The sequence below is a fragment of the Aristolochia californica genome, unplaced genomic scaffold (assembly GCF_029961685.1).
Source record: "Aristolochia californica isolate CCGP_79_NKW_82.1479 unplaced genomic scaffold, dmAriCali1.0.hap1 SCAF_2, whole genome shotgun sequence".
NCBI lineage: Eukaryota > Viridiplantae > Streptophyta > Magnoliopsida > Piperales > Aristolochiaceae > Aristolochia > Aristolochia californica.
The window spans coordinates 14,312,990-14,385,078 of NW_027181881.1; the positions used below are offsets into that span (position 1 = coordinate 14,312,990).

At 39.9% G+C, this 72,089-nt stretch overlaps 1 protein-coding gene and 1 non-coding gene across 2 annotated transcripts; both read right to left on the reverse strand.

Annotated features, from left to right (window-relative positions):
- Positions 1-2,227: 2,227 nt before the first annotated feature.
- On the reverse strand, positions 2,228-2,333 carry LOC137957429 (small nucleolar RNA R71). Its single transcript, XR_011113396.1, has one exon. It is a non-coding gene; the product is annotated as a small nucleolar RNA R71 (small nucleolar RNA).
- Positions 2,334-42,236: 39,903 nt separating this feature from the next.
- Positions 42,237-44,622, reverse strand: LOC137954915 (uncharacterized). Its single transcript, XM_068801803.1, has 4 exons — positions 44,591-44,622; positions 44,406-44,516; positions 43,292-43,872; positions 42,237-42,716 (listed from the first exon to the last, which is right to left on the reverse strand). Exons 1-4 carry the CDS (start codon positions 44,620-44,622, stop codon positions 42,583-42,585), a joined length of 858 nt encoding a protein of 285 aa, XP_068657904.1. The 3' UTR covers positions 42,237-42,582.
- Between the last annotated feature and the right edge of the window lie 27,467 nt (positions 44,623-72,089).

A 72,089-nucleotide genomic window follows, 5' to 3' on the forward strand; every position in this document is an offset into this window, starting at 1 on the left:
AAATTTTTGATTTAAAAAAGTTTTGTTTCCTAATTATAGCTACCTGTTGGAAGATTGGGCCCAAGCCCAAACGACCAAGGAAGGTGATAGATGCCATATTCTGACATGAGAACTAGGTTAATTATAATAGAATAACCTTTATAATTGTGTTATAGGTGGTTATTTATCGGTTTTCAAATGAAACGTGCACTTATTGAATTTGGCATTAATCACTGTCTATATTGTATATTTTTCTCTCCTGAATTATATTTCATTGTTTTTAAGGTTTATTTCTTCCTGAAATGCTTTTTATGGATTCAATTATGGAATTTCAGGAGAATTTTGGTGGAGAAGGAGATATTTACTAAAATGCTCTTAGTGAAATGGAGGTATTTTTTAGGGCAAATGGTATTAAAAGAAGGAAAAAATCGTATTAAAGGGAGAGAGCGTCGAGAGAAGGGGGGCATCGACCAAAATAGAGCACCATCGACCAAAATAGAGCATCGTCGACCGAAACAGGGGAAGACCCGAGAGGAGTTTGCCACCGTCGTTCACTGTGCCACTGTCGTCCACTGTCGTCCACCGCCGTCCACCGCCGTCCAACAACCGAGAATTGACCCGAGGAGAGCTCGAGAGAGTCTCCGTCGCGGTGAGTTTGACAGTGCCAGTTTCTGCTCGCCAGACCGAGAGGTGATCCGACAGGGCTTTTTTGGTGCCAATTCCGCATTCCGACTATCCTCCGGCGTTGATTACCTATTTCCGACCATCCCCGGAGCTATTTTGACTCCGACCGAGACTCGAGAGAGCTGTTTAGAGGACTTCAGCTCTGTTTCGTTCTTTGCTGGTTGTCACCTCCGTCCGTCGGCTTCTATCCTTCGTCGCCGGCGTCGTCTCTACCTCTGGCCACTCACTCTTGCTACCCGAAGCCATCAATTTCGGGAAATTGCAGCACCTGTGAGAACGAGTTGTTGCTCGAGCGAGAGGAAGGAGAAGGGGAGTAATTCATCATTTTGGAATTTAATTTTTCTATAGTTTGAACTTAGGTCTTGAATGTTTATTAAATGTAATTTGATAATTAATGTTTATTGAATATTTGTTTTCTGGATATTTGATTAAATTAGCTAATTAGGGTAGGATTAAAATTTAGGTTGGATTTAGTATTTTAATCCAATTTCTGTCTTTCACTCTATGCGCCCGAGAGGGGCTAGACGCAAGGATTGAGAAATCGGATCTGTGGTTACGTGGCGCTCGAGAGAGGTATGAATCACCGTAAAATCCAGAGTTGACGTTTCCTGTTGTGCAAGTAGTTAACTAGATGATTGCTTGATAATTTAGGATATAATTAGTGTTTAGTTTAGATTAATTAATCATATTTGGTTAGGCTAGTTGACTAAAGAATACACAAAATTCAGTCCTCCCTGTGGATATGACCCTCGCTTCCCGCTAAATTACATGAACGATTCCTACGCTTGCGAGGTATAAAAGCCGATGTAATTAAATTTTACATCAAGTTTTTGGCGCCGTTGCCGGGGAGGCACGTATTAAGTGTATTTCTTTGTTCTCCATGGTCTTAGGTTAGATTTATTTTTATTTTATTTTATTTTATTTTATTTTTTGTTGCTTTCATAATTTTAGCTTGGTGATTTGTATGGAATTATTTTTATTTCTTCTAGTTAGTTCATATTTTTAGTAGTGAGTTTGTTAGCTTAATTTGATACTTCGTTTTGTTTCTTTTTGTGTTTTTATGCACGGGCACCGCTCCCTAAGTGGACCATTAGCTCCCTTTGTTGAAGAGGTAGAACATATCTGTAGGAAAACACCCGAAGTCAAGTTAGGAGCTACCATGGCCAATCAGGGTGAACCATTATAGTTATCTACAGCAGGTGACCGTAGAGCCCTGAGGGATTATTCTATCCCATCCCACTTCACATCACCTTCTTGCATTATATTGCCACCCACTATTGCTGCCAGTTATGAGTTGAAACCGGGTGTGATCCAACTCCTCCCTACATTCTACGGGTTGGAGAAGGAGGACCCTTATTACCACATCAAAGAATTCTTAGATATTTGTGCAACTTTCAAATTCCAAAATTTCTCAGATGACTCTATCCGGTTAAGACTTTTTCCATTTTCACTTAAGGATAAGGCCAAGTCTTGGCTTAATTCCTTAGAGGTGGGCAGCATTACTTCATGGGACACATTAGTCACGAATTTTGTGTCCAAGTACTTTCCCATTCAGAGAACTACAACCCTCAAAGAGAAATCTCCAACTTTATGCAGCAGGAGGGTGAACACTTTTATGAGGCTTGGGAGAAATGGAAGGATTTGATCCGTAGGTGTCCGCATCATGGGTTTGAGAAATGGCATTTAGTGCAATACTTTTATCAAGGTCTTACACCCCAGGTTAGATCCATGGTAGATGCAATGAGTGGTGGGAGTTTGATGGGTAAGAGTGCTAGTGAGGCGTGGGACTTCTTTGAAACGTTGAGTGATCAATCTCAGCAATGGGGTTCGTCATTTAATGTTGATAGGAGATCCCACGAAGCCAAAAGAGGGGGTCTCTACGAGGTTAGTGAAACACCCATGCTCATGGCCAAGATTGAGGGGTTGACTAAAAAAATTGATGCCCTTATGGTGTCTAAGAGTTCACCTGCTCCTAACCCATCTACTGTCTGTGCCATATGCTCTGGTTCATCTCATCCCACACAAATGTGTCCATCTAGTTCATCCTACCCAGAGCTCATTGAGGACTTGAATGCAGCCCAGAATTTTCATAGACCAAACCGGAACGATCCTTTTTCGAAAACATATAATCCGGGTTGGGCTAGGCACCCAAATTTCTCATGGTCCAAGGGCCCACAGGTTGGGGGTCCTCTAGGGTTTACTCAACCCCAAGCTCCGTGCCCACACTTCACTCAACAGTCATTGATTCCACAAAAACCTTCACTTGAGGATACACTTCAATTATTCATGCAGAATACACAGTCCTCCATTGCTAAACTTGAAATGCAAGTGAGTCAGTTGGCCAGCCACATGAGTGAACAAACACAAAATAGAATCCCGAATCAAACCATTCCTTACCCCAAAAGCACACATGAGATTGGGTTGAGTTCCAAACCCCACCATGAGCAAGCCAAAGCCATAACCACCCTTAGGAGTGGTCGTGAGTTGAACAATGGGGTAGGGACCACTAAGTCTAAGCAGTCAAAGGATGACAATGGGGACACATCATTGAGTGAAGAACCTCCAAGTTCTCCACCAACAGCCAAGCAGATCCCTAACCAAGTCCCACTAGCTCCTTATCCGCAGAGGTTATCGGGCCCACCTAGGAAAGGAGATAGCATGCATGAAACGTTGGAACTGTTTAGTAAGGTTCACATTAACATTCCACTTCTTGATGCTATTAGGCAAGTCCCTGCCTATGCCCGATTTTTGAAAGACCTTTGTACACAGAAGAGAAAACAACATGTTAACAAAAAGGTCTTTCTTACTGAGAATGTAAGCTCAATTCTGAAGCACAACACTCCTCCTAAAGTTAAAGATCCTGGATGTCCCACAATTTCATGTGTCATTGGTGAACATACCATCCAGAGAGCTCTTCTTGACTTGGGGGCAAGTGTGAATTTGCTTCCTTTCTTTGTGTACCAGCAATTAGGTTTGGGGGAATTGAAGCCTACTCCCATCACACTTCAACTAGCTGACCGTTCTGTTAAGATACCACAAGGAATAGTTGAAGATGTTTTGATAAAAGTGGACAAATTTCTGTTCCCGGTTGATTTCATTGTTCTTGATACAGAACTAGTAGTCAATGTGACCAACCAAATTCCTGTCATCCTAGGACGTCCCTTCTTAGCCACATCTAATGCTATCATTCATTGTAAAAGTGGGGAGTTGGAGTTATCTTTTGGAAATTTTAAGGTCTCATTGAATGTATTTAATGCCGGGCACCACCCACTTGAGTCTGATGATCTGAGTCCTGCATTTAAGATAGAAACTGTTATGCTTGATGACGAATCCACTCTTGAATCTTTTGAGTCTTGCATAACATCTTTAGACATGGACTATTTTGAAGAGGAAACATATTTCCGAGAGGTTGATCTTTACTCAATTCTATACCTCTGTTGGAGGAAGCTTATGAGGTTATCACAACTGATCATCCACAGGATCTTCCTCTTGACTTGGAAAAACCTCTTGAAACTTCCAAGATAGATCTTAAGACACTTCCTCCCATGTTGAAGTATGCATTCTTGGGGCCCATGAACTCATTACCAGTCATTATTTCCTCTGATTTGAGTACTGAGCAGGAGGAACAATTAACTGAAGTTTTACAAGCACATAGAGAGGCATTGGGGTGGACTCTTGATGCCTTAAAAGGGATTATCCCCTCCATATGCATGCATCGTATTCATTTGGAGGAGGGGACTAAAGCCTCATGTGAGATGCAACGTAGTTTAATCCCCATATGCTGGAGGTTGTGAGAGAAGAAGTCATCAGGTTGCTTGTGACAGGAATCGTTTACCCTATTTCCGATAGCACCTGGGTGAGTCCAATTCAAGTTGTACCTAAGAATGGGGGGATAACGATAATGAAAAATGAGAGTGGTGAATTGATTCCCACAAGAACTACCACCAAGTGGCGTGTCTGCATTGACTATAGAAAACTTAATTCCGCCACTAGGAAGGATCACTTCCCACTACCTTTCATTGATCAGGTACTAGAGCAATTGGCCGGCCACAATTTTTATTGCTTCTTAGATGGATACTCCGGCTACAATCAAATTCCCATTGCTCCAGAAGACCAAGAAAAGACCACATTCACGTGTCCGTTTGGCACCTATGCTTACAGACGCATGCCTTTTGGTTTATACAATGCGCCTGCCACTTTCCAACGGTGCATGATGAGTATCTTTTCTGACATGATTGGTGACTTTTTAGAGGTCTTTATGGATGACTTTTCTGTGTTTGGCTCTAGTTTTGATACATGTCTGCACAATCTTTCACTCGTATTGTCCCATTGCATTAAGTCCAATTTAGTCTTGAATTGGAAGAAATGCCACTTCATGGTAAAAGAAGGAATTTTTTTAGGACATGTAGTGTCTGAGCGAGGTGTAGAAGTGGATAAAGTCAAGGTTGACCTAATTGCCAATCTGCCACCACCTACTTCTGTGAAGGGGGTGCATTCTTTCCTTGGCCATGCTGGGTTCTATAGGCATTTCATTAAGGACTTTAGAAAAATTTCTCATCCTTTGACGAATTTTCTTGCTCAAGATGTTGCTTTTGCCTTTGATGATGCATGTATTCATGCTTTTGAGACACTGAAGAAATGTTTGTCCACTGCACCCATTGTCCAACCCCCTACTTGGTCTTTGCCTTTTGAGTTGATGTGTGATGCCTCTAACTATGCATTGGGGGCTGTTTTGGGGCAAAAGACGGATAAAATTCCCTGTGTCATTCAATATGCTAGCCGCACTCTTCATGATGCTCAATTGAATTACACTACCACTGAGAAGGAGTTGCTAGCTATTGTGTTTGCCTTAAACAAATTCAGATCATATCTGTTAGGGTCAAAGGTTATAGTGTTCACTGATCATTCTGCTTTGAAGTACTTATTATCAATCAAGAACACTAAACCTCGCTTGATTAGATGAATCTTGCAATTGCAAGAATTTGACCTTGAGATTCGAGATAAGAAGGGTTGCGAGAATGTTGTTGCTGATCATCTATCTAGGATCTGTGTAGCACCTCAGGAAGGATTCCTTCCTATAAATGATTCCTTCCCTGATGAACAACTTCTCCAAGTATCCCAGTTGCCTTGGTTTGCTGACATAGTCAACTATCTTGTAACTCATAAGATTCCTGATTATTGGAGTAAACTAGATCGGTTGAAATTTTTTTCCCAAGTCAAACATTTTTTTTGGGATGACCCTTATTTGTTCATGGTGTGTTCTGACCAAGTCATTAGGCGTTGTGTACGAGCAAGACTTTGCCAACATTCTTGAATTTTGTCATTCCCACGCATGTGGTGGACATTTTTGTGCTAGAAAGACCGCAGCTAAAGTCTTGCAATGTGGTTTCTATTGGCCTTCATTATTTAGAGATGCTCATGAGTTTTGTCGTGTGTGTGATAGATGCCAACGGATTGGTTGTTTATCTAGGAAGAACATGATGCCTCTTAACCCCATTCTTATTGTTGAATTGTTTGATGTGTGGGGTATTGACTTCATGGGTCCTTTTCTTGTCTCGTTCGGCTATCAATACATCCTTGTTGCTGTTGAATATGTCTCTAAATGGATTGAAGCTATTGCATGTAAGACAAATGATCACAAAGTGGTGGTAAAGTTTTTAAAAGAAAACATCTTTAATCGGTTTGGTACCCCGAGAGCGATCATCAGTGATAGGGGATCTCATTTTTGTAATAGAGCATTTGAGACCTTATTGAAGAAATATTTCATCACTCATCGGGTGTCCACTCCGTACCACCCGCAAACTTGTGGTCAAGTGGAAATCTCTAATAGGGAGATCAAACGGATTTTGGAGAAGTTGGTTCTTTTTGATAGGAAAGATTGGTCCACTTGATTGGATGATGCTTTATGGGCCTATCGAACCGCTTATAAGACTCCTATTGGGATGTCTCCATTTCGCCTAGTGTTCAGCAAAACATGTCATCTACCTGTCGAGCTTGAGCATAGAGCTTATTGGGCCATTAAGGATTTGAATTTTGATTTGACTCAAGCGGGTGAGGAGAGAAAATTGCAATTGAATGAGTTGGAGGAGATACGTCATGATGCTTATGAGAATGCCAAACTGTATAAGGAGCGAACAAAGCTTTTACATGATAAATCTATTTTTCGCAAGTCTTTTACTGTTGGGCAAAATGTTTTACTTTATAACTCACGATTGCATTTGTTTCCAGGGAAGCTAAGATCCAGGTGGTCCGGTCCATTTGAAGTTACACAGGTGTTTCCTCATGGCGCTATTGAGATCCGCAATCGCGGAGACGGGTCGGTCTTCAAAGTTAACGGTCAGAAGCTCAAACCGTATCTTGAGAATGTCCCCACACCGGAGGAGGGGATGGTGATTTTCTTGGAGGAACTTGTCATTTCATCTTGAATGCGTCAGAGTCTTGCTTACGACTATAAACTTAGCACATTGTGGGCAATCCCCACATTTCTATCCCTTTGTACATTAAAGTTTTATTTTTGGTTTATTCATTCTTATTTGGGATAACCTTTGGTGTACTCTGGTCTTGATTGATTGGAGGTCCCTCAGCGATGCCGGCCCCATCATGGACTCGGGGTACTCTCTTGTCGGCTGAGAGCATAAATGGTTCCGGTAGTCGATGACCAGACTTTTGGTCCCTAGTTTGAGAGGTCTGTACTCAAACAACCGTTCTGGGATTGACCAGTTCGACCTTGAAGTATTGAATGAAATCCTTATGGTGAGTAACTTAAGGACTTGTGTTCAGCGCGTGAGTCCTACTGCCTTCAGTGGCCAGTCACAAGGAGATTTCTTCAAAGTGTGATGTGGGATAGCGGTTTCATCTACGGATGATTACTACAGGTATGGCTGATACGAGTAAACCTTATTCGAGGGAGACTATGTATCATTCCTGGGGGTCTTTATTGACTTTTTGGTATTATTGTTGATGACCAAACACATATGGTCCCACCTATGGATTTAGGAGCCCTGAGGGAGCTTAACCCTTACTCTGCTGGAGTATAACTAGCTAAGCTGTTATTCCTTTTTGTAGTCGTTCTAGTGTTTTAACTTTTCCCCATTGAGGACAATGTCAGATTTAGGTTTGTGTGTGTGTGTGTGTGTGGGGGGGGGGGGGGGGGGGGGGGGGGGGGGGAGGGGAGGAACGACTCTTTTATGTTTTAGCAATAATTTTCTTTTTGATTTCTGTTCGTGGTTTTCAAATTACTCCTCTTAGTATGTGGTTAACGTTAGTAGAGTTAAAATAAGTTGCTCAAATGTGTTTCAAAATTTTCGTAAAACTGTGTAGAATATGCCTATTAGAAATCTGCTATCATTTGTTGTGATCCATGAGAATTCAGTGGGATAACTTACTATTGCATTAGACTTGGAACTTAGTTGCAAAAGAGAACATGTAAATCTAGTGTTGATCTATGTTAGTCTGAATAGTCTTGTATTCCTGTTTGAACTCATACCTAGTTATACCTCAGTGAAATTCCTTGTTGTAATGTATGAATGCAAATGGAAATGCTCTTGCTTGCAAAAGACAGATAACTTCAGAAACAGCCTGGGCAAACCCAGGGACTTGCACCGGAACAGTCGGTTACTTAAAAATAAGTGCATGTGCAGTGAAGACGAATACAAAATGGTGGTAATAACAAAAGTATTCAGTGAAGCAAAAATTACGCTGGTAATAGCAAAAGTGCGCTGGTAATAGCGTAAAATGGTTTTAAATCTGGAAGCAATGAGTTTCCTTAACTTTGATGATGAATTGTAATTTGAAAGAAGTTGCAGGTCAAGATTGAAATTGGTATATTTCTTTTGTGAGATTGTCAGACAACAGGCTTACTCTACTATTTTCTCTTAATTGTGATGTGACCAGGATTTTATTGTTATTTGTTGCCTCTTTGTTCTGTTGAAGTAATTGTTTATGGGTCACATTGGTTCAAGTGGAGTAACAATGAGTGTATTTGGATTGATAATATGCTATATTTTTCACAGGTTTTCAAATTGCGCAGGATCTCATATGATTTTCAGATATTTTACGATACTAAGTGTTAGTCATATGATAATGAGGAGTAAATTTTCTTCACTTTTCTTTTTATATTGTTGATTTAGATGAATTTTATAGGTAAATTCCATGCAAACCCCCATGAGACATAACTCGTCCACTACTGCAAAGTAGGGGTTTAACGGCTTGTTGCATGCGCTAAATGCAATCGTGCTCCCTATGAAAGTGGCATTTTGTTTTCCTAGGCTTAATTTTGGTTCAATTGTTGTTTTGCTAGGGACTAGCAAAGATTTAGGTTTGGGGGTGTGATAGATGTCATATTCTGACATGAGAACTAGGTTAATTATAATAGAATAACCTTTATAATTGTGTTATAGGTGGTTATTTATCGGTTTTCAAATGAAACGTGCACTTATTGAATTTGGCATTAATCACTGTCTATATTGCATATTTTTCTCTCTTGAATTATATTTCATTATTTTTAAGGTTTATTTCTTCCTGAAATGCTTTCTATGGATTCAATTATGGAATTTCAGGAGAATTTTGGTAGAGAAGGAGATATTTACCAAAATGCCCTTAGTGAAATGGAGGTATTTTTTAAGGCAAATGGTATTAAAAGAAGGAAAAAATCGTATTAAAGGGGGAGAGCGTCGAGAGAAGGGGGGCATCGACCAAAACAGAGCACCGTCGACCGAAATAGGGGAAGACCCGAGAGGAGTTTGCCACCGTCGTTCGCCGCACCACCATTGTCCACCACTATCCAGCAACCGAGAGCAGACCCAAGGAGAGCTCGAGAGAGTCTCCGTCTCGGTGAGTTTGACAGTGCCAGTTTCTGCTCGCCAGGCCGAGAGGTGATCCAAGAGGGCTTCTCCGGTGCCAATTCCGCATTCCGACCATCCTCCGGCGTTGATTACTTAATTTCTACCATTCCCGGAGCTATTACGACTCCGACCGAGACTCGAGAGAGCCGTTTAGAGGACTTTAGCTCTGTTTCGTTCTTCGCCGGTCGTCACCTCCATCCGTCGGCTTCTATCCTTCGTTGTCAGCATCATTTCTACCTCCGGCCACTCACTCTTGCTACCCGAAGCCATCAATTTCGGAAAATTGCAGCACCCGTGAGAACGAGTTGCTGCCCGAGCGAAAGGAAGGAGAAGGGGAGTAATTCATCATTTTGGAATTTAATTTTTCTATAGTTTGAACTTAGGTCTTGAATGTTTATTAAATGTGATTTGATAATTAATGTTTATTGAATATTTTTTTTCGGATATTTGATTAAATTAGCTAATTAGGGTAGGATTATAATTTAGGTTGGATTTTAGTATTTTAATCCGATTTTTGTCTTTCACTCTATGCGCCCGAGAGGGGCTAGACGCGAGGATTGAGAAATCGGATCCGTGGTTACGTGGCGCTCAAGAGAGGCACGAATCACCGTAAAATCCAGAGTTGACATTTCCTGTTGTGCAAGTAGTTAACCAGATGATTGCTTTATAATTTAGGATATAATTAGTGTTTAGTTTAGATTAATTCATCATATTTGGTTAGGCTAGTTGATTGAAGAATACACAAAATTCAGTCCTCCCTTTGAATATGACCCTCGCTTCCCGCTAAATTACATGAACAATTCGTACACTTGTGAGGTATAAAAGCCGATGTAATTAAATTTTACATCAGAAGGCCACACGACCAAGAAAGGCCCACACATCCTAGTGTGTTAGAAGATGGGCCTAAGCCCATAAGACCAAGGAAGGCCCATGCATCCAATAGATATAGAAGACGAGCTTAAGGCTCACAGATCAAGGAGAAGGCCCATAGGCCCATGATGGCAGGATGGTAAATAAAGAATCATCTCATAGAGATGGCATTGATGTAATTAGGTTAAAGTTCCAGAGTTAAACCCTAAACCCTTAGTTCTAGGGTATTATTGTAATACAGTAATTTTATTAATCTATAAATAGAGTTTCAGGGGGAGGGTTAGGACATCAAGTCCATAACCTCTTCTTCCTCTGGTTCTAATGGGCCTCTCTCTCTCTTTTTCTCCATTAGCTAATCCACGGAGTCTTAACAATACATGGTATCAGAACATTGATTTTTGGGACTCGTAGCTATGGTATCTTAAAATTCTAAACCCTGTTCATTCTTTATTTTTTCTATTTACCATGCCCTTTTTTTTTCCTACTAGTAATTGCCACCATCATATGCTTGTTTCTGCTTCCGCTCACTAAGTATCTGCTTTCTCCAGCACTCATCACCAGTGCAAAGGCTAGGGCATTGGGAATATCTCTCTGGCAGCTCACCAGAGTTTCAAAACAAAAGTATCAACAAGCGCTGGCGTCTCCACCTGTCTCTCTCATGCAAAGTAAAACTCTTCGATTTCTGGCTCAACGATATCATTAGCGGGAAGCAACCCACAATGGTCCTCGGCAACCAACGCAGAGTTCCAAAGGAATTTTCAAAAGACTATAGTGGTTTCAAAGTCAAAAAAGGCAAGAGTCAGCCAGCCATCTCGGGGTAGAGAACCCTGCCAATGGATTTCTGTTGCGTAAGTCGAACTTGGACGAAATAATCTGCGATCGGAATTTTTTTTCTTATCTACAAGAGACTTGCTCGCTGCCATTTCCATAACCGATGTCATCACCAAGCTTCAGACATTAACAAGGGAGCATTATTCCATCTTCGAAAGTTTTTTTGATCAAGTCGGATCAATCCAGTTGTCGTGACTTCTATTTGCTAAAATATCCATCCTAAGCCATCATACGAAAGTCTTTGCATGTTAATGAGATTTTTTGCTTCTCTGAGATTTTATGCTATCTTCGGAAATATTTTCTGGAAACTCCTATTCACTGAGTTGTCATCCTTGTTTTTCTATTGCCGCTGGCATTTCCATACTGAGATACAAATTCGTGAGCTTCCAAATTTTTTTATCTTCCTTACTAGATTGATTTTATTGATGTTTATTCAGATGAGTTTATTTTGGAAGTCGTATTGCTCTACTCAGTAAATTTGGTTGGAGCTTGATTAGCTGACTTCCCTGGATTTTCTCTATTCGTCTTTATCTCTGATTTTTGTGCCGTGGGAAGACACTGTTGAAAATTTTGATTTTCCTAAGTTAGGAAACTGACTTAATCAAGCGCCAGTTCAGCGCCTGTCGGAACTTAGACCGGACTCGCCCAAGTTAAGCAAGTGCACCTACGACCCGAGGTTCTATTTTGACTGAGTCAACTCAGACATGATCCACTTATTTTCTGCCTCGGTATACATGTCCAGGACCCGATATATTGGTCTACTATTTGACTCGGCGCAACTCAGAATTTTTCTTTGGCTGGATTATTATTTTGAAGTATTGACAAATTATTCCTTGGTTAGTATATTATTTGCTACAAATAGTTGCATTGGATTTTTTTTCATGGGTCATTTTTACAAGGATTTTTGGTTGGAGTTATAAGGGCCCAAGCCCATTTCAGCTGTTGCGATAGTGTCTCTTTGGATGAGACATTATTATTGAAGAAGAGGTGGTGTCAGTAACTTTTCTCATACCATAATTTATTTTGACTCTAAAAAAATTACGGTTGGGACACCATGAGAGTTGGTGCCCGGATTGGGACACCATCATTTATTTAACTCTAAAAAATATCACGATTGGGATACCATGATAAATGAGCCCACTTCTCCCCCATTAATGTCATTTATTACTGTACCTCTTGAGAGTCGTTGTCTTGTGGAGGGACACAGTGGTGGAGGTGGACACTTTAGAGCAATGCCGATAGACACACTACCTATAGAAGATAGAGTCTGCCCTACATCCATCATGAGTTAAGACTAGAGTATGGAGCAATGTCTTAGCGGCTGGAGTGATTTACTCTCACTTATATTGTGTCAGCTAGGTCTCATGAATGAGAGCACCAATGTGAGGGGGAGTGTTGGAAGATGAAGGCATATTGGAAAATGTGTCATGTAGAATTTAGAATCTCATGAAATGAACTTTAGATCAATGAGGAAGAAGAAGAAGAAGAAGAAGAAAGAAGGAGAGGAGAAGAAGAAGGACGTGGGAGGAGAGAGTTTGGATTAAGGGAGAAGAAGTTTGCGTCAAAGTGAAAATGAGGGTTGGACGAATTTGTGAAAAGAGAGGAGAGTGCTTCAATGCTCTACCTCTTAGCCAATGTCTTTATTTATAGTCTTTACAATGCCCTTAGGGATACAACTTGATGAAATAAAATACATAAAAAGAATACATATTTACACGTCTATACCATCTTTAAGTGAAGTATCATAATTCACACATGTGCAACTCCTTTGACGTGAGTTTCTTGCCTTGAGCTTGTGGGCTTGAGCCCATCTTTGAACACTCCACCTCGAGCTGGAGGAGAAAAGACATCATAAATACCCTGCTTGCCACATATGAACAATAGGATTTTAGATGTAATGGGTTTAGTGAGAATATCAGCTACTTGCTCTTGAGATGACACATGTTTGAGAGAGATTATTCCTGCTTGAAACTTCTCCCATATAAAATGACAATCCGCCTCAATATGTTTAGTTCTTTCATGAAAAACTGGATTTGAAGTAATATGAATGGCTGCTTGATTATCACAATGCAGACCCATGGACCCTTTTTTTATAAAAAACCTAATTCGGTAAGAAGGGTCCTAACCCATAAAAGTTTACTAACGGTATGGGCCATAGCTCTGTATTATGCTTCGGCGCTAGATCTTGCAATTATATTTTGCTTCTTACTTTTTCATGTAACCAAGTTTCCTCCAACCAGAGTACAATATCCTGATGTAGATTTTCTATCATCAGGTGATCCAACCCAATCTGCATCTGAGAAGCCTTCTATGTTGAAGTGCCCATGTTTTTTATACATCAATCCCCTTCCTGGAGCTCCTTTTAGGTAATGTAATATTCTCTCTAAAGCCTGCCAGTGAGTAATTTGTGGTTTGTGCATGAATTGACTCACCATACTTACAACATATGATATGTCTGGCCTAGTTACCATGAGATAAATCAGTTTTCCCACGAGTCTTTGATATTTGCCAATATCAATATCTTCTTCATTTGTGGCACATAATTTTACATTTGTATCCATAGGTGTGTCGACTGGTCTACAACCCTTCATTCCTGTTTCTTCGAGGAGATCCAAGACATATTTCCTTTGAGACAATATTATCCCATGTTTGGATTGAAGAATTTCTATACCCAAAAAATATTTAAGCATACCAAGATCTTTAGTCTTGAATTCCTGACATATCATCTTTTTCACCTCTTGTACGCTAATAGCATCATCACCGGTTAAGATAATATCATCCACATATACGGCCAATAATATTTTCCCTTTGACAATATCTTTATAATATAAGGAATGATCAATCGAGCACCGATGAAAACCAAACCGTAGAAGTGTTTGACTAAATTTATCAAACCAAGCCCGAGGGGACTGCTTAAGCCCATATAAAGATTTTTTTAACCAGCATACTGACTCCTCCTCAACTTCATAACCAGGTGATTGAACCATATAAATCTCCTCACTTATATCACCATTTAAAAAAATATTTTTAACATCCAATTAATAGACGGGCCATGATGAGTTAGCAATAATAGATAAAATGATGGGTACCAAATTCAATTTTGCAACAGGAGAGAAGGTCTCCTCACAATATATCCCATAGCACTGTGTATAGCCCTTAGCAACGAGTCAAGCTTTAAGACAAGCAAACGATCCATCCGGATTATGTTTTACCGAAAAAATCCATCTACAACCAAACGGTCTTTTACCTTTTGGGAGTGATGATAAGGACCAGGTTTGATTTTTGTATAGGGCATGAATTTCTTCATCCATAGCTGCCTTCCATCCTGGATGCCTCAGAGCCTCTTGATATGACTGTGGAATGAAAGTAGAAGAAAGAGACGCAAGGAACGGAAAACACTCGGAAGACAAGCGGTGGTGAGACATAAAATTTGCGATAGGATGCGAAGTAGTACAAGAACGATGTTCCTTTCTTAAAGCAATAGGCCAAGTATATAATTCAGGCCCATACATAGGAGGAGAAGGACTTACCTTTGGTGGATCCAAAAACTCCACAGGTGAAGGTACGGCCGGTGCATCAGGGGTTGGGTTAACTTCAATATTGAAAGGCACAAACGGACAAGGAATGGTAGAAGGACAAGTCCATCCTAGAGGAGCATCATGGGAGGAGTAGAAGGAGGTGTCCTAAAAGAAAGTCACATCTCTAGAGATAAGCATACTCTGAAGGGTAGGATTGTAATAAACATAACCTTTCTGGGTGCGAGAGTACCCCAAAAAATGCACCTCATAGACCGAGCATCAAGTTTATTTTTATGTGGGGATATAACATGAACAAAACAAGTACATCCAAATACTTTCAAAGGAAGAGAAAAAAGATCTTCACCATTAAATAACATAGAGTAAGGAGTTTTATGATGAAGAACTGATGAAGGTAACCTATTAATAAGAAAGCATGCTGTAAATATAGCATGAGGCCAATAGAAATAGGGTATCTTCATGGAGTAGAGGAGGCCCCGAGCAACTTCAAGAAGATGATGATTCTTTCTTTCAACAACACCATTTTGTTGAGGAGTATAGGCACATGATGTTAAATGAATAAGCCCATTACACTCACAAAATGATTTGAATTGATTAGACATGTATTCCTTAGCATTATTAGATCTAAGGATATGAATTTTCTTCCCAAATGGTGTCAAGACCATAGCATGAAAATTTTTAAACAAAGGAAGAATTTTTGAATGCTCTTTAAACAAATATAACCAAGTCACTCGGGTAAAATCATCAACAAAAATGATAAAATATTTAACTTGGGAAATATTTGAGACACATAAAGGTCCCCATACATCGAAATGTATTAGCTCAAAAGGAGCAGTACTTGTAGTTGTAAGACAAGGAGAATATGCACTCCTAATATGTTTACTTAATTGACAAACTGCACAATTGAAATTAGAAAGTTCTTTTAAGGACGGAAGAAAAGAACGAAGTGAAGGGGTAGACGGATGACCAAGTCAGTTGTGCCAAAGTTGGGCCTCAGATGTAGTGGATGATAATGCAGCAAATGGTGGAAGAGTGAAGTAGTACAAACCCCCCTTTTCATGGCCGCCACCAATCACCTGATTCGTAGTGAGATTCTGAAATACACAAAAAGATGGTGAGAAGGTGAAAGAGCAATTTAATTGTTTGGTTAATTGACTAACTGAGAGCAAATTTAAAGGAAATTGAGGGACAAACAAAACATCTTGAAAGGGAATAGATGAGGTAAGAGAGGAGGAACCTTTGCCAAGGACCTTGGTTTGGGTACCATTAGCAATAGTAACAAATTTATGAGGATAACAAGGAGATACGGACTGCAACAAGTGTTTGTTACCAGATAGATGTTCGGAGGCCCGGAGTCGATGATCCAAGAGGAAGAGGAAGAAGAGGAAGAAAGCATACCTGAGGCAATAGTAGTAGCAGTAGTAGATGATGAGGGAATATGAAGGACTTCATTTTCTGAAATGCAACATAGTCTTCAACAGAAAGAGTCACATTTTCGGAGGATGATTCAGCCTTATCTTCATGTTTCTCAACGCTAACAGAAACTGGGTTAGCCGTGGCCCAATCAGGCTTGCCATGAAGTTTCCGTTATGTTGCCACAAGGTGGTTCTAACCACCACAATAAGTGCAAATTCGAGGCTCAGTATGGGAATTATTCAGACCAGTTCGACCACCTCTATTTTCAGCCCCTCTCATAGTTCGACCCCCTCTCATATTTCTGCCCCATTTTTATAGAGTCGATAGCCGAGTGAGTCATTCCAAGATGACATAGTTGAAGGCAGATCACTCATGTTTTGTGTTTGATTTATTTCAGTATTATCAAGCCTTATGTTGAATTATCTTAGCAGTTATCTCAACATTCTCAACATTCTGAACGTGTAAGCCATAATGGCACTTTTTAAATCTTATTTCAACAACTACTTAACTTATGTTGTATGATTCAGCCTTGAGCGTGTAACCAAATATAATGGCAGCATTGTAAATCTTTTGGGCCCTCAGTGAATAGCTTAAGAGGGGGCATAATGAAATGAAAAAGGGAATGGAATTGAAATTAGAAAATAGAACAGGTTCTCCTCCAACGAACCAGGTTACGGTCTCCCTCAGAGCCACATTATCCTTTGTCTCCTTCCCTCTATCCCGACCACTTCCATTTTCTCATTTTCCTCACTTACTTCACCCAGAATTCAAAATCATAGGAAGACTAGGATGTCACAACACCCTGGTGCTAAACCTGTGCTGGACACAGAGCTCTCCTTCCGTCGGGTTACACGGTCCATGGTCAGAGACCATAACACATTGGTAGCAGAGCGAATAACTATGGGAGAGACGTCAATCCAGGAAGAGTGGTTTGAAAGGTTCAGAGAAGAGATACAAGCAAGGCAAGATGAGGCAGAGGGTCGATTGGCAACCATGCTGGACATCATAGTGTCTCATTCAGTCGCTCAGGAGATGTCTCAGCATATGGCTCAGCGAATGGAAGAGATCACCAACCTGATTCGTAGGACACCCACTCCACATGGGGGATGCCCAGAAAATCATGGACAAGGGGGACACTACAATCCGAATAGAGGACGTCCAGAGCCTACCACCATTCCAAGGTACACAAAAATGGAATTTACGCTCTTTAGCGGGTTAGAGGACCCTTTATCTTGGATATACCACTGCGAGAATTTTTTTTCCCATCAACGTACTGCTGTAGTGGATGGAGTTGGGTTGGCCGCATTCCACATGCTTGACAGAGTGCAACTGTGAGGCCACCAACTGGAAAGGGAACATCCGGGCATCAGTTGGGATGAATTTAAAGAAATATGCACCATCCAGTTTGAGCCTTCCACCCACGCTAACCCATGGAGCGATCTCATTCTGTTAAAATAGACCGGCAGTGTCGCTGATTACCAGAAGATATTTCAGGAGAAGTTAGCCTGAGCTAGCCAAGTGATTAGAGTAGACCAGCAAGTTAGCTTCTTCACAGTAGGGTTAAATGAGGCATTGAGGTTGGAAGTAGAACTCATATCCCCCTCAAATTTGATCCGAGCTATGAATTGCTCTCGAACTTTGGAGGCCAAACAAAAATTTCAAAACAAGAAGCCAACGTGGCCAACTGGGAAAATCACCTCGGGAGGGTCATCCACCTCCTCTCACTGGCGCAGCAGTCCTTACAACCCTCCTCCATCCCACCCAAAACCCCCTCCAACACAACAACCAGTCATAAAAAAACTCACCGGACCAAAAATGGAAGCCCGGAAAGAAAAGGGATTATGCTTCAATTGCGATGAACACTATACCTTCGGGCACCGCTGCAAGAAACTTTTTTGGGTGGAACTGGAAGACGAAGACGAGGAAGCACCACCGGTGGAAGAGGTTGCTACTGAGGAACTTGCGGTCTCCATCCACGCCATTACATGCATTCAGACCACCACCACAATGCAGGTCTGTGTGCTGGTTGGTGCCTAGCCACTGGTTGGTCTCGTGGACTCATGCAGCACACACAATTTCATCATCCTTACCGTCGCCAAGTATTTGCAACTTCCTGTGAAATCCTAGCCAACCGCATTAGTCTCTGTCGTCAATGGGACAAAGTGTTGAGCTATGGGGTTAGCAAGTCTGTCCGGTTCTCCATTGCTGGACATATATTCTCAGCAGATTTCTGCATCATACCCCTCGCTGGTTTTGATCTCATTCTTGGCGTTAAGTGGCTCCAGACCTTAGAGCCAATTTTAAGGGAATTCGCTGCCCTTACCATGAGCTTTGAATTGCAGAACACCAGAGTCACACTTCAGGGCCATCATACCGTAGGTGCAGCACAACTGCATACCATCCAGCAATAGCAGCCCACTAGTAACACGTTGGAAACACTGCTGGATGAATTCGCTGATCTGTTTCACCTCCCCAGCAGCCTACCGCCCTTGCGCCACTGTGACCACATAATCCACTTGAAGGTTGGCTCCGAAGTGGTGCGGCCCTATCGATACCCCCAACTAAAAAAAGATGAGATTGAATGACAAAGTGTTGTCGTGCTTGACGAGGGCCTCATAAGGCCGAGTACCTCTCCCTTCTCATCCACTATCTTGATGGTGAAGAAGAATGATCACACATGGCGGTTTTGTGTTGATTACGGGGAATTAAATTCCAAGACCATTAAGGACAAGTTTCCCATCCCGGTGGTGGATGAGCTGCTAGATGAACTCCACAGGGTCAAATTTTTCACCAAGCTCGACTTGCTGTCTGGATATCATCAAGTCCGCATGCATCATCCGGACATCGAGAAAACAGCCTTCTGCACTCACCATGGCCATTTTGAGTTCATTGTCATGCCCTTTGGTCTCTCCAACGCACCATCCACATTTCAGGCATTAATGAACGAGGTATTTCGCCCCTTCCTCAGAAAATTTGTCCTTGTTTTCTTTGATGATATCCTGATTTTCAGCAAGAGTTGGGTGCAACACCTCCAAGACCTGCGTCGGGTCTTCAGCCTCTTCCGGACTCACCACTTATACTTGAAGTGCTCCAAGTGCTTTTTTGGTCAGCCACAGGTGGCATATTTGGGTCATGTGCTTATAACATCCGGCATCACTATGGATCCCACCAAAATTGAGGCGATACTGCAGTGCCCACCACCCCGTAATGTTGCTGCCCGATGAGGTTTTCTCGGCTTAGCGGGGTATTAATGAAAGTTCATACAGAATTATGCCCACCTCGCAGCACCCTTGTCCAACCTACTGCGCCGTAATGCCTTCTAGTGGACGGAGAAAACAGAGAACTCCTTCAACGTGCTCAAACAAGCTCTTGCATCAGCACCGGTGCTGCAGTTGCCAAATTTTGACGACGACTTTGTACTGGAATGTGATGCCTCTGGCAGCAGAATTGGGGCAGTCCTTCATCAATCCCAGCACTCCATTGCATACTTCAGCCGATAGCTAGCCCTCCACCATCACAAATTGCCAGCCTACGAGCGAGAATTAATAGGGTTAACGAAGGCCGTGAAGCATTGGAGACCTTATTTGTGGGGTCGTTTCTTTCGCATCCACACTGATCACTCTAGCCTCAAGTTCTTGTTGGACCAATGCTGCTCCACGCCACCTCAACAACACTAGATCAACAAGCTCATGGGTTTCAATTTTACCGTGGAACACAAACCAGGTCCCTTGAATCGAGCAGCGGATGCTCTCTCCCATCGGTCAGAAGCAGCAATGCACCTCGCAGCCATTAGTCACCCCACACCACTGCTGCTAGAGGCTATACGTCAGGAGCACCAGTCCACAACAGAATTACAGCAGCTGTCTCAGAAAATTACAGTAGGTCAGATGGCGCCTCACTGGACCATCCTGGACCACCTCATCTTGTACAAACGGAGAATCTACCTCCTGCCTTCATCTTCCTTGGTATTGAAAATTTTATCAGCCTACCATGACATCACCCATGAGGGGCTCCGAAAAAATTTACAGCGGGTACGCGGCGATTTTTATTGGGCTGGGTTGAGGTCTCACGTTGCTGAATATGTTGCTGCATGCTTGATCTGCCAGCGCAACAAGGCCGACCATTTGTCTTCAGCTGGGGTGCTCTAGCCCCTCGATCTTCCCACTCAGGTATGGTCCGACCTCCCCATGGATTTTATTGAAGGCCTTCCGAGAGCAGTGGTCAAATCCATCCTTTTGGTTGTGGTTGATCACCTTTCCAAGTATGCCCATTTCATGCCCATGGCCCACCCGTATACTGCAGCCCTAGTCGCCAAAGTTTTTGTTGACAACATTGTCCGTCTGCATGGCATTCCTGAGTCAATAGTCAGTGATCACGATGTGATGTTTACCAGTGACTTTAAGAAGGAACTTTTCAGGCTTTGTGGCACGAAAATCAAATACTTGTCGGCCTATCACCCTCAAACAGATGGTCAGACGGAAGTAGTGAACTACACCATTGAGATGTACTTGCGGTGCCTTGTGGGCGACAACCCCAAGAAATTGGTTCACTGCATTAGCTGGGCCGAGTATTGGTACAACACCTCCTTTCATACCGCCTTACAAGAGACCCCCTTCAAAATTCTTTATGGCCGGGACCCCCCCTCTGCTCTCATATACCACAGGGTCCACCCGAGTGGACCCTGTTGATCACACCTTGCAGAACAGAGATCAGTTGTTAGCAAATGCCCTCGCCCGGCTCTGGCAAGCTCAGGCCCGCATGAAGCTTCAGTATGATCAGCACCACCGGGATGTGCAGTACCACCCTGACGACTTTGTTTGGCTTCGCCTCCAGACATATCGCCAACACTTCATTGTCGGGACGCGCCACAAACTATCCCCCAAGTACTTTGGGCCTTACAGAATTCTGCGGCGAGTGGGACAAGTGGCCTATCAGCTCCAACTGCCCCCGGAGTCTCAACTCCATGATGTTTTCCATGTTTCCCTGCTCAAGCCTCTCAAGGGACCAGCATTTCAGTCCATCCCTGCTCTGCCACCGGTTGAAGAAGGGTCTCTCTCACTCCGGTCAACATTCTACAGTCTAGGCAGCTCCAGGACAGCACCCAGATTTTGGTTCAATGGTCACTTACTGATCCGACCGAGGCCACTTGGGAGGACTTACAGGTGTTTCAGAAAGTGTACCCTTCATTTGAGCTTGAGGACAAACTCTCTTTCAAATGGGGGAGTAATGTTATAGACTCGATAGCCGAATGAGTCATTCAAAGATGATGCAGATGAAGGCAGATCACTCGTGTTTTGTGTTTGAATTATTTCAGCATTCTCAGCACTTATGTTGAATTATCTCAACAATTATCTCAATATTCTCAGCATTCTGAATGTGTAAGCCATAATGGCACTTTTGTAAATCTTATTTCAGCAGCTACTTAACTTATGTTGTATGATTCAGCCTTGAGCGTGTAAACCATATAATGGCAATGTTGTAAATCTTTTAGGCCCTCAGCGAACAGCTTAAGAGGGGGCAGAATGAAATGAAAAAGGGAATGAAATTGAAATCAGAAAATAGGACAGGTTCTTCTCTGACGAACCAGGTTATGGTCCCCCTCAGAGCCATAGGTTACGGTCTCCCTCAGAGCCATAGGTTACGGTCTCCCTCAGAGCCGGGTTATCCTCCGTCTCCTCCCCTCTATCCCGAGCACTTCCCTTTTCTCATTTTACTCACCTACTTCACCCAGAATTTGCAATCATAGGAAGATCAGGACGTCCACAACACCCTGGTACTAAACCTGTGCTGGATGCAGAGCTCTCCTTCCGTCGGGTTACACGGTCCATGGTCAGAGACCATAACACCCATCCTCAGTATGATGAAGATGTACCCCGATTGTTGGAGAACATTGTTTATGGGACATCAATAGGAGAAGGAGGGGATGGATCAGGTATCCAAAGTATTGTAGCACTAATGTCATCGAAGGATGGAAGAGCGGAAGAACTTAGAAGCTGAGTTTTTGCAACCTCATGGTAAGGTTTAATATTTGATAAGCAAATGGCTGCAGCCAAAGCTTCTCGTTGTCATCCTTGAACGACAATATCAGTTGAGTATGGCTGAGCTATTTTCCATTCTTGGAGAAGGCCTCAAAATCGGGCCAAAAATTCGTGAATATTGTCTCCATGTTTCCTATGCAGCATATTTTGTAAGACATCATATATTTTTTGTAATGAGGTAGTACTTGAGTAAAGCTTAGCAAAAGTGTCCCATATGTCCTTGGCAATTTCCAAGTGGACCACATTGTTGGCCAAATGCTCTTCCATGCTATTGATGAGCCAACTTGTCACCAAGTTATCGTTTTTAACCCACTTGTGGTAGGTTTCATCTTCTTCATCAATCGGAGGAGGAAATTTAATAACGTGGCTTAAGAGGTCACGAGTAATTAGAACCCTCTAGACCGATTGTGACCAGCTCATGTAATTGGAGAGACCTCTTAGTGGAATCGTAGTAATACAGAGTATATCACTCTTATTACTGTTGAGTCCACTTTCCATGATGAGGAGAGTCAAATGTGGAGGTCAAGGGAAGGGGCCTTCTTCAAATAACAATTACTCAATATAATTTGAAGAATCCGTGGACCAAATCAGTCACCAAAAAAGAGAACAAGAACCAATTTCTTTCACGAGAACAAACACCAAATTATCAAAAAATTTGTGCCTTTAGCAAGTGAGAACAAAATCCAGCCATCACTCAACTCCTCTTGTATTCTTAAAAACAAATAGAAGAAGGTAGATGCAACCGATTAGGCCTTAATCCAAACTCCAACACAAACCAAGAGATAGAAAAAAATATTTAGAGAAGATTTCAAGGCAAATCAAGATACTTGGAAGAAATTTATCTTCAGCTCATGGGATACTTCAACGTAAAAAATAAATTCAATTGTTGAAGTTCAAAAAGAACTACAAAGGGTAAATGACTGTTGGAATTTCACCAAACATATAATGGGCATCCAACAACATAACACAAACTCATGAGCAACATTAAGTAGGAGAAGTTACAACAACACGTGTTGGAATTCTACCTCAAATGAGATTGATCCAAGTTACATAAAGGTAATTGAATCTCACTAATCAATCTTAATAAGACGCAAACATCAAATTATCTTGATCACGCTTGTAATTGATTTACAAGATCAAGATTATAACATAAATTTAGTCATAAAATAAATCTTCACAACATATAAAGATTTATCTTGACTTGATGAGATTCAAAGTTCAAGAAGTAGAAAAATAGTAAAGAGGAGTATGTAAATAAGGAAAGGAAACAAAATGTAAATAACAAGAGAATGAACTTATCTCTTCATGACTGAACTCCATCTTTTAAAACTTCTTGAAAAGATTAATAATAACTTCATCAAGAGGGATCCTAAACTCCTTGCTCTGATACCATGTAGAATTTAGGATCTCATGAAAGGAACTTTAGATCAATGAGGAAGAAGAAGAAGAAGAGAGAAGGAGAGGAGAAGAAGAAGGACATGGAAGGAGAGATTTTGGATTAAGGGAGAAGAGGTTTGCATCAAAGTGAAAATGAGGGCTGGACGAATTTGTGGAAAGAGTGGAGAGTGCTTCAATCCTCTATCTCTTAGCCAATGCCTTTATTTATAGTATTTACAATGACCTTAGGGCTACAACTTGATGAAATAAAAGACATAAAAAGAACACATATTTACACATCTATGCCATCTTTAAGTGAAGTATCATAATTCACACATGTAGAACTCCTTTGACATATGAGTTTCTTGGCTTGAGATTGTGGGCTTGAGCCCATCTTCCAACATGCCATCTTATACAAAAAATATTTTATACATAATTTGGAGCAACCTGGGAGTTCATGCTATTCTTTCACCCCCACCTTGAGGGGGAGTGTTGGAAGATACGGCCCAAGAACACACGACCAAGGAAGGGCCACATATCCAAGTGTGTTAGAATATGGGCCAAGCCCATAAGACCAAGAAAGGCTCGTGCATCCAAGAAATATAGAAGACGGGCTCAAGGCCCACAGATCAAGGAGAAGGCCCATAGGCCCACATACAATGATGGCAGGATGGTAAATAAAGAGTCATCTCATAGAGATGGCATTAATATAATTAGGTTAAAGTTTCAAGGTTAAAACCCTAAACCCTAAGTTCATGGGTATTATTGTAATACAGTAGTTTCATTAATCTATAAATAGAGCTTCAGGGGAAGGGTTAGGACATCAAGTCCATAACCTCTTCTTCCTTTGGTTTCTCCCAATGGGTCTCTCTCCCTTTTTCTCCATGAACTAAATCCATGGAGTCTTGAAAATCAACACTACCAAATAAGTGTCCTAAATTTCCCTTATTTCAAAATTTATCTTTTGAATATTTCCAAATTGGTCTAGTTGTGTTAAAGAGTAATTGCCTTGTATGAGAAGTCTATGTTTAGAAAGTTTTCATTATTATGTTCCATCCCAAAAGTTTCTTATTGGATATTTCTTTTAAATTTCCTCAATCATCATGTTAATAGAGGAATTAATTTTTAATCTCCCTCATGAGTCATACTTGGTCACTTTTTATCCATCTATTGGTCTAAAAGTGCTTCATTCTTACTTGGATGTACGAAGAGTTGCATTGTGCACCTCCTTTGATTTGAAGTTTGAGAGCTGTTATATTTTTATTCACACCCTTAATTCCTCAAAGTATTTTCTTCAATTTATTTTTAAATCATTTCAGAGCAACGCTTATGGACCCACTATCCTAAAAGTATAGGAGTGTGCCCAACATCTAGCTTGAGTCAAGACTTTTTATTCTTCACCGAATAGTGTTTTTTGTTTGAGCTACAATTAGAAATTGAGTAGTCTCTTTGTTGTGCCCTAAAGTTGGGCCATTTTTCCGCCATTGAAAATTGGGCGGAGTGTGTTTCAGACTATGACCATTTTGACTGGTGTATGGAACTTTTTCATATGGCTAAGAGTGATTTTCTTCTCTCTCCATTATGTTTTGCAAGTTGGGTCTCTTGGTAAAGAACAAAGAGATCTCCAACTTGAGGGGGAGAAGTATAAGAAGAAGTATAAGAAAGAGGTAACCAACAATGAAGAATTCCATGTGTTATGGTAATCAAGTTTTATGTGGCTAGAATATCCAAGTAGGGGGAAAACAAGATGTGAATAAGATGAAGACTACAAGCAAGATGTGAACAATAAGAAGATGAATCAAATCAAGGCAATCAATTTTTTTTTCAATGACACAAGTTTCTTGACCAAGATTATTTGCGAGTGAAGTTACTGTTAAGTTGTGGATCCTAATTAACACCTTTCATTGAGTCGGTTCACCGGTTGACCTTCAGGTAAGGTCGCCGTGGGGGTTGGAAGGGGGGCGGGGATCCCCCGCTAGATCCATAATATATTGACTGTTGTTTTATTAAAGGTAGTTTGGGGATTTCAAACTTGTAATCCGGTTGCCCTAATTTTCTCTTTATATTTAGGGGAGCCGTTGTTAGGGTTTTATCTGTTAAGTTGATGAGCCTAATTAATGCCTTACACTGAGTCGGTATGTGGATCAACCTTCGCGGTAAGGTTGCTGTGGGGGTTGGAAGGGGGGCGGGAAGCCCCCACCAATCCATGATATATTGACTGTTGTTTTATTAAGGACAATTTTGGAATTTCACTCTTGTATGGCGGTTGCCCTAGTTTTCTCTTTATAATAGGGTTTTAATCATTCATCCGAGGAGCATCATAAGTTGCCACCCGAGAGGTTAGAGAAAAACACCTATAAGTGTGTACGATATCTCTTGTAAACTATTTCATCTTCGTAGTGGATTACTGTAGCTGCGAAAGACAAAAAGTAGTTTCACCTTGAGGTGAACTTGTATAAATCTTGTTGTTTATTCTCGTGCTTGTTTTTCCTTTATTCCACGATTATTATTATTGCTCTCATTAGTTTGGAATTTGGGCGTCTAATTCCTAACAATTGGTATCAGAGCTTTGTTTCGTGATTGAGAGCATTGGTTGGTGGAGAAGGATCGACACTTGGAATCAACAAGTTTGACGGTATAGATTTTGCGTTTTGGAAGATGCAAATAGAAGATTATCTATAAAGTAAAAAGCTACATACACCACTTCTAGATATGAAACCAAAAGGTATAAAGGTGATGAGTGAAATCTCTTCGATCGACAGGTCTTGGGACTAGTCCGGTTAACACTGTCAAAGAACGTCACTCACAACGTGGCATCAGAGAAAACCACAAAGAGAATGATGAAGATTCTTTCCGACATGTATGAAAAGCCTTTCGTAAATAATAAGGTACATCTCATGAAAAAATTCTTCAATTTAATGATGACAAAAAATATATCAGTGGCAACACATTTAAATGAGTATAGCACGATTGTCAATCAATTGACCTCTGTTCAGATTAAATTTGATGATGAGATTTGTGCTTTAATTCTTTTAACGTCTCTGCCAAATTGTTGGGAGCCTATGAGAGCTGCAGTCAACAACTCTGTAGGCAACGGGAAGTTGAGCTTTAATGATGTTAGGGAGGCCATTCTTGCGGAGGAAGTTCATAGAAAAGACTTTTATTTCTACCTCAGAGCATAACCGACACTATTAAGTTCTTAACATAGACACTATTCTGCATATAGCATTATTTAAATAGTAATTCACTATTCAAAATATACTATTCAAAAAATTACTGTTCACAAATTACTATTTATGATTACTATTCAAACATGATAACACTATTCATATATACTGAAAGAAAATACAAATACAATAGTACATACAAAAATTACTACATTACTCACTAAGGTTACTGACTGGTGGCAGGTCGGTTCCCTGTTTTACTCAGCCATAGAGGCTTAAGAGGCACATACCGTGCGGTGGTCGGAAATCGCCTTCTTCACCAAAAATTGCCTTCTTCTTCGCTTTGATTTCTTCTTCGGTTTTTTATTCGATGTTTTGTTCTAAGTTGAAGCATCGAATTTATAGTTTTGGTTTCAAAATTTTATCCGATTGTACCTATAAAAGGAATGTTCCTGAGTAAAAGGAAGAGGGTATCTCTAACCTTTTCTTTAATTCTATTTTACCCTTGCAATATTGACTTTCGGCACTGAAAGTAGGGGTAATTTGGTCTTTTCATTCTCTGATGTCACAATTGCTGAAGCGGAAGAATCTTTTCTTCGATCACTTGCTGACATTGTGCTGATCCATTCATTGCATCAGCATGTCTTCTGCGAAAATCTTCTTCTCGTATTGTTTGCAAGAGTGGTAACTGCCGAAGGTTTGTTGTGCCATCATGCAGAATTTCTCCTTAATATTCTTGCTAGCAGAGAAATTCCCATTACGAATTTTCCATTCAACCTCCTTGAGCGCTTTCTGTATGGGGGCAGGAGTCTCTTTGAAGCTCTTCCAAAAAATGGTCATTGGTACTGATGTTTTGTAGATGAAACACTTCTTCTTTAATATCAACTTCTGTAGATGCTGAATAATGTTTCAAAGGCGGATAACTCGTCAGTCGCACCATATTGGTTCTGGGCAAGGTTTGGCCTTTGGATTTTTCTTGGGATTGAACTACGGGAGTTCTCCATCCTTTTTGAGGGGTTCAATAGTGATTACTGATGCACTTGGTAAAAACTTATCTGTACCAGTTACTTCTACAATGGATGATACAAATTTTAGCCGTATCGTTTTGCTTTTTATTACTGAGCAAAATGCCTTGCAGGCCTCAGTAATTTCTTTTGGTAGTTTCTCAAGTGGAGTTGAATCTGAAACTTGTAATTACAACATCCAGATATATTTTCCATCCATTTCTGGATAAATTACTATCTTGTTTCAGTGTTCACTAGAATCAATAGTCATGAAGGGAGTGTGAAACCCTACATGAATTTTTTCGTTCCAATTCTAGAACTGAGACTGGTGATTGACTCTCTATTTTGAACAATCACTGTCAGACTTTTGAGGTCTTAGTGATAGTTCATTTAACATAATGTCAGTGAGTCTAAGTGGTCTAATTTTTTGCAAAAAATCAAACTCACTATGGACTTTGATTTTTGGTTTACCCAGGCATTTCAACGCAGTGAACTCAGAAGGGGTAACTAACAGTGCTTTGAAATTTTTATCTTTCACAGCCACTTCTATTTCCTCTTGTGGAGGATCCATTATAACCACTTCTTGTCCAGCTCGTGACTGGTAGGTAGAAGTCCCTAATTCCTTTGTCTTCTAAAAATACTGAGTTATGATTTCCTTCTCATGCATAGCATGACCAGTAGAAATTCTGGTATGTCCTTTATTCAATTGAGTAATATGGTCGTCTATCTGCTTGCTTGAAGCATCCGTTGTGGCTTCCTTTTCTCGTAGTGGAGATCCAATAGAAGTCCCGACTGAGTTTGGCGTAGCACGCCGTTTGTGGAGTTATTGTAACTTGTTGGTTAATTGCTTAACCTTGAGTTGTAAGTCCTTGCCACTAAAACCATAGAGGGTACAATTCTCATCGAGTTCTCCGTGTTCTAAAAGAACCAGGAGATTGTCAAAAAGGGATGGAAGTGTAGAGAGCAATACCCTGAGAGTCGTTATTGCTGCTATGAGATCATTCAGATAATCGCTGAGAGGATCCATCTCCTTTTTTCTTGTCTCTAACACAAGCAAAATCTCATGTCAAAGTATCAGGCAAATAATTATTTTCTCCTTTAATATGTTCAATAGTAAAAGAGAATTGAAAAAAACATTGTTGCCAGCAGAGTAATCTTCCATGACAAAGAGAGTCTTCAAGATTTCTTTTCATGAACCCTACAAAGTTCTTACAGTCAGTACGTACCATAAATTCTTTGGGTGTGAGATAGATAAAGATTTTTTTATGCCATTTTGTACAACAAAAATTTCTTTCTCGTTAGAATGATAATTTAGTTATGCTAATTTGAATGTTTCTGAAGTATATTTACATACTTTTTTGAAATCATTTGTCTTACATTTTAATACAGCTGCCCAAGTGTGATCTGAAGCCTTTGTTTCTAAAATGAGGTTGGCATTTGGATCAGGTAATGTTAAGGTTGGGTATTTCAATTCGCATAGGTTTGGTCATTTTAGGAATTGTAATTAAGGCATAGTCTCTTCTAATTTTTGTAATAAGACTATTAATAATCATTCCAATTGATATATGGTGATCATAGGGGTAGTATATTGAATTACTAATTCCCTAAGTTTAAATTTATCTATTAGAATGTTGATTTCGGTCAATAATTTAGACCTATCGACATTCTGAAGTTTTTTTTTGTCTAGGCTATTTTAATTATAACCGATTGAATTTCATTTTTGCTAGGTTTTGTTTTTAAAAGCTTAAATTTTAATTCTCTAATGGGTTCTAGTATCGTAGAATTTTGAAAAAAAATTTCTACATAGATCTGCAGATCATATAGAATATTTGCGGGTTGGATAAAATTTTATTTTAATTATGCCAAATGTGTTGTTAGCTCTTCTTGAAGAATTTCCATTACTTGTTTTATTTCGATTTCTAAATCGTGGCATAGGAAACTAACATATTCCAGAGAATATTTTTCACTACTACATTTTGAGAAACAACTATGATGTATATCTCCTATTAAATCCACGATATTATTTAATACCAGATTTTCTTCACTATGCCATCCGTAAGGATAGGCTAGAATAGGACATACTTGAGTTTGTCCAGTTTTGAGCACAATGCTACTCGAAGGACCGTTAAGTCCCTTTTGACTCACAAATTGTGATTTTTGATACATTTATCTCAAATGGTTGGGGTTTAACCTAAACTAGATCATAACTTTTGGGAGTATGTTTTCTAACTAAACATTCTGATCCTAAGCTTTGATACCATTTTGACCAATAGAGGTCCTTCAACACCATTGAATTGCAAAATACCAAAAGAGGTTTGGAGCAGCAAAGAGGTAAACCTTTCTTTCTTGAAAGTTTTTGGTTGTGTTTCTTATATTCACATTGATTCTACAGTTAGAAGTAAACTCGATGCTAAAATCTAAGATATGTTTCTTTATTGGCTATGGTGGTACCGAGTTTGGTAATCATTTCTGGGATGACCAAAGTCGTAAAGTTATCATGTGATCTTCAATGAAGGTGCCCCATATAAAGATAGGTTGAGAATGGATTCTAAGAGCACAAGTATTGAAGGCAAGAAGTCTGAAGTGATTCAGTTAAGAGATCTTCCAATTATTGAGATGAAGAATATTGCTCTGGAAGACCAATAAAACATAGCCCCAGAAGGAATTCAAAATATTCATGTGACTGAACTCAGGAGATCTACCAGAACTAGCAAACCTACGCTGAATTATATTCTTATTTGATAATGGTGAACTAGAGTTATGAAGAAGCCATGCAATTTGATGAATGAACCAAGTGGGATTTGGCCATGAGGTATGAGATGGATTCACTATTATCCAATCAGACATGGCAATTGACTGAGTTATCAGAAAGGAAGAAGGCCTTGCAGAATAAATGGGTTTACCGGATCAAAGACAAACATGATGGCAGCAAAGAGGTACTAGGCAAGACTTTTTATAAAGGGCTTTCAACAAAAAGAAGGCATTGAATATATTGAGATTTTCTCTCCAGTAGTAAAATTGACTACTATTAGAACAATGCTTGGACTAGTGGCAAATGAAGACTTGCACTTAGAGCAGTTGGATGTAAAAACAACTTTCTTCATGGTGATTTGGAGGAAGAAATTTACATGATGCAACTACAGGGTTTCAAAGCACAAGGAAAGGTGAAAAAGGTGTGAAAACTTCAAAACTGCTAGTATGGTCTTAAACATGCTCCAAGACAATGGTATAAGTATTTTGACATCTTCACGAGTAGTATTGGTTTCTTGAGGTGCCAGGTAGATCATTGTTGTTATGTGAAGAACATTAATGACTCCTACATCATCGTACTACTATATGTTGATGACATGTTGATAGCAGGTGCTTGCAAACAAGAAATAGATATCTTGAAAAGGGAGTTGCCCAAGAAGTTTTCAACGAAGGATTTGGGTGCTACAAAAAAAATCCTTGGGATAAGGATTACTAGGGATATTGATGTTTGGAAACTGTCGCAAGAAGAATATGTGGAGAAAGTGTTGAGAATATTCAACATGAATGATCCACAACTAATGAGTACTCCTTTGGCTAGTCACTTTAGGCTATCTAATGAGAAACCACCTTCTTCAAAGCTAAAACGATCCTACATGGCCAATGTGCCTTATGCATCAGCTATTGGCAGTCTCATGTATGCTATGGTGTGCACTAGATCAGACATAGCCCATGCAGTGTAAGTTGTGAGCAGACATATGATTAATCAGGTTAAACAACATTGGGAAGTAGTGAAGTAGATTCTCTGGTATTTTTGAGGCACTGCAGACTCAGTCTTATGTTTCAGAAAGTCAGACTTAGGGTTATAGGGTTATGTAGATGCTGACATGGCTAGAGACATTGATGGCAGGAAGAGTACCACTGGATATGTGTACACATTGGGTGGTACAACAGTTACTTGAATCTCTAAGTTGCAAAAGATAGTTGCTCTTTCCACTATTAAGGCAGAATATGTCGCCGTGATTGAAGCCTGCAAAGAGAAGGTATGGTTGCAGTCTTTCTTGGGAGAATTAGGTCTCAAGCATGGAAAAAATGTGTTGTATAATGACAGTCAGAGTGCTATTCATTTATCAAAGAACCTTGTTTATCATGGCAGAACAAAGCACATACAGGTGCGTTATCACTTCTTTAGATCGGCTCTTGAGGATGGAGTATTAGAACTTAAGAAGATTCAAGGGAGTCAGAATCTGACTGATATGTTGGCAAAGACTGTTACAATTGAGAAACTGAAGCTATGCAAATTTAGTTGGACTCCTCTCTAAGGATTGATAAGTTGTTGCCACTGTAGAGGAGACATTGGAGATGGATTACTCTCCAAGTGGGAGATTGTTAAGTTGTGCAGCCTAATTAACGCCTTACATTGAGTCGGTACACGGGTGGATGCCCTACTTTTCTCTTTATATTTGGGGTGCCGCTATTAGGGTTTTATTATTCGAAGGAGCATCATTAGTTGTGGGCGAGAGAGGTTAGAGAATTTTTTTTTTCAGATGTGCGATTTCTCTTGTAAACTACTTTATCTTCATAGTGAACTATTGAAGCGGCAAAAGATAGGACGTAGTCTCATCTTGTGGCAAATCTGTATAAATCTTGTGTGTTTTTTACACGCTTGTTTTTCCTTTCTTTTGCGATTATTATTATATCTCTCATTAGTTTGGAATTAGGGCATCTAATTCCTAACACATGTTCTTGGAACTGAACATAGTCAACAACAAATTCAAAAGTTTGTTACAAACAACAGTTGAAAATTTTATGGTGTAGATCGATGTTATACACGCAATAACATTAATATTTAATTATTTTATTTAATTTAAATTATTTTATTTCAGTTTTAGGCCACATGGGTATTTTTGAAATATTTCATTTATAGGGGTATTTTTGTAATATTTTATCTTAAACCCTGTAAGGGTGAACCCTATTTAAGGGGTAAGAGTAATGAGAAAGACAAGCATTGATTTTAGGTTAATTTTAGGTTAAACAGGCTTGGAGTTCTCTTCAACGAGCTCTAGGGTTTTCAAGCTTCCCTTTGGCTTGATCTTCGTCTTCCTCTCCATGTCTCCCTATGATTCCATGTGGTCTCCCTACAATAACCCGTGGTAGATTTGGGACCGTTATGAATCCTTGTGTCAGATCCGGGACCATAACAACTGGTATCAGAGTGGGAATGCAATGAGCCAAGAAGAATGGATGGTGATGCACAAAGAAATATCCCTAGAAGAATGGATGTCGATGCACAGAGAAAAGGCAAAAGAGAGGACACAGTGCATTGGCAATGAAACGACGGAAAGAATGTGGGAAAGAATGCGGGAATGGAGTGAAGGTTACATAAAAAATTTTTTTGCCAGGAAGCAAATGGCTGCCCGAGATAAGGTCATACAACCTCAAATCTCCGAGCACAACATCTGCACAGAAGAGGTAGCAGAAGCTAAATCGGACGGGCAGAAAGGTCAAGGGCCAGGAAATTTCAATCTGGCTGATCAGGGAACTCCAGCGACGGCCCCATCAAAATTGATTTCCGGATCATGGAAATCTGATGAACAAGACCTTGCACCTCCAAAATCGAAGTCGATATCAACTCCGAAACCGGCCTCAACACTTCCGAAATCAGACGACGGGAACTCTGATTTTGGGACATCGGAAGGGTACTCTGCCAAAACCGTGTCAGTAATGGCTGGTGTGGGTTCAACCTAAAAAAACCCCTCCTCACGGCCAGCAGAATGTCTCCCAAAAGAGGAGAAGGTAATAATTCCGGCGATTCTTCCTAAAAGGATGTATTTTTGAGAGGCCCCTGTCTCGAAAAACCCCCAAGCGGCGAAGCCCAAAAGGGCTGCTCTTCGCCACCAAACACGGAGGAGGCTCCGTTAGCACTGTCAGAAACAAGTTCGGTGGGATTTGACTTCCAGCCACCACCACTCACTCTCAATCCAGTTCTCGACAGCCCAATAGGGAACCCACTTCAATGTATTTTGGGGTAAGCTCCTAAAACGCCTTCGAATTTTATGTCTGTACGAATTTTCCATGGGGGTGAACGGGCTTCAAGGGGTTGAGCAACGCTGCTCGAATTTTTGTCAGGGTGGTTCTCTGTTTCGTGAAACAAAGAAATAGTACCACAATAATGGAATTTCGGCCTGGGGGTATGCAATTCGAGAGGAAATTTTTCGGAGGATGTCGGGTTCCGTAGAAATAATTTTTTGGGGACGTCAAATTTTTTTCTTCTGGTGGCTTTGGTTTTCTGTGGATGAGCACAGTACCGGTGCATCTATTCATTGTCAAATTGACAATGTGAGGCTTAATTTTTTGGTTTTCAATGATGAATCTAAGCGTGCAACCACTGTTGTGGGTTGTTTTGGAGATAAACAACGCTTTGTGGGCAGGGTTGGAGTTGCCACTTCTATCCTGACTCCCAAGCACTCTAGTTTTCAAATCAATCGCCTTATTGGTACAAAGTTCTCTGATACTGAGCTCCAGTCTGATTTTCATTCTTTGCCTTTCTCAACAACCGAAGGCCTTGATGGGTTTCATCTTATTCCTGCTAGATATCTAGGTGCAATAAGGGATGCCGGGAGTGATAGAAATTATTTTTTGTGGATGTTGTTTTATTTTTCTACTGCTGAGTGCAGCAGTGAGCCTCTTCAAATTTCTTCTACACGGATGGAGGAAGGACTGGTTTCATATTCTTCATTGTCTAACCTTGATAAACCGACTGATGACTTTCACTATGAAGTAGCTTTCCCTCCTTCTGTGTGGACTGCCTCTGGAGGAAAGGGTTCTTGTGCCTCAGGGCCAATGCCTTTCAAGCAAGAGTTCACTTATCCATTGCCTTTGCAGTTAGATCTTCTTGTTGGAGGGATGGAGTAGAGTGAGGATTCTCAGATTTTGACTCAACAATTTCAGAGACCTCATGCAGTGAATTTGAGAAATGTGTTGAGTGGTATATATGCTCTCATACAAGGTAGTTCTAAGGGCCCTACTGTGATAGGAGATTCACAGGATAGTAAGTCCAATTGGTCCATTCGGGGTTCTAAAAAGCATGGTGAGGCCATTTTGTTGGGTATTCAGGACAAGGGTGAAGATTTGATGACCATATTTAGCGAGTATGGAAACATTACAAGTGCTGTAGTAATGAGGGAAGGAGATGGGAAATCCCAATGTTTTGGATTTGTTTACTTTGAGAATGCCGAAGATGCTGCTCTAGTTGTTGAGGGGCTTAATGGAAAAAAATTTGATGACAAAGAGTGGCATGTTGGGAAGGCCCAGATGAAATCAGAAAGGGAGATGGCATTGCAGGGACGGGTTGAGAAGATTAATAAGGCGACTATAGACATGTTCCAAGCGGTGAACCTGTCCTTGCAGAACTTGATCCTTAGTTTGTGAAGATGAGTGGAGAAGTAGCTGTTTTGGAAGTCACGGCCACTGGGATTCAGTACGTTTTTGCTTTATGTATGGCTGTTTGCAGTGACCCCAAATGGGGTTGTTGCTATGAGAGTTACAACGAGGATCTAGAGATTGCCGAGGAGATGACAGCGATCTTCTCTGATTTACAGGGTGAAATCCTTCAGGGAGGACGATTGGGTGCTCCTGATTTTGCTGTTGTGGCACTGCTGAATTCAGTGTTGCCAATAGTGCCACTGCTGCAACCAATGCTGATTATTCAGAAACTAGTAGCAGCAGTGATCGTAATGTCCTATTAGTAAAGGGGCTCTTAACTATTTGGAAGATATGAAGTGGTCTAGGATTGAACTTATGTTCGGGGTATCATCAAGTCCGCATGTACCCTCTGGATATTGAGAAGACAACATTCAGTACTCATCATGGCCACTTTGAATTCATCGTGATGCCCATTGGTCTCTCAAATGCTCCTTCAATGTTCCAGGCATTAATGAATGAGGTATTTAGTGCCTATCTTCAAAAAAAAAAATTTAGCATTCTTTGATGATATATTAATTTTCAGCAAGTCATGGACTCAACATTTAGAAGATCTATGCCTGGTTTTCGGAGATACAAGGACCAAGTGTACCTTTGGTATAAAACAGGTGGCTTATCTGGGGCACATCGTTACAACATCAAGGGTTATAGTGGACCCGGAAAAAATTACAGCTATCACACAGTGACCTCAACCGAGCAATATTTCAGCATTACGGGGTTTTTTGGGCTTGCCGGGATATTATAGAAAGTTCATTCCCAATTATGTGCCCCTAGCATCTCCTTTATCCAACCTTCTACGACGCAATGCTTTTCATTGGAATGAAGACACAGGACAAACATTCCAAACACTCAATCAAGCACTGACCACTACGCCTGTCTTATAGTTACTAGATTTTGAGGATGTATTTGTATTAGAATGTGATACCTCAGGAGGAGGTATTTGGGTGGTATTGTAACAATCACAACATCCTATTACCTATTTCAGCCGTCAACTAGCATTCCACCATCACAAATTACCCGCCTATGAACGCGAACTCATTGGCTTAGCTAAGGCGGTCGGCCATTGGAGACCTTACTTGTGGGGCAGATATTTTATCATCCGCACTGACCACTACAGTTTAAATTTTTTGTTGGATCAACGCATCACCACTTCCCCTCAATAGCACTGTATTAGTAAATTACTGGGATTTGATTTTATGGTAGAACATAAGGCAGATACATTGAATAAAGCAGCTGATGCCCTTTCACACATATCAGAAGTTCTAGCGCAATTGTGTGCCATTAGTCATCCCAAACCTCTACTCTTGGACTCCATAAAGGAGGAAAACAGATGCACACCAGAATTGCAAGAGTTGTTTCAGCAAATTTCCGCAGGAAAAATGCCTCCAAAATGGTCCCTTCATGACAACATCATTTTATATAACAAGCGCATTTATTTATCTCACTCTTCTCCTATGGTGGACGAGGTATTATCATCTTATCGTAACAATTATCATGAAGGAATTCAAAAAACATTAATTCGGACCCGCGGGGATTTTTATTGGGCAGGTATGAAATCCTCAATTGCATCATATGTAGCTGCTTGTCAAGTGTGTCAGAGAAATAAGGCAGATCATTTAAGGTCAGCATGGGTGCTGCAATAGCTCGAGCTTCCCACACAGGTGTGGTCAGACATCTCTATGGATTTTATTGAGGGTCTTCCTAAGGCTTCAGGGAAATCTATTCTTTTTGTGGTCGTGGACAGATTCTCAAAATATGCACATTTCATCCCATTGGAGTACCCTTATACAGCGGCGACAGTAGCACAAGTATTTTTCGCATATATTGTACGACTACACGGTATTCCAGAATCAATTGTAAGTGATCTGGATGTAGTCTTTACCAGTCAATTCTGGAGAGGTCTTTTCAAGTTATGAGGCAACAAACTCAATTATTCCTCAGCATATCACCCTCAATTGGATGGCCAGACAGAGGTGGTGAACCGCACCATTGAAATGTATTTACAGTGTTTGGTTGGAGACCGCCCTAAACGGTGGGTGGAATGCATTCCTTGGGCAGAGTACTACTACAATATTTCCTTCCACATTGCCTTACATGAGACGCCATTCCGAATAGTATATGGCCGGGATCCCCCTCATTTACTTTCTTATGTTCAGAGTTCCACTAGAGTGAACGCTATTGACCAAGCTCTGATGGATTGAGATCAATTGTTGGCATGTACTATCCAACGACTTAGACACGCTCAAGCAAGGATGAAGACCTATTATGATCAGGGCCACCAAGATATTCAATACAATCCGGGTGATACTGTGTGGCTACGTCTCCAGCCTTACCGTCAAAATTCTCTAGTGAGCAGTCAGCACAAGCTTTCTCCGAAATATTTTGGGCCCTTCAACATTACTCAGCGCGTGGGTCAAGTCTCATATAAACTGCAACTTCCTCTGGAGTCCAAGCTCCACAATGTTTTTCAGGTCTCTATCCTCAAGCCATTCAAAGGAACCGAACCACCTTCCACTTCCTCTTTGCCACCTATTGAGGACGACCAAGTTTCTCTCATACCAACCAAAATTTTGAAGGCTTGCCAGAATTAGAATAGAAGGGAAGTGTTAGTTCAGTGGTCTCACACCGATGCCACATGATCTCGTGGTGTGCAGTGGTGTGAAAAGAAGCTCCTGAATCTAACACCCAAGAGTCAATAAGGCTATCAACCGACAAGAGTAAAACATCTTGTACCTCTTCAATCATGGCATTTGCAACATCGTTTTTCTTTTCATCCTTCTTTGGTGATCTATAGTTCTTCTTTATGTGACCAGACTTGCCACAATTCTAACATTCCACATTCCTTCTGAATTTGGACTTGCTTATACTATTCCTTGACTTTCCTCTACTTCCACATTCCTTCTGAATTTGGACTTGCTTATACTATTCCTTGACTTTCCTCTACCACAACCATTGTTGGAATTCCTCTCAAAGTTCTTGCCCCTAGTATCGACACTTATGGTAGAATTAGATGTCAACGATTATCCCGATTCCTTTCTACAAACTTCCTCCGCAAGAATGGTATCCCGAACATCATTAAAAATCAACTTCCCTTTGCCTATGGAATTGTTGACCGTAACCCTCATAGGCTCCCAACAATTTGGCAGAGACTCCAAAAGAATTAAAGCACGAACCTCATCATCAAATTTAATTTAAACGGAGGTCAATTGATTGACAATCGTGCTAAACTCATTCAAATGTGAAGCCAGTGATGTATTTTATGTCATCTTTAAATTGATGAGTTTTTTTCATGAGATGTACCTTATTATTTTTAGAAGGTTTCTCATACATGTAAGACAAAATCTTTATCATCCCCATTGTGGTTTTCTCTGACACCACGTTGTGAGCAACGTTCTTCAACAGTGTTAACCAAACTACTCCCAACACCTGTCTATCGAGGAGATTCCACTCGTTATTTTTCATACTTTTTGGTTTCATATCTAGAAATAGTGCATCCAACTTTTTACTGTACAGATATTCTTTGATCTACATCATCCAAAACGCAAAATCCATACTATCGAACTTGTTGATTCCAAGTGTCGATCCTTCTCTGCCAGCCATTGCTCTCAATCATGAACCAAAGCTCTTATTCCACTTGTTAAGAATTAGACGCCCCAATTCCAAACTAACTCGAGCAATAATAATAATCACGGAAGAAAGGAAAAACATGCATGAGAACAAACAACAAGATTTATACAGGTTCACCTCAAGGTGAGACTACGTCCTATCTTCCGTCGATGTAGTAATCCACTATGAAGATGAAATATTTTACAAGAGAAATCACACACACTTATAGGTATTATTTTTCTCTAACCTTTCTCGGCCGCAATTGATGCTCCTAGGATGAACATAAAGACCCTACCCTAATAGTGGCGCCCCAATTATAAAGAGAAAATTAGAGCAACCGCAATACAAGAGTAAAATTCCCAAACTACCCTTAATGAAATAGCAGTTGATATATCATTGACCGGGCGGGGGTTTCCCTCCCCCTTTCCAACCCCCACGATGACCTTATCGCAAAGGTCGATTTGCATACTGACTCAGCGTAGGGCATTGATTAGGGTCCACAACTTAATACTCCTATTCACATAATACATAGCAAATGATACTTTAGTGGGAAAAAGAGGAAGATGAGTCTAGAATGCGGAGTAATATGGCACATACATCATCAAAGGTCCAAAAAATAGAGGCGCTAAGGATTTGAGTTTTAGCAACCTTGAGATATGGCTTAATATTTACAAGACAAATGGCAATGGCTAAAGCTTCTTTTTGCTTGTCTTGGACAGAGACATCATTGGAGTTAGGCTAAGGTAGCTTCCATTCTTGAAGAAGGCCTCTGAATTGAGCCAAATATTTATGAATATTTTCTCTTTGTTTAGTATTGAACATACTTTGGAGAATATCATGTTCTTTATAAGTTATCGGAGCTAGAGTACAACTTAGCACATGTCTCTCAAATTTGCGTAGCGGTATCTAGATGAGCAAAATTGTTAGAGACAAGTTATTCCATGTTGTTGATGAGCCAACTAATTATCAAAGTGTCATTTTTTAATCACTTAGCATAAGAAACATTTTCTTCATCAATGGGTGGCCCAAGTTTGGTTAGGTGTAGGTTTGAACAGATTTGGACTAGCTCAAGTAATTTGATATCCCTCGCAAGGGTATGGTAGCAATCTTAAGAATGTCATTCTTGCTTCCCATGTATTCTTCAGCCATAAGAGGCAATTCAAGGGTAATAGTGAACTCAAATATTAAGTAGCCTAAGTAAACGGCTTGTAGAATCAAGTGAAGCCAATACTAGCTCGGGTGTGTGGAAGGAGAACCTGAGCTTATCAAGCCTTTTAGGCAAAGAGGGAACCCTCTTAGGCAAGTAAATTTTTTGGCCAAAATTTTCTATAATCAATTCTCTATTCTTCCTTTTAGAGAATAGCAAAGCAATCAACGAGCATGAAATCAAGTAAGGTAAGGTAGCATTCCGAGTAAGATCTTTCCAAGATATTACCAAAAATATATTTGACTTCAACTTGGAATAAACCAATCTAAATTCAATCCCTCATGAGTTAGGCAAGATATAACTGATTGAAAATTAAACAAATCAGGTCTAATCAAGAAGATATTGATTGAATGTGAGATCTCAAAAAATAGCAATCTTTCTTCAAATAGATTGGCATCAACTTGGATTTCCAAATGACCACTTTTAATACTTTTGTGCTTACTTCCTTTCATAATAGGTTCAAGAACATTGTTCTTCTTCATAAAATCTTGTTCCCACGAAATATTAACATTTCATCCAAAAATCTCAACGTAAACCGATTTTTAGCCAAGAACTTGCAAACTGAAAAAAAACAACCTTGACAAACTTCTTCCAATCCGAGATGCATAAATCTAAATACTTTCATATAACAAAGAGAGAAAGAAAATCATCTCTGAACCATCTTTTAGAGGTAAGAAAACCAAGAGCATGAAGTCATAATAACAAGAATGAAAAACAAACTTATCTCAACAAGTTTCAATCTTGCTTCACAAAGAGCCTTTCTATGAATAGTTTTGATCATAACTTCTTAGTGCATCATCCTTTTGATGTTGGGATTCTAAATTCAATGCTCTGATACCATGTTGAATTTAGGACCCCATGCTTGAAACCTCGAGCAAGATGAGAGAGGGAGAAGAGATGGGAGAGAGAAGAGAAGAAAAGAGCAAAGAGAGAGAAAGAGCTCGGGTAGAGAGGAGAGAAGAGAAAAGGGAGAAGAGAAACTTTAGGCTGGGAGAGAGATTCTTCAACAAATTTGAGAAGAGGAGAGTTTGATAGAAGACTTCAACCATGACCACTATTTATACTATTTTCATTACATATTTAGGGAAACTCCTCAATCAAATAGAATTCCTAATTACGTCAATCATGATTAGCTAAGTTATATTAATCAAAGGAAGATCAATCAATTACATTAATGAAGAAAGATTGCCAAATTTTCCACCTCATGTGATGGAAGACTCCACCTTGTGTGATGAGTCATCATGCCACCTCATATGGGCATGGTCGGGTTGGTCCCACCTTCTAACATCTTTCATTTTCTGAAGACTAATTGCCCATCATGTTATGGTTTAACCTAGACATATGCTACACGTAATAAAGTACTTTGTTATTGTACCAAAACATATGTTACTATTAGGTCTATTAGGTTTCAGAAAATAGTACTCACGAATATAAATTCTGATTCAAAAGCCAGGTAATCTGCATTATAATAGTTGTTATTCTAACAATCTAAATTATAATATTCACCTTTTATTTCCAATAAAATATTTGTTCTCTGACTTCTACTATCCAACCCATCATGAAACTTCCACAAAACAAATGTAACCTTGCCCTTAAAAAAGAATTAGCATAAAATAATATTCCAATAATTTTTTTTTGTGATAACACCGTTACTAGTATTAAGAGTAATCATACACTATGTTATAATTTAAGCTAGTCCTAGGTTACAACTAGGATACACAAGAATGTACTATATTATGATCTAACCTAGACCTATGTTATTATTAGGTCTGTTGGGTTGGGGTTATTTCAATTTTACAAAACAAAAACGAGGTCAGGAGAGAATGGAGTGGAAATAAGGCAATTTCATCCGAATATCAATATATTGTCATTTTAAAAATGAAGATCGAAATAATCCTAGTATTGATAGATGACATTGTAAATTTTATAGGAACTAAAATTAGTATTAAATATAATCCATTTTTATTTACTATTACCCTAATTAGGGGAAGAAAAGCCACCGTCAACATCCTCTTCACCTACATTCCAGTTAAGGAAGACAAGGCCATGGGGGCGTGGGAGCCAGAGATGGGTCTCCCTCGCCTTTATCCTGTCCCTTACCACATATTACCAAGAAAAAGTGATATCTTTGCCCTAAAATTGGCAGGTATGAAGCAAAAAGGGACAAGGGTGCAAATGCCCGTATCCCAACTCGCAAAAGTTAAATGAATGAATATGCAGGAACCTGTTTCTAGCTTCAACAAATTTCAGGCATCTTGACAACAATACAACTTAGTTCTACATCATACTCCAGCTCCGTGATGAGTATCAACTCCACAAACTGACCTAGTGATCTAGAAGCCCTCCCAATGTTTGAACAGCATAGGAGTTACTTCTAATGCAATTCACAGCGACCCTCTCCCAGCGGATCAGAAAGATTGCCACTATGACTATAAAAAGCACGCCAGAGATGAATTATGTACCTTTATCAATAACAACTCCCTTTGAGACGGAAGCGTTGTATATGATAGTTTACAATTTCTGCCATTGCCATCACATATGAGATAGTCTATAAACCCTCCTGGCTTTGCAGTGGTTAGGACATAGGGTTTCGAGTTTGCTGGAAGGTGTTATTTTTACCATTCAAACTGCCTAGCCAACCTAACAAGGGTTCGCCTGCTTGTAGCCTCAAAAGATGCCTCCTGTAAGGTATAAGTACATTCTTCAAACCTGCAAGTAGATAGAAGAGTTGAAGAATACCATATTTCATGACCAAGAGTAGCATCATTAGAAACAATAACGAGAAAAGCTGGGAACTACTGCTAGATGCAAACATGAAATGATTTTTTAGTAAAGGAAGGATATACTGGAGCTACAGTTCAGGAGGCAAACAGTAATAGAAGTAACTCAACAGGATTAACAAATCTCTCATGTGCTTGAAAAAACCTTAAATATAGCAGGCAAGTTCTTTACAGAAAAATCAAATAAGAAAATCATTTAGGGTTTCGAAGATAAAACAATACATCATTTCTAATGAGGTTATCAACCAAACACATTCACCATTGGGAGACTAGAAGCTCCGAGATTCCAACAAAATTTAGCTCCTGTAATTCTTCTCAACTTTGTGTTTTTCTGATCAAAACTTCCATGATCAGGACAATTTTGTTTTTGAAAGAGTGATAGTTACATATTTTTTTAAATAATCTCCAAGAATTTCTGTAATCTTCCTTGTCAACGATTCATGCTTATGTTTTGATGACAACAGGAATAATAACGTTGAAGAATAAAGAAAGTTCATAGAGTACCTGCTATGCACATTGTTTTATACAGATGAGCTGTGTGTGCGTCCCCCTTTGTCCTCATTTTTGGTTTCTCCAAGCATTCAAGAAATGCTAGGTCAGCCTTTAGTAGTTCAGCTTGATCATGCGTGTCATATCCAATATCATGACAATAGCAACAAAAATCCAGCCAGTCAATGGGACGTCTATCCCAGACCATAGAGCCATTATTCTTCCCACTTGACCAATTAGGTCCACAGTAATGCCCATATCGTGGGAAAAGCTGAGAGAGGGAAGCTCTTGCACCTTTATGCCAAGGGATCTTGGCAACGTATGGCCTAAAGCGAGGGATGGGGCACCCAGACTCCACAGCCCCTTGAACACCACTGTACTGCCTCTGTTGTGTGTTCAGCGATGAGAGCCGGCTCTGACTCTGCAAGACTGTCGCCCATGGGAGCACTGCTCGGAGAGACCGCCCCCATATCTTTATATCAGATAAAACATTTTTATGCGATGGTTTAGAAACCGCTGTCTCATGTGAAGTGCTTACGACCTCCGATTCAGATTCTGGTTGTACAAGAAGGTTTTGCTGGAAACTGAAATCAAACCTGAGACGAGGAAGATCATTTAAGAATCCAAAATTCATGGCGACATCACAGATTCAGTACTCGACCTGCCTCCAGCAAACAACCTTATAGTCACCAAATTGAAGCAATAAAAAGTTTTAGAAACTTTAGGGGTAATTTTTTTATTTGGAAGTTAAGGGTAATTGACAAACAAAAATATCCATATCTTCAACAGTTCGATCAAATTTGGAAACAAAAATAAAGGGAACGGAAAAAAAAACATGAACAAGGAAAATAATCACAAGGTTGCTGTGGTCCAACCGGTGAACGTCAAAGCTGATTCATCAAAACTTTGATTCTGATAACTATGAATAGGCTTTCGAAATTAGAGACAAAAATCGTATTTGGTGAATTCTATTTAAATTTTGCCCCAATTATTTTTGTGTATCTGCTCATGATATTCGCATAGATTACGGACAAAATTAAAAAAAAAAATATCTCAAACATTCTTAGATTATATAAAAAGAAAAAGCAAAAAAAAAAAAAAAAGAGACAGAAAGTGATAGATTGCAAACCTCTGTAATTGGCCAGAGGAAGAAGAAAGCAGGGAGGATTGGCACTGGGTGGTGAGGAAATTGGATATAGAAATCGCGGAAGTTTCCTGAAAGCTACAGCCGCAACTGTTCCTTTACGAACTGACAATATCTCGCAAACTCGTCTAGCTAGAGAAAGATGAAGGCGGTGCTTGTGGAGGACGAACCCTGAGAGGCTCATGTGGGACCCATCAGCCATTGCCGGGCCCTGCTCCACAAATATAATCCACTCAATGCGGTTTTGCCAATCTAAGAATCGACCATTTATCCGAGCTTTATCTGGCTCTTCCCGCCCACTTCCTTTGCCGCGATTTACTTATGTTTTTGCCGCCTATCAACTCGGGGCGTGACATGAGTGGAGCGGACAAACTGCAGTTAAACTTGGTTTATATATTTTTAATTCAAACTCGAGTTGAACCCAACCTTCATCCTAAAATTGGAATCCATCTTAGCCTAATAATTTTAACCGAGTTCGAGTTCAAGTTCAAGTTTGAGTTGGGTTCGAGTTCTAACCTATAGTTAAAAATTTGCATAACATATATGTCAAATAAATTATACATAAAATTTACTTAAAATTAGGCATGATATCTGCATAAAATTAGGTATGACCTACTGCTGATATAGGAATTATAAGGATATCTACTACCACCTTGAATAATACCCAAAATTTAAAATTATTTACTTTCTACCATTCTAAAACATCAAAATAATATTGTGAAGTTTCCTCATAAATATACACACATTCCCCATAGAGCTAATACTTAAAACAATTCCTTCATTATTAATCTCCACATTATATATGGATACATATTCATCATAAATCTCACACAAGGTCCATCGAACTAAGTTTATATTCATTCTAGCTTCCTTTTCATAATATCTCTGGAAAACATATTTTGATCGATCTTAGTTTGACCATTGGATCCAAAACTAAAACAACAACCATCAACAAATTGCATTCACCCCATTACTTTTCAAAAAAAAATTTCATTCTACTAACCATTGTCCTAATGAAAATATTTTCATTTGTAGAATGACAATTCAAATCTTCTTTTACCCTATATGCCTCACTAATGTACAAATTACAAGGTAGTCACTCCCAGAAATTATGTTAGTGACTACATTAAAAACTTATAAAATCTCACACACTATTTAAACCTTTTTCCCATTCATCAAGACTAGGTAAACAATCATAAGTTAGTTATCTATCTTGAAATCTAGGAAATATATCTTTGAATTTTAATGCAGAAGATAACATGTCATAAGTGGAATTCCAACGAGTTGGACAATCAATAACCAATCTTTTTGCAGCTAGTTGTAGTTGTTGCATATTTTGAGAAAAATTGTGAAGTCTAGCCTCGAATAGATTTATGAATTTGACACTCTCACGCACATTCTCAATGATATCCTTAAAGACCAAATTAAACAAATAAGTTTAGAATATGACCACAACAACGTACATGAAATAACTTCCCACCACAAATCAATTTTCTATTTCTTGAAAAATCATTTTTCAAAAATTTCAAACAAACATCATTATATGTTGCTTTATCAACTAGATATTATATACTTTATTTTTTATTTTTGAATCTTTCAAACACTTGTAAATAACATCTGCTATGTCAACAACACGACGAGGAGGACGAAGAGCATGCACAAAACTCAAGACTCGATTTATAGCTTCCAATTACTATCAATAAAATGCCCAGTATTAACCATGTATTCAATCTTTTAATTTTGGGACTTCCAAAGATCTATGGTAAGACTAATCTTGCTAATCTCTTTAATAAAGCTTTCAATTTCTTTTTCTCTGTCTTGTACACCTCCATACACTCTTTCTTAATGGTCTTACGAGATATTTTTTTTCATAATTCGCATTTGCCATCATCATTGAAAAATTAAATCCCTCCTCTTCTATTACCACGAATGGATGCTCATGCATAAGAATCCAATGAGCAATGAATACTCTCATTCTAGCTTGATCATATTTGCCTCCAAAATCCATAAAAGGAAGGTCAGATAAACTCTGATCAACATTAGACCCCACTGGTTGAAAGTTTATGGTTTTTGTTTTCTCATTGCCACTTTTCTACTAGAACAATGTTTCAAATATTGACTCATATGTAATTCACTCCACTACTAATAATACTCAAATTAGTTTTACAATGAATACATTGACCCTTTTTTGTACCATCTACAAGTGATACTTCTTTGAATTCCACCCACACGAGATTTTTTTTGTCTTTTTGAACTCAGGATAGAGTCACCTTCTTCCTCATTATTAGAAGGTAGGACCAACCTCACCATGTCTACACGAGGTGGCATGATGAGTAACCTCACGAGGTGACTTGTTGAGTCATCACACGAGATGGAATCCTCATCTCATGAGGTGGAAAATTTGGCAATCTTCCTTGATTAATGTAATTGATTGATCTTCCTTTGACTGAAGTAATTTAACTAATCATGGTTGATGTAATTAGAGATCATAATTGATAGAGAACTTTCCCTAAATATATGATAGAAATAGTATAAATAAGGGTCTTGGTTGAAGCCTTCAATCAAACTCTTATTTTCTCAAACTCGTGGAAGAATCTCTCTTCTAGCCTAAAGTCTCTCTACTCCATTTTCTCTTCTCACCTCTCTCCCTGAGCTCTCTCTCTCTCTCTCTTTGATATTTTCTGTTACGGTCCCGGATCTGACACGTGGATTCTTTGGGAGGATCTGGGGTCCGCCACGGGTTATGGGTCTTCCAAGCATTACCATAGGGGTAGTAGGAAGACATGGGGAAGACGAAAACGAAGATCAAGCCTAAGGGAAGCTTGAAAACCCTAGAGCTCGTTGAGGAGAACTCTAAGCCTCTTTACGCTAGATTTAACCTAATTCTTAATACTCCAATGCTTGTATTTCTCATTAGTCTTACCCCTTAAATAGGGTTCACCCGGTTAGGGTTTACAATAAAATATTCTAAAAATACCCCTATAAATAAAATATTCTAAAAATACCCCTATAAATAAAATATTCCAAAAATACCCCTATGACCTAAAACTGAAATAAAATAAAGTAAATTAAAGAAAACACTAAAATAATAATGTTATTGTGTGCATAACATTACACCCCCTTGGAAAACGAGCTTGTCCTCAAACTCGGAAGTAGTGTCTGTATGCCGACGTCTTCACCTGTGCTGAAGTAGCATCCGCGAAAGCTATGACGCCCCCTCTGTTTGCCCGCTTCCCTTTTATTTATTTATTTTTTTTGGGGGGGGGGGGGGGTCCGAGTTAACCTGGGTTGACCCGGTTTATGAACCCGGTTCGGCTTGCGACTCAGCGGACCGGGCCGACACGTGGATTCTTTGGGAGGATCTGCAATCTGCCACGGGTTACGGGTCTTCCCAGCATTACCATAGGGGTAGTAGGAAGACATGGGAAAGACGAAAATAAAGATCATGCCAAAGGGAAGCTTGAAAACCCTAGAGCTCGTTGAGGAGAACTCTTAGTCTCTCTACGCTAGATTTAACCTAATTCTTAATACTTCAATGCTTCTATTTCTCATTAGTCTTACCCCTTAAATAGGGTTCACCCGGTTAGGGTTTACAATAAAATATTCTAAAAATACCCCTATAAATAAAATATTCCAAAAATACCCCTATAAATAAAATATTCCAAAAATACCCCTATGACCTAAAACTGAAATAAAATAAAGTAAATTAAAGAAAACACTAAAATAATAATGTTATTGTGTGCATAACATTACACCCCCCTTGGAAAACGAGCTTGTCCTCAAACTCGGAAGTAGTGTCTGTATGCCGACGTCTTCACCTGTGCTGAAGTAGCATCCGCGAAAGCTATGACGCCCCCTCTGTTTGCCCGCTTCCTTTTTTTTTTTTTTTTTTTTTGGACGGGGGGTGGGGGGGTCCGAGTTAACCTGGGTTGACCCGGTTCAAGAACCCAGTCCGGCTTGCGACTCAGCGGACCGGGCCGATTAAATTTTCCTAAGTTAGGAAAATTTAATCGAGAGTCGTCGTCTTCCTTCGGCGGCTCTCGAACTCTGCGGTCGGCAGTTCCATTCCTCATGGCACTGACGAAGTCCGGCAATTGGCTTCTTCTTCCTCTCTCCCGGCACCGACGGAATCGCCTGATTTTCCGGTGATGAAGAGCAGCCCATTGGGGCTTCGCTTCGCCGATGGGAGAGTTGCCGAGACAGAGGGCTCTCGGAATATCGCCGATGGTTCTGCTGGAATGTCGCCGACGGGTCTTCTGCTGAATTGTCGCTGATGGTCTTCTGCGAAAATATCTCCGACGATCTTCTGCTGGAATGTCGCCGTACAGGGCGGAATTGTCGCCGACGGAGTCTCATGCTGCTCTTGCTGTGACTAGAAGCCCTTGGAGGCTTCGCCGATTGGAATTTTGCTGAGACAGACTCTTGAAAATATTTCCCGGTGGGAATGGCCGGGAAATTTTTCCCCTCCCGTGCGGAACGGAAAATTTCCCCCTCCCGTGCGGAATGAAAATTTTCCCCATTGGCCCTTTGCCATGAGCAGGTGTTAGGGACTGATTTCTGTTGATTTTCTGCGTCCGCCTCTCGAGACGAATTTTTTGATTTTTCCGGCCATGGGTCGTTCTGCCCGTCCGAGATAGAGAATTGAGGTCGTATGACCTATTTTGCTGCAACAACAAGTTTCTCCCTTCCATAACGTTCAATGGAAGCATTTAACCGTGCTCGTATTTTCTCCAATTCCTTACCCATAGTGATCCATCTTTCTTGGGATATAGAATAACCCATTGTGTTCCCGCTCTGATACCAGTTGTTACGGCCCTGGATCTGACACGTGGATTCTTTGGGAGGATCTGCAATCTGCCATGGGTTACGGGTCTTTCCAGCATTACCATAGGGGTAGTAGGAAGACATGGGAAAGACGAAAATGAAGATCAAGCCAAAGGGAAGTTTGAAAACCCTAGAGCTCGTTGAGGAGAACTCTTAGCCTCTCTACGCTAGATTTAACCTAATTCTTAATACTTCAATGCTTGTATTTCTCATTAGTCTTACCCCTTAAATAGGGTTCACCCGGTTAGGGTTTACAATAAAATATTCTAAAAATACCCCTATAAATAAAATATTTCAAAAATACCCCTATAAATAAAATATTCCAAAAATACCCCTATGACCTAAAACTGAAATAAAATAAAGTAAATTAAAGAAAACACTAAAATAATAATGTTATTGTGTGCATAACATTTTCTTCTTGTCTCTATCCCCTCTCTCATCTTGCTCGAGGTTTCAAGAATGGGGTCCTAAATTTAACATGGTATTAGAGCATTGAATTTAGGATCCCCACATAAAAATGGATGCTCTAAGAAGTTATGGTCAAAGCTACTCATAGAAGGCTCTTTGTGAAGCAAGATTGAAACTTGTTGAGATACGTTCATTTTTTATTTTTGTTATTTTGACTTCATGCTCTTGGTTTTCTTACCTCTTGAAGTTAGTTCAGAGATGATTTTATTACTCTCTTCATTATTTTAAAGTATTGAGATTTATGCATCTCATACTGGAAGAATGTTGAGATAAGTTTGTTTTTCATTCTTGTTTTTATGACTTTATGCTCTTGGTTTTCTTACCTCTAGAATATAGTTCAGAGATGATTTTATTACTCTCGTCATTATTTTAAAGTATTGAGATTTATGCATATTAGATTAGAAGAAGTTTGCTATGGTTGTTTTTGTTAGTTTGCAAGTTCTTTACTGAAAATCGATTTAAGTTGAGATTTTTTGCATGAAGACTTATTATTTCATGGGAGAAATATTTTATGATGAAGAATTTTTTTTTGAGCCTATTATGAGTGGTTTTTTATTCATTAGATTTCGAAAATCTCATTACTTGGCTTCTATGCTAAGCTTCGTTTTTAACCAAGTTGTTTGAAGAGTTGGAACTCTACTCGATTTTATGACTTTTTTTTGGAGAAGTTTTTGAGATCTCGATCCTCAAATGAGAATTACGTAGATATTCTCATCTTTCATGCCAAGATTCATCAGCTTTTAATAAAATAAAAATTAAAGGGAGAGCTGACAGAAGAAGGTTGTTTTTTGTAAAAAGTATGTGTAGAGTTTTTTAAAAAAATGGGGAGGTCAAACCTTGTTTGATTCAAAGTCACAAGTTGGATGATTTTTCTTGCCTCAATCTTCACGAGAAGTGAAGAATAGAAGATTGTGTTTTACATAAAAGGAAGAAAGCACAAAAAAATTAAGGAAGTGGTCATTTGGAAAGCCAAGTTGGGGCCAATCTATTTGAAGAAAGAATGTTGTTTTTTGAGATCTCACATTCAATCAATATCTCCTTGATTAGGCCTTATTTGTTTAATTTTCAATCTATCATATCTTGCCTAACTCATGAGGGATTGAATCTAGACTAGTTTATTCCAAGCAGGAGTCAAATATATTTTTTGAATGATCTTGGAAAGATCTTACTCACAATGCCACCTTACCTTACTTGATTTCATCCTTGTTGTTTGATTTTTTGCTATTCTCTAAAAGAAAGATTAGAGAATTGATTATAGAAATTTTTGGCCTACAAGTTTACTTGCCTAAGAGGGTTCCTTCTTTGTCTAAAAAGCTTGATAAGCTCGGGTTCTCTTCCCATATACCCGAGCTAGTCTTGGCATCACTTGATTTTACAAGCCACTTACTTAGGTTACTTCACATTTGAGTACACTATTATTGAATTGCCTCTTATGGCTGTAAAATACATGGGTAGCAAGAATGATGTTATCAAGATTACTATCATACCCTTGCAAGGGATATCAAATTACTTGAGCAGGTCCAAATCGGTTCAACGATTTCTTATTACAAGGGACCTACTTGGTCACCTAACCAAACTTGGGCCACCCATTGATGAAGAAGATGTTGCTTATGCTAAGTGGTTAAAATGATATTTTGGTAATTAGTCAGTTCATAAGTCGTTAAAAAATGATATTTTGGTTGTTGAATTTAGGACCCCATTATTGATATCTCGAACAAGGTGAGAGAGGGAAAAAGCAAAAGAAGGAGAGAGAGAGAGCTCTCGGGTAGAGAAGAGAGAAGAAGAAAAACAGAAGAAAAAGTTTATACAAGAAGGGAACTCTACATGAGAGAGATAATGGAGAACAACTTCCTTGGATGATTTAATTCGGAGTACAAGTTCCTTTATTTATAGTAGAGGAGTGATAGAGTCCATGTACAATTAACTTCATTATCCTAATTACATTCCAACTCTAATTCTTAAAGATAAGTCTATCATGATAAGATAACTCAACGTAATTTAGAAGTCTAACATAACTCAAAGTCTAACTCTTCTATAAGGACGTGACCATAGGTTGAAGATGTCAGCTCGTGCTTTATCTTTGTGAGTCCCACTTGATCTTCCAGCTCATGTGATAAGGATACCAGCTTGTGGTATGTTTGTAGGTCCCACTTGATCTTCAAATATCCAACTCATTCTAGCTCGTGCTTCTTATTGTTAGGATCCTCACGAGCCATGGATCTTGTCACCATCCTCTCTTCTCTTCCTTCCATTACCATGCTTGACGTTGAGATGGAATGAGGGAATGATGGAGATTCAATTTCGGAAAAGAATTGGGGAAAAACGGGAGAGAGCTTGAAGGAGCTCTTGACCTGTTTATCTAATTTACTCTAGCTAAAGTAGACTCAATTCATATCTCTCATTACCCTAGCCGTCCCCTTAAATAGGGTTGAGGACGTCCAAAACACTAAAGACCCCTTGGGTCAATGGTTCAAACCAATAAATGCTAAACCAACCCAAACCAAAGACAAAACCAAACCAAAAACAATTACATGGAAATTGAAAAACACATTCATTAATTCCTACGCCTGTTGGTAACTCGTGATGCTATAGAGTCCATAATATCACCCCCTCCTGGAGAAAGAGCTTGTCCTCAAGCTCGAAGGAAGGATATAAGAGTCGAAATGCTGATAATGGCTCCCATGTGGTGTCGCTGGGGTCGACATCTGCCCACTGGATGAGAATTTCCCAATCACCTTGAATGTGGCATGCGTTTACCACCTGAACTGGAATAGAGAGGACTCTACCCTCATGTAGTGGCGGCAGTGGAGTGTGTAGTAGAGGCGAGTCACCCTGGAAGGGCTTCAATTGGGAGACGTGAAATACATATGGATCTATGATTCCTGTGGTAGCTGCAAGCGGTATGCCACGGGCCCAATTTTGTCCAACACCTGAAATGGACCATAATATTTTGGAGATAGCTTATGGCACTTGGATGCAGTCATAGACAACTGGCGGCAGTGTTGAAGCTTTAACCACACATAGTCTCCAGGGAAATAAGATACCTCCCGGTGATTCTTATCATAATAGCGTTTCATATAGTGTTGGGCCTCCTGTAGATGAGTACGTACCTCAGTGAGCATAGCGTCTCTTTCAGCTAACGCTTGGTCCAAAGTGACGACTTTGGATGCCCCTGGTTCATATGGTAACAGACGAGGTGGATCTCTGCCATAAACGACCCTGAAAGGCGTAGTTCCCAGTGTTGTGTGGTAAGATGTGTTATAGCAAAATTCTGCCCAAGAAAGCCATTTCACCCACCGTCTAGGTGCATCCCCGACAAAACAATGAAGATACATTTCAATCGTGTGATTGTCGACCTCTGTTTGTTCATCCGTTTGTGGGTGATATGCAGACAAAAATGCCAATTGGGTGCCCTGTAATTTGAATAATTCCTTCCAAAACATACTGGTAAAAATGGCATCCCTGTCACTGATAATGGATGAGGGAATTCCGTGTAATCGGACAATGTTGTCCATAAATAATTGATCGACCTGAGCATCAGTATATGGATGCGCCAAAGCAATGAAGTGACCATATTTTGAAAACCGATCAATGACAACGAATATCACAGATTTACCTGATGAAACGGGAAGGCCAACAATGAAGTCCATGGAAATGTCGGACCAGATTTGAGACGGTAGTTGCAGAGGTTGCAGTAGGCCTGCCGAACTTAAAGATTTGGCCTTGTTTCGTTGACAAATCTGACAAGCAGCTACATAATCAGCAATTGTGCTCTTCATGCCCTTCCAGTAAAAGTCCTGACTGATTCAGAAATATGTTTTCTGTCGACCCTCATGTGTGCTATCATGGATAGAGGACAGGATGGTGTGAAGAAGTGGGGATGTATGATGCATAAAGATCCTATTTTTGTAGAGTATGAGACGATCCTGAATCATCCAATGAGGAGCTGTTGTCCCCTATTGAATATCCTGATATTGATGTACTTCCTCACGAATAGAATCTAATACCAGTGAACGTGGGTGACTGATAGCATAAACTTGTGTGGCTGAATTATCCCAACGTGATAAAGCATCAACCCCTAAATTCGAACTACCTGGCTTATAGTGAACTGTAAAATCGAAGCCCATGTGTTTAGTTAACCAATGCTGCTGGGGGGATGTGGTGAGGCGTTGTTCAAGAAGATACTTGAGGCTGCAATGATCTGTACAAATGAGGAATGGTCGTCCCCAGAGATAAGGTCACCAATGTTGGACAACGTTCGCTAACTCAATCAATTCCCTCTCATATGCAGCTAACTTATGGTGGTGTTGTCCCAACTGACAGCTGAAATAAGCACTGGGGTGTCCCAATTGTTGTAACATTGCCCCTATACCTCCCTCGGATGCTTCACATTCCACCACAAAGTCTCCCTCAAAATTTGGTAATTGTTGGACTGGCGCTGAGGCTAAAGCCTCCTTTAACAGGTGAAAGGCCTGTTCCGCTGAAGAAGACCAGTGGAAGGCATGTTTTTTGAGAAGATTGTTGAGTGGTGCTGCTATCTAGCCATAAGATTGGATAAATTTTCTGTAATATCCCGCTAGGCCCAAAAATCCCCTTAATGCTGTGATGGAGGTGGGAATCGGCCAATCTGTTACTGCTTGTATCTTGCTCTGGTCAACTTTCACGCCCACAACTGATATGACGTGGCCCAAATATGCCACCTCAGATGTACCCATAGAACATTTTGATTTATTCAAAACCAAATGATGAGAGCGTAGAAAGGTAAATACCTGATGGAGGTGGTGGAGATGTTCTTCCCAATTTTTGCTGTAGACCAGAATGTCATAAAAAAAGACTAACAATAGTTGCGCAGAAGTGATGAAAATACCTTATTCATGTGGGCTTGAAAGGTGGAGGGTGCATTGGAGAGACCGAAGGGCATGAAGAGGAACTCGAAATGACCATGATGTGTATGGAACACAGTCTTCTCCATATCTGCCGGGTGAACTCTTATTTGATGATAGCTCGATTTCAAATTTAATTTGGTAAAAATTGTAGCACCATGTAACTCATCCAGCAACTCGTCCACGACTGGAATGGGGAACTTGTCTTTAATTGTCTGCAAGTTGAGTTGGCTATAGTCGACACAAAACCTCCATGATTTATCCTTTTTACGTACTAGTAACACTGGTGAGGAAAAAGGAGATCGACTGGGCTAGATCACGCCTTGAGCGAGCATATGCATGCACTATCGTTCTATTTCATCTTTCTGTATATGCGGGTAACGATAAGGCCGCACCACTACTGGATCAGTTCCCAACTTTAAATGAATGTGGTGATCGTAGTGACGCATTGGTGGTAGACCCGTAGGGTCATTAAATAAATCCGCAAATGCTGTAAGTAAAGGAGTTAACTGACCATCACCATTGTGCTGAAGTTGTAAAGTGTGAAGTGCGTTAGGGACCTGTGCCACAATACCTTGTAATGTAATCTGACCCTGTGGTGCTGTAAAGGTCATAGTCTGAGCCTGAAAGTCCCATAATATAGGTCCTAATAACTGAAGCCATTTGACCCCGAGCACCAAATCAAATCCAGCCGAGGGAATGACTAGTAAATCTGCCTGAAAGGAATGTCCCTCAATGGTGAAAGGGGTGTTTGCACATAAACCCACACTTGCAATTTTTGCCCCATTGGCCACTGAGATCGAGAGTCCCCTTTGCTGTTGAATTTCCAATCCCAATTGTTGCGCGACTGGTTCATTGATAAAATTATGTGTGCTGCCCGAATCAACTAAAGCAAGTAGCATGAGATGATGTAACCTGGCCTTTACCTGCATGGTATTAGAACTACGCAGGCCATGCATGTCATGGAGGGAGAGCTCTGGTTCTTGCTGTACCTCTTCAACAAATTCATTTTCAAGAAGCTCTTCTGAATCTTCTTCCAACAGTTCAATACTGAATAAGTGTTTACAGGTATGTCTTGGAAGGAATTGTTCGTCACAATTAAAACATAGGCCTTTGGCCTTTCTAGCTTCCATTTCCTGTTTAGTCAAAAATTTGTGTGGCATAGTGTGTGGAGGCACACTGGTAGACTGATCTACTCGATTAGGGGCAGAGGACCCAAAACGTGGACCAAATGCAGTACCCTGTGTTTTGTTGTTCCAAAATGGTTTTTGGTGTAAAGACTCTTTTAGAACTCTCTGTTTGTGTTCCACAGCTCTGGCATAATTCATTGCTGAGTCCAAATCTGTCGGACCAAGTAATTCCACTTCCAATCTAACCGCCTCTGTCAATCTAGCGTTAAAAATCTGAACATGTAGGTGAGGAGGACCAAATTCACTAGCTCGGGCCAACCTTTGTTGGAATGTTTTTTGGTAAACTTCTAAGGTGCCTGTCTGTTTATAGTTGATCAATTCCCCCACTGGGTTGCTGCTAGCTGGAGGTCCAAACCTCAACTGGCAAGCATTTTAAAGTGCAGCCAATCCTGAGTGGAATGGACATTTCGGTAGTGATGGAACCACATGAGCGCTTCATCGAGTAGGTGGTAGGCGGCCAAAGTAACCTTGTCCATTTCCACCATTTGTTGATGATAGAAGAATTGTTCACATTTTGTGAACCACAGTAAGGGATCTTTAGAGCCATCATATGTAGGAAAGTTAAGCTTAAAGTGCCTTGGAACCGTGGATGGTCCTTGTGCGTGAGTAGCCATGGGAACCAGTGGTTGGCGCAGGGGTGGATTTGGTGTTGGCGTGAATTGTTGTTGATGTACTAGTTGTTGTTGAAAATTGGTGGTTGGTGGTGGCGTTGGTGCTTGAAGTGTAGCAAGTTGCTGGATGACGGTTTGGAGAGATGATTCCAGCGTATGTAATGTATTATTGATGTGAGAAATTTCAGTACCTTGAAGAGTGGATCGTTGTTGAAGTTCTGAAAGTACTTGACGTATGTCTTCTGGAGAAGAGGAATCACCGAGGGTGGACCTCTCTAATACCACGTTGTTAGGATCCTCACGAGCCATGGATCTTGTCACCCTCCTCTCTTCTCTTCCTTCCATTACCTTGCTTGACGTTGAGATGGAATGAGGGAATGATGGAGATTGAATTTCGGAAAGGAGAATTTCGAAAATGAATTGGGGAAAAACTGGAGAGAGCTTGAAGGAGCTCTTGACCTGTTTATCTAATTTACTCTAGCTAAAGTAGACTCAATTTATATCTCTCATTACCCTAGCCGTCCCCTTAAATAGGGTTGAGGACGTCCAAAACACTAAAGACCCCTTGGGTCAATGGTTCAAACCAATAAATGCTAAACCAACCCAAACCAAAAAAAATTACATGGAAATTGAAAAACACATTTATTAATTCCTACGCCTGTTTGTAACTCGTGATGCTACAGAGTCCATAACACTTATCTTCCAACTCATGCCAACTTGTGTGATAACTCCTCTTGGCTTTTCACGTCCTCATGGTGGGTCCCACCAGCTCGTGCAACCATGGTGTGTCCCACATTATAACATTGATATTTAGTTAATGTTAAACACCTAACCAATACATACCAAAAGATTAATATTTTTGTTAGTGGAAAGCCTTAACCCCAAGATCATAAGAATACTCCCATTGTTATGAGCTGATGTCCATGGCGGCCCACTCTAGTGACACTTGCCCAACCCACTTTTTGAGCATACCAGTAATTTTGATCTGGCGTTTAGGTGGCCCCCTCCGAGATTCGAACTCGCAACAGCGGTATAGCTCTGATACCAAATGTTATGGTCCCTTGCCATGGATCGAGTAACTCATTGTGGGATTGGTGAATCCAGAATTTGAAGAACAAATTCAGCACTGGAAGGTGTTGCTGCTCTCGGTTAAGAAGTATAGGAACCTCTTATTGAACTTGGAAAAGAGGTTAGTAAACATCTTGCTGCTCACGGAAAGCCAGGTTGAGAAACCTCTCACTGTTCACGGAAAAGAGGTTGAGAGACCTCTTTGCTCTTGGTAAGGGATTATAGAAAAAGAGAAAAAAAAAGGGGGGGGGAGAGAGAAAATCAGATTCAAGAGGGAACCTGGACCTAGAGCTCGTCAAGGACAACTCTCTAAACTATTTAACCTAAAATCAGATTTTTCTTTTCTCATTCCCTTTCCCCTCTAAGTAGGGTTGATGTAAATAGAGTTTAGGTTTAAAAATTACACTTCTGTCCCTGCGACATTCTGACTTAAACAATTAATAAAAAAAGAAATTAAAAGCAATATGAAATATGAAAATAAAAGTAATTAACTCAATGAGGCCTCCTTTGGATAACTCAGTTAGCTATTAACCAATCCCATGCCGAGTTACTTGATCCATGGCAAGGGACCACAACAGTTGGCTCATCAACAATATGGAAGAGCTCGTCTCCAATAATGTTGTTCATCTAGACACAACTAAGAAAATTTTGGAGACATGTGCTAAGTTGTACTCTCGCTCTAAAAACTTACAAAGGCCATATGATATTCTCCAAAGTATATTAAATACTAAACGAGGAGAAAATAACCATGAATATTTGACTCGATTCAGAGGCCTTATTCAAGAATGGAAGCTAGCTCAGCCTAACTCCATTGATGTCTCTATCCAAAACTAGCAAAATGTTGGAAGATAGGGCTCAAGCCCTCACGACCAAGGAAGGCCCACATATCTAAGAGTATTATAATATGAGCCAAATGACCAAAGAAGGCCCACAAGATGGGCCCAAGCCCATAAGAAGTAGGATCCACCATGATTACCACAAGTTGGCATCCTTATCACATAAGTTGGAAGATCAAGGACTCACAAAGGCATATTTATCCTATGGTCACGTCCTAGAAGAATTTTAGTTTGAGTTATGTTTGTCTCTTACCTATATTGAGTTATTTAATTATGTTAGGACTTATTTTTAAGTGTTAGAGTTTGGGTGTAATTGGGACAAAGGTAGTTTTATTGTAATTGGACTCTACTACCTTCCTCTATTATAAATAGAGGTTCATGTACTCTAATTATAACAAATCAATGAAGTATATCTCTTTCTCATAAATTTAACATGGTATCATAGCAGGTTCTGTGAGTTGACTTGGTCAATCCACAGAGATAATGAGATCCTATTCTCTAAACCCAAAACCCTAAGTCTAGGTTCATAGTTATTTTTTTCAGGCCCAACAACTGTAGTTTGATTTGAGTTTTTTTTCTATATGGAGTTTTTCATATTTCAAATTATATATTGACAAAAATATATTGGATTTTAATTTCTAAATAAAAATATTTTTTTCCAATCGGAGTTATCTACAGAGAGATATCGATATTTGAATGAGCGAACGTCAGATTGCAAAAAGGTTTGAGTAGCAGCAGCAATCTTAAGATTCTGAGGTATTTTTTGCTATCAATAACTAGACGTTATGTGGAGAAATATCTATCAAAAGAAAGATCTGTAAGTAAATTTATTTTTCCTATTCAACCAATTTTTTATCTGAGTTATCTACAATGAGAAATCGATATTTGAAGCAGCAAAGGTTAGATTGAAAAAGAATTTCGAGGGGCAGTAGAAAGCCTCAACTTCTGAGGTATTTTATACTATCAAGAAAGAGACTTTATATGGAGAATTATATATCAAAAGAAATATATGTAAGTATATTTTCTTACGTATTTAACCAATTCTCGGTATATTTTTTTTTATAAGGAGATATTGATCTTGGAAGAGTCAATGGTCATTCTGGAAAAACAGGGAAACAGTACTTAGCTCGGCCAGATGACAGAGACTGAAATATATCAGATTATTTATCTTCTGATAATTATATTTTATGAATCTAAGTTATACTTGGATGAAAGGTATTTATGTCTACTTTTAGAAGAAAAAAAAATCATGTCAATCTGATCTATATTGAAAAATATATTCGAATTGAAGAATCAAAGGTTATGCTGGTATCCTATTACATTGAAAAATCCGAATTTAAGCTGATTGTTTTGTGTCACTTTTTGAGTTGATATATCAGGAAAATATCTCACTTCTACCTGGTTTGAGGGCTTATTTATACATCTCTGTTATTTGGGCTTATTGCTATATCTATGATACCTCCTAGCTTGAGAGGGAGAAGTAGAAGAAGTACAAGAAAGAGGTATTTTATTCCATATGTTGTAGATAAGTTTTATGTGACAAAAATATTCCTGAAAAAGGGAGTACAAAAGATGAAACTTCTGTATCTAAGAAAAAAAAATATTTATATCGGATTATGATTATTTCATGGGTCTTTCTACAAGGTTTATTATTTTGGTTCATGTTATATGTGTTGGAAGATGGTCGTATTATATTCAGTTGCATTTATTATGTCTCTTTGGGGACATTATTATTGAAGATGAGGTGTGTTAAGCACCTAGCCAATACTACCCAAAAGATCGGCCTGTTAGGAGCAGAAGAGATAGGTACTTAACCTAGGACCATAACTGATACCAAGATGTTGGGATCTTCCCGGGCCATGGATCTCGTCATCCTTCTTTCCTCTCTTCCCTCCAGATTGACTGTTGACGCTGGAAGAGAACTCCTATTCTTTGAACCTGTAATGGTGGAATCGGAATGGAATGGATTGAGCTTTGAAGCAAGCTCGACCTAGATCTCTAAGGGAGAATCCGACCTGATTACAACTAATTGATTTAATGCTTTGTTAAGCACCTAGCCAATAGGAGCGGAAGACATAGGTACTTAACCCAGGACCATAACATCACCCCGCCCTTCCTTGAGCCGACGACCGCAGAGGCTACCACAACAGAGCAACCGAAGCCGGGTTGAACCCGGGTCAGCCCAGGTACGTGAACACCCACATCCGTTTTGGGGGCATCGGGATTCAAAGTTGGGACGCAGCGCTAGCTTTGATACCAAATGTTAAGCACCACCCAGCCAATACTACCCAAAAGACCGGCCTGATAGGAGCGGAAGACATAGGTACTTAACCAGGACCATAACATGCTTACCTTCCTTCATTCATCTCATGTCCCTATGTAGGGAATTAGGGAAAATATGCCAAAGGCCATAAGTTCAATAAATTACAAATAAACCCCTAATGAATTGAAATTGCAATTAAACCCCTAATGACTTGAAATTGCAAATAAACCCCCAATCTATCCTCTCTAGATGCTATGGAGTCCATAACGTCACTCCCCTCCTGGAGAACGAGCTTGGCCTCAAGCTCAAATGTAGGTCTGCTTGCCCGTGCCGTCGTCTGGATCCATGCATGCACCAATGTCAACCACGAGAATGGAGGCAGTCCTTTGGACTACAAAACTAGAGCATCGAACCAGAGGAGAAATTTTTTTATTTTTTTTACCATCTAAGGTCGATCACAACACAATCACCTCACTTGGAGGTAGGGTATTTGAGTTTCCATTCCCGAACAGCAGCATCATTGCATTTTGGTAGCTGAGGAGCTGCATGGAGCCATGGAGACAATTACCACCATGGAATCTGGAGCAAGAGCTGGCAGCTGCTGTGATCATAGTACCATCAGAGCAAACACAACAGGTTGAGCAGGGGCATGTTTGCTTCCTCCCCATTGAACCTGCGGAATCCTTTAAACTTCCCAAGCTTCTCTCTACCTCCAATAATACCTGCCAAAATTCACTCCAGACAATGAACCCTGAACTGCATAAACGGTCAAGCTTGTCAGCGGCAAATTTATCTTTTATTTTCTGAGGAATTGGTGGAGGCCCACACCACTAATGAAACCTCCTTTTCCACTTTGATCTTGTGCATCAAACGCCCTCCTAATTAGAGATTCCAGTTGTTCCAATTCATTTTCATCGTGCACAGCGATATGCCAGGCCAACAACACCGTATAGTGGGATTCACGGCCAACAACCCGGAGGGGCCACCTGGGGCATTTCAGGAGCTGCCCAACCTTGCAGAAATTGAGAGATTCCAACAGAGTGAGGAATCCAACCTCCACACTTGTTGGTATTCCATTAAGAGATACTCCTCCTCCTAGATCCATACAACCATCAAACACGTTTGGAACACCTCGTCCACAGAGCAGTAGGTTCACAATTTCCTGTGAAGCATGTTCAAAAGGGTCTGTAACCAATGGAAGGCTAGGGTCGTCCCTGTCTGCTTGAACTGACTCCAGTCCTCGAGAAAGTAAAGCAGAAATAAGAAACAATAGTGCCCCCAAACGGCTTTGGAAAATGGGAAGCACACATTTAAGGTGATGAAAGGCCTTTGTTCTCAGAATGACAACATTCACTCATAACCCTTTCTGTAAGTATGAAGCTAATTCAATTTGAAGACCGGCCAAGGCCGTAACCTGTGTCTCAAGTGCTGCCTCTACTGCCCTATTAATCTTCTTTGCAAGTAGTGCTGGATAAACTTCCATGGGAGTTGCAACAACATTTGCAAAAGAATCCATCAGACTTTTCTCCTTCTTTGTTTGTGCAAGAATGCTTCCAAGCTCACTTGCTGCACAATGACTATAACCAGCCCCCTTGAACTGCACTCCTTTGAGCCACTTGAAAACTGGTAAAGATGCGTCCCCCAAACGTTCAACATATGGAGTCTGCTGGATCCATGTTAGCTTTAGAATCATGCAAACTCGTTCAAGAACCAGGATGATAGTTTTAGCATCATCTGCATGCATCCACAGGAAGAAAAGTGGCATTATCTCCACCCCTAGTAGACACTCACAGTGGATTGTTCCCACCAAACCACCATCTGGACAACTATACAATGTTTCGAATAATTCTTGGAAGGCACTTTTGCTGCAAAAGATAGATTACTTCGGAGTGAAGACATCAAAGCTCCAGCCTCCCTTTCTGAAGAAGCTAGTCCAGCACAGCAGAGGCAGAAGTCCCTTATTTCACTTTGGAGCAAGCTTTCAATGTTTTCAACAATCAATGAGGAGTCTTGCTAGGGGAGGAGAGATTCTAACCCTAATTGACGTGGAAAATTTGGACTTTCTGGCCCATTGATACTGGTCTTTGAAAGGGATTTTGTTAATAGATCATCTTGAGAGAAATTGAAAACCTCATTTCGCCAGTGGTGCATCCCATCACAGGTCAAGATCGCATGAACCTTCCTAGTGCAATAGCCACCTATGTCAGGTCCAAACATAATGCTGTATGGAGGCTCTCCACCAAAGTTCTTTTGATCCACATCACTGCTTAACAACTGCAAGTAGTCACCACCATAATGCAACTACTGCTCATACTTGACAGAAAATTGAACATCAACACTGCGGTTCCCATAAATAAGCTGTTTTGGAACATGTGATTGAACACACTGCCCTGGTTGTGTGGCTTGCAAAACACACATCAACATCTGATCTCTTGGTATTCACACATGATCAACCCGCATGACACAATTATCCATGGTATTGTAAGCTCCATTTCCAAATTGCATCCTCATATCACCAATTGTACTACCTGGAAGAGAGGATTGAACTTCCAAATTTCGTAGTTGCACAAGAAAACCATTAACTCCATGCTCCTGTCCATCGATGATTAGCTAAGCATAGAGAATAACATGCGTTGAAACTTTACCCAAGCCACTGTGCTCATCAACAGCAAAATAGAGCCTTCCCCAAAAAAAATTTAGCATCACATAAAGCACAAATAAATATAGGACATGCACACTGGTCTTGGCAATTGAAAAATTAAAGAACTTCACATTCTCAAGTGGACAACGAATAGACGCACTGGTGCTGTGCACAACAGCAGAACAAGCAAGCCACCAGAAAAAATTCAGAGGTCCCCAAATAAAAATTTTAATGGAGCCCGGCATCCTCCCAAATATTTTATATCGACTTGCATATACCCAAGCCGAAATTCCCTCATTTGGGCGTTGGTTCGTTGCTTCCCGAAATAGAGAACTTTCGTTCCCAATTTCCAAGGCCCTTCAACCGCATGGAACCACCGATTTGAACTAAAAATAGATGGCGTGTCAAAAGCGTACGTCCAATTTCGTTGGATATGGTTCCCCACTGGGCATCCGAGGGCAAGGTTGAGGTTGAGAATGAGAATTCGGAAGCCAGAGCCCATCGGATTTGTTTCTGACGGCGCTTCCTCTTTTTCCAGTGGACTCTTGTTGCTGCTGGTGCTGATAGATGTTTGGAGACAGAGGAGGGATACCCTAACTGATTCGCCGTGACTGAGACAGATCGGAATGCTTTTGTCTGTGGTGGGGAAAAATTTTCTACTGGCTGTGAGAAGGGGATTTGTAAGGTTGAACCCAAATCAACATGTACTGAGGAAATTTTGGCAGAAAACCCTTCCGATTTCCTCAAATCGCCACTGTCTGATTGCAGAAGATCTGAGTCCAAAATCTGATTTGTGTTCTTCTCAGCAATTTTCATGGTTCCTGGTGTCAGATTTGAGGTCGCCCCAAAATCTTTCGCAGGTACTTCGGTCGATAAACAGGACGATGTGTTTGATTTTTTCAGGCTGTGGTCTGTTTTCCCATCCGAGACTGCTTCTTGAGCGAATGCCTCTCTATACTCCGTTGATAGCCAATACTTCACCTAGGAGGCATGCCATTTCTGTATCTCTTCCGCTGCAATGCCTACTATAGCCATTTCTCTGATTTGTCTGTGCATCGCCAACCATGGGTCTTCATGGCACATCGTATTCCGACTCTGAGCCGAATTTGGTCCCTGGGTGTGAAGTGCCATAGTTGGATGGGGGTGGCACAACGGTGGTGGAGGAGGTGGTGGTGGCTGGTGTTGGTCGGCCGACGGAGAATAGGCTACTGGTAGTGGTGGTCCTCGACCCCCACCTTCATCAAGTCGCCGAAGAATGCGCTCTAGTGTTGTATTCATGGTCTCCATTGAAGTGCGAAGATCATCAATACCTACATCTGATCTTTCATGATTTGCATCAATAAGCTGACGCAAATCCTCCAGGGAAGAGGAATCCCCAAGGGTGGACCGATCTGATACCAATTGTTAAGCACCTAGCCAATACTACCCAAAAGACCGGCCTGTTAGGAGCGGAAGACATAGGTACTTAACCCAGGACCATAACAAGGTGGCCTCATATCATCATTTATTTTACCCTTTAAAAAAAATCACGATTGGGAAACCATGACGGAGGATACCCTGTCAAGAAATATCACCATTGGGAAACCATGACTGAGGAACTTAATACCCTGACAAAAATATCACGGTTGGTAAACTATGATGGGCCTTGTAAAAAAATATTATGATTGGGAAACCATGATGGAGAAACTTATTATTGCATCTATGTTATACCCCCAGCTAGGTCTCAAGGAAGAGAGCACCAACGTGAGGGGGAGTGTTGGAAGATTGGAGGACTGCCATTTTAAACAAAAAGATTCTATACATCATTTATAGCAAGCTGGAAGTTCTTGATGCTCTCTCATCCCTAGATTGAGGGGGAGTGTTGGAAGATAGTGTTCAAGCCCACATGACCAAGGAAGACCCACATATCAAAGAGTATTATAAGATGGGCCAAACGACCAAAGAAGGCCCATAAGATGGGTCCAAGCCCATAAGCAGTAGGACCCACCATGATTACCACAAGCTAGCATCCTTATCACATAAGTTGGAAGATCAAGGACTCACAAAGGCATCTTTATCCTATGGTCACATCCTAGAAGAGTTTTAGTTTGAGTTATGTTTGTCTCTTATCTATATTGACTTATTTAATTACGTTTGAACTTATCTTTAAGTGTTAGAGTTCGGGTGTAATTGGGACAAAGGTAGTTTTATTGTAAGTGGATTCTACTACCTTCCTCTATTATAAATAGAGGTTCATGTACTCTAATTATAAAAAATAAATAAAGTAATTCTCTTTTTCATAAATTCAACACAAAAGGAAGCCTTAGCTACTGCCATTTGTCTAGCAAATATTAAGCCATATCTAGAGGTTGCTAAAACTCCAAATCTGTAGCGCCTCTGCTTTTCCCACCTTTGATGATGTATGTACCATATTACTCTGCATTCCAGATTCCTCTTCCCCTTCTTCCACTAAAGTATCATTGGGTATGTATTCCATGAATAGGGAAAAATCAACCAACCGCGGCCGAGGTCGTAGAAGAAATTATAAAGGAGGGGGAGGAAGAGGTGGAAGGAATGGTTCCTTCAGAACATATGGCAAGAAATGCACCACTATGGGAAATATGGCTACACTATCAATCAATGCTGGAAAATCCATGGCACACTGGAATGGGCCAAGGCTAATCAAGCCTCAGTAATTGATACAAAGGACAACATAAAAGAAGACCCTTACCGATGATGAGTATGACTTATTCTAGAAAAGGAAAACTCTAATTGGTTCTCCTTCAAGTTCTTCCTCAACTGCTATTGCCACCACCACTTCAAGTATGCTCTCTCACTTCCTCCTCTTCAACCTGGATAATTGACTCAGGGGCCTCCGAGCATCTCATAGGTAACAAAAATCTACTCCACTCTATCTCTCCTTGTCTCTTGGATAAATTTGTTACGATAGCTGATGGTTCCCATACTAAAGTTATTGGAAAAGGATCCACCTCTATTAAATCATCACTTCTGCTCACATATATTCTTTTTGTTCCTACCTTTCCCCTGAATCTTTTATTTGTTAGTCAACTTACACAACATTTCAATTTCTCCATCACCTTCTCAGCCACTTCCTGTGTGTTTCAGGATATTACAACGAAGCCAGTGCTTGGTGGCGGCTATGAACAAGAGAGTTGTACTACTTGGACGTGCCTCAAAATAAATGTCGTCTCAACCAAGCACACCAAGACAAGTCTATGGCACAATCGATTGGGACATTCATCCGCATAATCTCTTCGTCTTCTTTTTCCTACCTATAAGGATATGTCAAGTTTAAATTGTGAAGTGTGTCAACTAAGCAAACACTAGAGGACCACATACTCTCCTTGGCCTGAACTTAAAAAGTTTTTCTCCTTTTTTGTTGATTCACGCATATGTATGGGGACCCTTAAGCGTCTCAAACATTTCCCGAGTTAAGTACTTTATTACCTTTATTGATGGTTTTACCACTTGGCTATTTCTCTTTAAAGAGCGATCTAAAATATCATCAATTTTTAAATCCTTTCATGCTATGGTGGTCACTCTATTCGGTAAAAAAATAAAAGTACTTAGGTCCGATAATGCCAAAGAATATATCTCCAGTGATCTTGACTCTTTTCTTCAAGAGAATGACATTATCCATCAAACGTCTTATGTCTACACCCCTCAATAGAATGGTGTAGAAGAATGGAAGAACCATCATCTTCTTGAGGTAGCTCATAGCTTATTGTATACCATGAAAGTAGCATACTATTCTTGGCCGCATGCCACCCTTACTACATGTTTGCTTATAAATAGGATACCCACTTTCGTCCCCATATTCCTTATTGTTTCCACATGGTGATCCTTTTTCGCTTCCCTTAAAAGTTTTCAGGTGTACATGCTTTGTTCATATTACCTCCGCACAACATAGTAAACTTGATAAAAAAATCTATCAAGTGCATCTTCTTTGGATACCCGCACGTAGAAGGGTTATGTTTGCTACAATCCTACTCTCCAACAGTTACTTGTGTCTTGGGATGTAAGCTTTTTTGAAAACTCTTCATACTACTCTGAAAATGCCCCTCCAGGTCTCTCCTTTATACCAGCCTCTCCTCGATCGCTTGTATCCTGTGCTATAGAAACTATTCAACCACCTAAAGTACTGGCTGGCACCACACCTGCGGAGTTTACGGATCCCATCGAGGTAAGTCTATCTTCTCTTGTTCTTTTTGGACCCTAATATGATACTTGTCCCATCGCCTTAAGGAAAGAACCCAGAGCTTGCACTAGGCCCTCTACTTCTCATCTCATCATTTATCTTCTTCATATTGTCAATTTCTTGCATCTATCTCCTCCATCTCTGTCCCATAGTCCTATCAGAAGGCTCTGAGACATCTAGGGTGTAAGGTGACAATGGAAGAAGAAATTCTAGCACTCTATGAGAATTAGACATGGGCTCTGGTTCCTCTTCCAGACTGTATGTCCATCTACATGGTTAAACACAATTTGGATGGATCAGTGGCTCACCTTAAGACCCACCTCGTTGCCAAAGGAAATACTCAGTGCTATGGGATTGATTATGAGGAAACGTTCTCTCTAGTGGCCAAATTGAACTCGGTACGTATCTTATTATCCCTTGCTGCTAATTCTTCCTGGCTGGTCTATCTGCTTCATGTGAAAAATTCTTTCCTCAATGGGGATATAATGGAAGAAATTTATATGCAAAACCACTTAGATATATGGTTGAGGGGGAGTTGGTATGTCGATTGAAGAAATCCCTCTGTGGTCTGAAATAGTCTCCTTGTGCATGGTTTGATAAATTTAGCCAAGTATTGATACAGACCAGATTTCAAAAATGTTTCGTTGATCACTCTGTGTTTCTTAAAAGGAAAGTGCTTTTGGCCTTCTATGTTGATGATATTATCACAACTAGCAGTGATCTTGAGGGCATTCAAAAAACCAAGGAAAATATATGTGAAGAGTTCAAGACAAAAGATCAGAAGATCATGGACTACTTATATACTTTCTCGATATTGAAATACTACAATCCAAATATGGGATTATACTATTTCAAAGGAAGTATGTCCTTGATCTACTGGAGGAGACAAGAATGATGGGGTGTAGACCAACAAAAACCCTATGGATTCCAATACAAAATTATTTGCAGGCACTGAAGAAGATGTGGATATTGGAAAATATCAAAGACTTGTGGGGAAACTCATTTATCTCTATGTAACAAGGCCAAATATATCATATGTAGTAAGTGTGGTGAGTCAATGCATGCACAAACCACAACTTACTCACTAGACATCACTCAAAAGAATATTGTGATAAGCTCTAGGAAGAGGGCTTCTTTATAAGAACCATGGTCACTTCAACATAGAAGGGTTCTCAAATTCAGACTGAGTCGGATCCCTGAATGAAAAAAAAATACTTTGGGATATTATACAATGGTTGGAGGGAACTTGGTTACATGGAAAAATAAGAAGCAGAATGTAGTTTCAAGGTCTAGTGTAGAAGCAGAACATAGGGCCATGGCACACACAGTTAGTGAGCTTCTATGGATTAGGTCCCTTCTCACTAAACTGGTATTCTATAAAGAAACTCCTTTGGATCTACATTGCGATAATCAAATAGTGATTCATATCACCTCAAATCTGGTCTTCCATGAGAGAATAATGCACATTGTGGTGGAATACCACTTTACAAGAGAGAAATTCCAAGCCGACATATTATCTCTCAAACATATCTCCACACAAGGGCAAGTTGATTCTCACCAAACCAGTCACTCATAAAATCATATCCACTATTTGTAGTAAGTTGGGCATCTACGATGTTTTCTCACCCCTAGCTTGAGGGGGAGTGTTAGAAGGTGGGATGAACCCCACCATGCCTAGACGAGGTAGCATGATGAGTCATCACACTAGTTGGAATCCTCGTCACATGAGGTGGGAGATTTGGAAATTTTCCTTGATTATTGTAATTTAATTGATCTTACTTTGATATATTTAATTAAGGATCCTAATTGATTGAAGAGTTTCCCAAAAAATAAAATGGAAATAGTATAAATGGAGGTCTTGGTTGAAGCCTTCAATCAACCTCTCCTCTTCTCAAACTCATGGAAGAATCTCTCTCCTTGACTAAAGTCTCTCTTCTACCTTTTCTCTGCGCTTCTTTCTACCCGTGCTCTCTCTCTTTGCTCTTTTCTTCTCATCTCTCTCCCCACTGTTCTCTCTCTTTCATCTTGCTTAAGGTTTCAAGCATGGGCTTCTAGATTCATGGTGTGCTGTCGTAGGCAACCAAAAATAAAACCTATACTCCTAAAAATATATGTAGTAGTGCGAGTAAGGATCGATCCCACGAAGAGTGATTAGTCTTCTTTTATGCTTCGTGAACAAGGATGAGGGGAATTGAGTATAAGGAAAACACTTTTAAAAAAAACAACTTAGAAACAATTCAAATTAAAAGAATCGAAATCAACCAAAAGAAAAAACCATGGTCTAAGTCTACATCCACCATCAAAATTTCACAACTAATCATCGATGCAAGCATATATCAATTTGCACTTGAATATTCATTGTTGGAACTATTTTCCTATCTCTCCTTTCGTAGTTAATTAGAAAAAAAGTGATCCAATTAACCCTAACTACTAAACAACCCAAGACAAGCACTAAAGGTTTAATCTAGCAGCAACCTTAAGAATTAGAGAGATCGATGAAGCTAAACAACACAAGCACAAGCGGTTGCATTTAATTTAGTCCAGCATTCTTCTCAATATCTAATAAATTTCTGACGTAGCAAATCCTTAAATCTTGATTGCTTCACAGGTTAGAGAGATCAAACAATTACGGATTTGATATCTAACCTAGCAATAGATTGGAACGAGTAATAAACTAGTAGGCCTCCTAGGGATTAAATGAGACAATCATGAACGAAAATTTCAGAAGAACATCAGATACTCAAAACATGAATTGAACAATGAAAATAAATCAGATCTCACAGTTGTATTGATACCGAGCCTTCAATTTCCTTTGACCAAGTTTGAAAGTTTAGCCATTCAAGGCCATGAAGAAATCTGAAGGAAAAAATTAGAGAAAAGAGAGAGGAAAAGCTGGAGAAGAGAAAATAATCTCTGGGGCGCCGAACTCCTTTTCTCCTTTTATACCCCTTCCTTGTCCCTGTTTAGGGTTTTTCTTTTCGTGCATTCGGTTTGGGTCACAGTGCACGTGCCGCGACTTCAAGCCTGGTTTGACCTTGATTAAGCCCATATTGCTCAAAGTTCAAAACATAAAAGTTGTATTAAGTTTTCTTGGAATTCCATACCATCTTGAATCATCTCCATCAGATCTTAGATGAGAGAGTTATGCCCAGATTACACAGCAATGTCGAAACTGTCCAGAATCACCCAATTAACTTCGTTTTGCACTTAACACTTTCATTTGCATCCTAAATCATAATATAAGAATAATGAGAATATTTAAGCACCAAATAATTATAAAATCCTAAGAATTAAGGGATAAATATATGACATTTTGCATTCTCATCAATTCAATACTCATTTAGGGTACCTTCATCTAGGTTCACTTTTGTTACATTAGAAGTTTTAGGGGGACATGACTCTGGTAGAGTTGAATCATTATCTATAGCCACACTGGAACTAGTGTTAACTACTGATGTCAATTGAACAGGAGGTATTGACATTCTTACTTCTAAAAAAAAAATTGCAAATTAGAAACATCAAGAAAAAAACAATCCAAACAACAAAGATAAATCCCAAAAAAGAAAGATTAACAAATAAATGTAGACACATAGATGAGAAAGGAGACATAATGGCAAGTGGGGAGTTGTTAATTCAGTGGTGATTAACCATTAACTCAATCATCGTAGAGGAAGAAACAACTTCAATCCATCAAGAAAGAGGGCCGACTGGTCTTGAATCAAATAACAAATAGAATACCACTTAAGAAAGAAAAAAAATATAAAAATGAAGAGGTAAAAGACTTCTTGGTAGGGCATGGATTATTCTTGATGGCAACAGATTTGCTTTCACTTACTGTTATGTAAATTATATAGAGCGAATTGATACACCCCACCCACCAATACAATCCTTTTAATAATGTTTAGAAGCATTCGTTGTAGTAGTCAGTTATCATTTTAGTCTTCCTCATGGACCCAAAAATCGCACATCTGAATGTAAGAACTTCAGGCTAGAGGAACTTTCAAACCAAATCATCCTCTAGTTATATAATAAACAATGAAATAAAACAAATGGCTATAAAATATACGTTTATGCCATTTTATTAACCAAATGATAAAAAAAATCATAAGAGGCTTAGACCTCTTCCAAAAGGAATATCACGAGCAAACACTTTTTTTTAATCTAACCAACCAAGAAAACATATGCCGCTGTCATTTTGGATTTGAAAATACAAAATCATAATGTTTTTTTTTCTGTCATTTAAACAGCCTTGAAATGAACCATTACTTAATCAAAATTTTCTTTTGAAAAAATGTTGATTTTGCAGGATTCCATGGATTTAGTTCATGGAGAAAAAGGGAGACGACATATTGAGAGAAAATTGAAGGAAGAAAGAGGTTTTGGACTTGTGTCCTAACCCTTCATTTGAAGCTCAATTCATAGATTAATAATCCTACAAAATTACAATTATGCCTCTGAAACTTAAACTAATAACATCAGTGTCATCTTTATGAGATGGCTCTTTATTTACCATCATGCCTCCATTGTGTGGGCATCTGGAGTATCTCTTTGGTTTGTGGGTTTGAGCCCATCTTTTACACACTTGGATATGTGGTCCTTCCTTGGTTATGTGGGCTTGAGCCCTTCTTCCAACACTCCCCCTCAAACTGGGGGTGAGAGAATATCATGAACGCCCAACTTTCTACAA

Bases quoted from the DNA above. Each gene is read 5' to 3' on its own strand.
- LOC137954915 (XM_068801803.1), bottom strand. From the start codon at position 44,622: ATGGCTGATGGGTCCCACATGAGCCTCTCAGG. The intron at 43,873-44,405 runs GTTTGCAATCTA...TCCTCGTCTCAG, and splicing joins TCCTCTGGCCAATTACAGAG to GTTTGATTTCAGTTTCCAGC. The intron at 42,717-43,291 runs GTACTCTATGAA...ATCTACTTGCAG, and splicing joins TAAAACAATGTGCATAGCAG to GTTTGAAGAATGTACTTATA.